This window comes from Morus notabilis, unplaced genomic scaffold (genome assembly GCF_000414095.1).
Source record: "Morus notabilis unplaced genomic scaffold, ASM41409v2 Scaffold1163, whole genome shotgun sequence".
Lineage (NCBI taxonomy): Eukaryota > Viridiplantae > Streptophyta > Magnoliopsida > Rosales > Moraceae > Morus > Morus notabilis.
The window spans coordinates 227,034-286,500 of NW_010359373.1; the positions used below are offsets into that span (position 1 = coordinate 227,034).

Sequence of the window (59,467 nt, forward strand, 5' to 3'; positions counted from 1 at the left end):
CATAGTGTTTCTATCTTCCAAAACGTCCCCTCTATTTACAATTTTCGGCGTAACTTGATAATGGAGATAATTCGATTTTCCATTTTCCAGATAATTCGAGTCTACAATTTTCTGCAAAACGCCCCCTTTTAACCATTTTTTCCATTTTCCAGATAATTCGAGTCTACAATCGAGGTATAATTAAGTTTTTTTTTACAAATGCTGTACAATTTAAAATGTTTGGAAGATTACCTCGGGAGTATCTCCGTCGACGAAGTGTTAGGCGGAGAAGATGAACCGGTGGTGTTTGAGGGGAGAGAAAATGTTAGTGGGTTTGGTTGTGGGAGTGGTCGTTAGGCGGCGGGTCTCCTTGTCGGCCTGTCGGAAGTCACCTCCGGCAACACCCCTGCGGAGGCGTTCGAGGAAGCGGCGACGGAGACAGAGGATGAAGTGGTGATGTTTCAGGAGAGAGGAAATGTCAGGGTGGAGGAGGAGATAGGAGTGGGTTTGCTTGAGGGAGTTGTCGGGACGCGGTCCGCCTCTCGGAACTCGTCGGTGCCGATCTGGCTGCGGAGGAGGTCGAAGGAGCTCGAGGAAGGTCGAGGGAGGTCGAGGGAGGTCGAGAGAAAATAAGATTTGGGAATGATGCTGCTCGCGCGTGCATTTGAGAAAGTGAGAGGTTTTGGAGAAACAAAGAAACAAATCTACACCGTTTAATTCCAATCTAACGGTCACAATTGTCTGACTGGATCAGTCAGCCATTTTATACCTAACGGTCTAAAGACATTTCCAATAATAATAATAATAATAATAATAAGTACGTCCTAAAGAATATGACCATGTTGATTCCGTGTGATCCCTACTTACATGACGAACAGAATCAAGCAGTATGATTTTATTTGCTGATTGTACAACATTTGTACTGAGATGACCACGCTGATCTGCAGCGCGTGTTTCCTCGCTTTACCCGTTCCTTGCATTTTCTTGCACTATGACAAAACCGCACAGCGAAAGAGCAAACCAAAAATTTCCCATACGAAAATCTGAAGAAAGAAAAACTGAGTAAAACAAAGTCAACCCAGTTCATTTTTCTCAATATTAACTGAAATGACAAAAACTCATTTCAAACAGGAGCTTCTGTAAAAATAACTCAATAGAAAAGTATTATTAATAAAATAACTTTTTAAAAATTTTTATTTATAAAATGATTTTTTTAAAAAAATATGATAATCTCTCTCTTCTCTCTCTGGTTCTTCTCTCGTGTTTTTAAAGAAAAACTCACCCTATTTTTGAGAGACAATCAGTAATACCAAAATCACACAGAGAGATGATTCTAGAGAGAGAAAGGGAGAATTTTAGAGAGAGAAAGTGAAGGGAAGGCGCTGTTGAGATCTAGATCTCTCTCTGTGTTTGTCGCTGCGAACGAAGCCATGACGAGAGCAGCTCTCACTCTTGAGCTATGGATCTATTTTTCTCTCATCCTTTTCTTCCATGGAAATAAATAAAATTAAAATTAAAAAGTCATTTTTCTAATTTTATTTTTTCACTTAGTTATTCTAACCAAATTCTCTTTCAAACACAATGCAATTGTTATATGAATAATTATTCTGTGTAATATGACCAGAAAAATGTTAACATTTACTGGACTGAAGACACTTTTTATACATATACACACAAATACAAACATTAATGAATAAATAGATTGCTTTTCAAAAAAAAAAAGAATAAATAGATTGCTAATAAAATATAATAAATAGGGATATTGTGACAACAAAATTGGTTTTCCGTTTTCACCTACACTCGTTATTTTGATTTTGGCCCCGTTTATTTCACTGATTTGAGTTTAAAATTTGAGTATTGTTACAGTAAAAAACTTTGAGAAACAGTCACATATAACTTTTTTACTACAGTAAAAAGTTATCATATAAAATCATATCTAAACTCGAATTAAAAATTCAAATTAGTGAACTAAACGGGCTCTTTATTTTTTCAGGTTCATGTGGATGAGCCAGAAAGTAGGAATTCCTATTAACATTTTGAAAATAATTATGTATTCTTTTTTTTTTTTAAAACACACTGTTTATTTCTCAACATATGTCAAGAGTACATGTAGAAAAAAAAATAAGTAAATCTGAAGTTTAGGATGGACAAAAAGCTCGCTTTTCTTAACCTTTTATGGTTATATAATTCAGTGACAGAGAAAAGTCAAGTTGTCCGTATTTATCAAATTGAAAGCACACAAACAAGGTTAACTAGACATAAGTACACTTAAATAGAAAGAAACATTCAATTCACACAAATAATATTAAAGATCTCAACTTAGAATAAATTACAACAAACTATATCTCAATAATCAAATTCATCATACCTAGACTTTGAAATATGATATTTTAAGCATATTAGGGCGTGCGACACACATAAGGAGATTAATCTTATGTGTGTCCCACGTGCTAATATGTTTAATTTTGTTGATGAAATTCTACCGTCAACAATTGACGACTTCACTGGGGACCGAACCCAGAATCTCTTGTTCGTGTGTTTAGGACCTGAGACAACTAAAAAATAACCAACGATCATGCCTCCGAGAAGAGAAAACAATGGCACCGCGAATCACGGCAGCCAAACAGAGGAGAACGCCGCACATCCGGCCAATGATGGGGGCGGGGAATATCAACCCGACCAGCGGAATCAACCCCCGGTGAGGGACGAAATTCCACACCCGGGCATACCACAACTTGATTCGGTACAGATGCAGGCCTAGTTGAATGCTCTGACCGACTTGGTTCGAGGGCTTGTGACTACCGTCGAGCGGATAGACGGGAGAGGCTTCATGCCCTCTCTGGAGGACGCCCCGGGACCATCGAGCGCATCCGTGGCTGGGAACCAAAACGCTGGCCACCAGCGCGGTGCCCCGGAAGGGATCGGGAAAACTGAAAATGCTAGAGGGGATAACTCGAGACCTCGGCCGTCCAAATCCCTCGGTAGCAGACAAAGGGCCGCTAGACGACGAGCCCAGAAGAAATGAGCAGTCGGAGGTCTGGAGAACCTTAAAGCGCCACCTCGAAACCCATGTATATATATCCCGGGAGATTCAGGGGTGGAGACCTGAGGAATAAGCTAGATGCCAAAAAGGCAGGAGCCTCGAAAAGGGTCAGTTCTGCAATCTCAACGGAGGAGGTAAAAGCCATCATGGAGTGCGTGATGAGCTTAGAAGAAAAGCTCACAGGTGATGTCACCGGTTTGAAGAAGGATGTGAAAAGCCAGGTGAGTCATCTGTAAAAGAACCTGGGGCTGGTGGCAGAGGTGGTTAATGTTGACATCGTTCCCAGTCGAACTCATGACCACCCTTTTACTGCATAAATCATGGCACCACCTCTCCCAGATAAAGATAACTCCCTGTCCATCCCGCCATACGACAGGAGAAGAGATCCCGACGACCATCTGGATATGTACATGGGACACATGCTTCTGCATGGATACTCGGAGGAAATAATGTGTCGAGCGTTTCAGAACCACTTGACGGATTCTGCCCGGAGATGGTTCCGGACGCTCAAGACAGACTCCACTTCCAGCTGGGAAGAATTGAAGGAAGCTTTCTCCCTCCAATTCATCAGGGTAAATAAGTATATCCCATCGAAGCAAAATATGACAATGGTTTACCAAAAACCAAATGAATCATTAAAAGAGTGGCTGGCAAAGTATGGAGAAGCCGTCGCCACTACAACGAATATGACGGATCATGAGGCTCTGATGTTGGCTCTATCTAGTATGAAAAGATCACGCCGTTTAAACGCGACCTAAACCAAAAATCACCGGCCAAAGAATTCTTAGCACGGGCGCAGGGATATATCAACGCCGAAGAAGCCGACGTAAATGATCCCGAGCACAGATCCAGTAAAAATAAAGGAGTAGAGCAATGGTCGACCTCGGGAAAATAGGACAGTAAAAAACAGCGAGATGGAGGAAACAGAGACAAACAGCTCACGTCGGTGTCGAACCCTCCAGAAATGAAGCAGCCTACGCAAGAGGAAAGTCAGAGGCCTCGCCCATTCCAACGATATGATTCCTACCATGAGCTGACCATAGGGGTTAAAGAGGTATTCAATCAGGCCAGCCGAGGAAACCTGTTACGCCGACTAGAGCCTATGAAGTCGGATCCAAACCGAAGGAATCAAAATAAGTACTGCAGGTTCCATGGAGACGTCAGCCGCAACACCAATGATTGCACCGACCTGAAGGATGAGATCAAAAGATTAATCTGCGAGGGGAGGTTGCAAGCATTTAAAGCTGATAGGAGAGGCCATGGCCACAGAAACGACGGTCGACGTTGGAAGGATAATAGACGTGGAGAAGACCGTGAGCCAGTCGATGTAATAAGGACCATCCATGGGGGACCATATCTCGGGGGAGATTCAAGGAGATCCCAGAAGAATTACGCCCACGAGGCAAGACATGTGTACCAAGAGAGGTTTTAGAGCCTCTCAACTGCCAAGCCAACAAAGATAGCAAAATTCGGTGGTACTGAAGTGGTATTCACCGAAGAGGATGCGACTAGGGCCCATTTCCCCCCACAATGATGCCTTAGTAGTAGAGGCAATGATTCGAAACCACACCGTATGCAGAATCCTCGTGGACAATGAGAGCTCGATGGACATCCTGCACTCTGATTGCCTGAAAAAGATATGAATCCCTGGGGAGCAACTGGAGAAAACGTCCCAGCCATTATACGGGTTCACAGGGGACTCGGTCATCCCCCAGGGAACGATTAGGCTGCCTGTGACTGCAGGAGAGAAGCCTAGGCAAACAACTACGATGGCAAATTTTGTGGTAATTAAAGGGGGCTCACAGTATACTGCCATGATCGGGAGGCCGACCCTTCTGGCATTAAGAGCAATAACATCCGTCTACCATCAAAATGTTAAGTTCCCGACCCCCAATGACGTAGGGGAAATGAAGAGCAATCAATACGAATCCAGAGTTGCATACTCAGATACCATATGGGGATATGATCAACCAGGGAGACATGAAGCAAGAATGGTACATCAAGGACCAGTTGAGGACATATATCCTAGAATCAAAAAGGAGATTACTATTGGGAATGGTGTCCTAGAAGCATAAGATGTAATAGGATATTTATTATTTATTTAATAAAAGAGTTATTCATTATTTTATGTGCATATATTTATGAATATTTTATGAATATCAATAAAAATTCCATGATTATTTATGTAACCTTAAACATTGTATATAAGTGTTATATACGAGAGGATAATGTTTAAGGATAATAATAAAAAAGTAATGTTCATAATGAATTTAATTAAAGTTCAGAATCTTTAATTAAAACATTATTAATACATGTCATTCCCATTTAGAATGGAATGGTGTTATCCGCACTGTTAATATGGAGAGATATTGAATGAGTGTATTTCGCATAATGAGATTATGTGGAACAAGGACACAGACACAATATGAATTTCTAATAATTTCGTTAAGTATAGAAATTCTAATTGAGTCTACCGATGGTCATATATAGGATGGTCTTAATCCTGAGTTCTTAACAGACTCCTATTTATGAATTTGTGTCTCTTGATTTACTCGGTACGGATTCTGAGATCCTGAATCCTATTCCTTGTATTTTGGAGACATGATGAAGTAGGTAGCCGGGAATGTTATTACACGAGATGGAATCCATTCCTTCTTAAGAAAGAAGTAGATAAATAGTTCTCTTGAGGGTTGATTTAGTACTTGGACCAGTAGGAGCTCCGATTCATGAATGTGTTTTATGAATCACTGTCCATTAGAGAATCAATGGTACTCAAGGATAAAGAAGTAATTAGAGAGGTTAACGGATTTTACCTTGCTCTAATTATGAATTATTTATGGAGGATTGATCTATATGCAATGACTATATCAAATGGACACTTCACAGTTTAGAAGTAATTTATGTCTATAATTTCGAGAGTGCAATTCCAAGTTTATAGTGGAGTAACTATTGGAATTAATAGAATTAAATAATTAATTAAAACGTTTAATTGATTATTAATTTTATTGGAGCTCGGGATTATAGGTCCATTAGTCCCCGCGTCGTCTTAGTAATTCTGCTAGACACAGAGGGCAAAATGGGAATTTTAGAATTACGGAATTCAAAAATTAAACACTCGAAAATAATTGATTGAGAATTGATTATTATTTAAATAATGTGATTATTTAAATTTAAATTTAAACACATCTAGATTTATTCATTTAAACTTATTTGATAAGTTGTTCAATTTAGAAATTTAAATTAAATTAAGTTTGACTTAAATTCGAATTTGAAATTGAAATAAAATTAGACTACAGGATAAAGGATGATTTTCTCTTCCTTCCCTATCTGCAAAAATTGGCACCACACAGGGATGAAAATCCTCTAGGGTGGCCGGCCATAAGGGATAAGGGATAGAGGAGATTTCGTTTTGAAATTCAAATTGGAGATAGAGATTTGATTCCTTCTAGAAGTTTGACTTCTACTCTATAAATAAGAGAATAGTAGAAAATTGTGGACACAATTTTTGTGACAATTTTTGAAACAATTTTTCTACCCTAATAGTTAAGGCTGGCCGAAATTCTCAAGGTAGAGAGGAAGGAAAAAAATTTTCTCCAAAAATTCCACATCGTGCATGCGTTGGTGTTTGTGGAAATTCGAGTGTTTATTGTAACCCGTTTTGTCTCATGTGTGCCCACACACACGTCTTCGTAGATTCTAAAAATTGAAGTGGAAGACATTGGTTTTCTAAACACAAAGCTTTGGAGCAAGGATTGTTCGAGGTCAAAGAACTCAAGTTGTCAACCGGGTCGGCCTCCAGGTATTTTTCCTAATTGAGTTCTTAATAAATGAATTAATGAGATTAATTTATTCGTGCATAAATTAATATAATCTATAGAGTATCTCAAAGGTTTTATTAAAATTTTTGTTATACACGACCCGTCTCTTCCCCCCTCCCCCCCACGCTTCCGCGTCCGAATTTGATTCGGAGACCAACAATTACATGGTCCCAACCAATCAAGTAGTTGGTGGAAATCCGGGTAGATAGCGAGAAACTAACGAGGGTACTAAAAATAGGCTCGAATTTGCCCCCAACGCTTAGAGTCGAGGTTGAAAACTTCCTGAACAAAAATCTAGATGTGTTCGCATGGACGCATGCCGATATGGTAGGAATCGACTCCGAAGTCATATGCCACGCTTTGAATGCCGACCCCTCTTTTCCTCCTAAACGCCAAAAGCGCCGACCGATGAATTCGGAGAGGTATGAGGCATTGAAGGAAGAGGTCGACAAACTGATTAGCAACGGTTTCATCTTGGAGGCTCACTATCCTAGACTGGTGATCAAGCCTAATGGGAAGTGGAGGACGTGTGTTGACTCTAGCGACCTCAACATGGCTTGTCCAAAAGACGGTTTCTCACTCTTCTGAATAGACCATATGGTCGACGCTACTGCCGGACACGAGTTGTTAAGCTTTATGAACGCCTACTTCGATTATAACCAGAATCCCATGCATCTATCCGATGAAGAGCACACATCGTTCATTATGGACATGGGTCTTTATTGCTACAAGGTAATGCCCTTTGGCTTAAAGAATGCCGGGGTGACATACCAGAGGCTGGTAAACAAAATGTTTGCTTAGCAGATCGGGAAGACAGTGGAGGCTTATGTTGATGACATGTTGGTAAAAAGCACTAAGGCTGGATGACGCGTCATGCACTTGAGGGAGATGTTTGATGTGCTGAGAAGATATCACATGAAGCTAAATCCCCTGAAGTGCGCTTTTAGAGTTGGATCAGGAAAAGTTCTGGGTTTATGGTCAGTAACAGAGGAATAGAGGCTAACCCAGAAAAAATAAGAGCCTTGCAAGACATGAGGTCCCTTACGAAGCTAAAGGAAGTCCAGAGGTTGACAGGATGTATAACTTCTCTTAATAGGTTCATATCTAAGGCGACATATAAGTGTGTGCCCTTATTCAACGCTTTGAAATGAAGTAAGTGGTTCGAGTGGACGCCGTAATGTGAGGAAGCCTTCCAAAGGCTAAAAGAGCATCTAGGCAGACCCACTATCTTGTCGAAGCCCATCTCAGGCGAAGGGCTAAGCTTATATCTCTCCGTTTCAAAGCATGCCGTAAGTTCTGTACTCATTAGGGAAGAAGAAACAGTCATGTTACCCGTCTACTATGTGAGTAAAAGGCTCTTAGACGCCGAGTCAAGATACATCGAGATGAAAAAATTAGCTCTCGCCTTGATGGTGGCCTCAAGGAAGCTTTGACACTATTTCCAGGCTCACACAATACGGGTTCTGACAAATCACCCACTCAGGCAAGCATTGCAGAAGCCTGAAACGTCTGGTCGACTCTTAAAATGGTCGGTAGAATTGAGCCAATTCGACATTGAATACGTGCTGAGGACAACAATCAAAGGACATACGTTGGCTGATTTCATGGCAGAATTTTCCCACAGGCCAAAAATGGCCGAAGATGAAGGGATCAAGAAAATGGAGTGGAAACTCTATGTTGACGGAGGAGAAAATGAAACTGGATAAGGAGCGGGCGTCGTGCTGATAAGTCCAGAGGGCCATAAAATCACCTCAGCAATGCGGTTCAAATTCAAGGCATCGAACAATGAAGTGGAATACGAAGCGTTGATTGTAGGATTGCAGTTGGCAGACCACTTAAAGATTGAAAGCCTTAGCACTTTTAGTGACTCTCAACTAGTGGTCGGACAAGTAAAGGAAGAGTATCAAGCACGTAGAGAAAGAATGAGGGAATACTTGAGATAGGTAAAAGAAGAGCTTGTTAAGTTCAAAAACTATGAGATAATACAGGTACCAAGAGCTGAAAATACAAATGCCGATGCATTAGCCAAACTGGTGTCCTCAAAAGATTCAGATATGCTAGGGGTCTTCCCTGTCGAAGAACTGGAACGACCATCAATTGATGAGAAAGCGGAAGTCTTGACGACCCAGGCGACCGAAAACTGGACGACACCACTCATCCAATACTTGATGGATGCAAAGCTACCCAACCATAAGGATGAGGTCTGGAGGGTCAAATATAGAGCTGCCAGGTACCTACTATATGATGGCCTACTATACAGACGATGCTTCTCAACGCCCTTGCAACGGTGCCTTGGTGACAATGAAGCGTGAGAGATCCTCCGGGAGATCCATGAAGGAGTTTGTGGTAATCATACTGGGGGGGCCATCTTTAGCTCTTAAGGTTAAGAGGCAGGGGTACTATTAGCCTACGCTTAAAAAAGACGCGTATCAATACGCTCGGCGTTGTGATAAGTGCGAACGATATGCCATGATTCCTAGAGCACCCCCAGAAAACCTAACTTCCATTCTTAGCCAATGGCCTTTTGCCAAATGGGGGGTCGACCTGATCGGACCTTTGCACCTCGCACCAGGAGGTTTTAAGTTTGCCATCATCGCCGTGGACTATTACACTAAATGGGCCGAGACAAAAGTTCTTACTTCGACCACATAGGCTATCTGCACAAACTTCATTTGGAGCAACATTGTGTGTAGATTTGGGGTTCTGCATTCGATCGTGTCTGACAACAGTAAATAGTTTGATAATGCCTCGACACGTAAATTTTGAGACGATTTGGGCATTCATAGACTTCTCAGCTCCGATACTGCCACAGTTTAACGGCCAAGTTGAGGCCGTCAACAAAATCCTGAAGTACACCCTGAAGAAAAAGCTTGATGACTTGAAGGTAGGGGTGTAAGAAATGAGCCCGAACGCGAATAACCCGCCCGACCCGACCCGAAAGCATAGGTTTTTTTTTTTTTAAAAAAAAATTCAGATTCAAATAGTCCCAACTCGCACTGTGCAGGGTGGGGAGCATTTTGAACCCGCTTTGCCCCAACCCGACCTGATTTAAGTGTGTAACCCTAAATCCCTAAATCTATTTTACTGCACTATCTCTATATGGACTGTTTATTTGACGTATTGTTAATTTTATTTCTGGACTTTATTTACTGTTAAGAAGTATGTTTGATGTTATGTTAATGCTCATGGACTATTTATGAATTTTATGCTTTTGGACTGTTAAAAGAGGAATGAAGTCATAGATTAAAATTGATTTTCACCAACCCGAGTAACCCGAGACTACCCGAGGTCACTCGACAGGTTGCGGGTTTGTGGGCTTAAGAGAGTGTTGAGGCCCAAAGTTTTCTCAACCCGTACTGAGCGGGTCGGCTCAATTTTTTGACTCAACCCGACCCTACCCGGCCAAATTACACCCCTACTTGAAGGGAAAATAGGCTGAAGAACTCCCGAAAGTTTTGTGGGCGTATAGGATGACGAGTCAAACTACACCAGGCGAAACACCCTTCTCTATGACATATGGGGTCGACGCAGTACTCCCCGTAGAAATTGAAATGCCGACACTAAGAACGGTTGCGTATGAGGACAACGTGAACGTCGAAGCAATGAACGGGGAGCTCGATCTGTTGGAAGAAAAAAGGCTCGACTCTCAACTACGACTCGCCACTTACCAACAAAGAACAACGCGCTATTACAACAAAAAGGTTAGACGAAGACGGTTTTCCCCAAGGGACCTTGTCTTAAAAAGGGTCACATTGAGTACCAGGCCTAAAAACACTGGTCCTTTGGCCCGACTTGGGAGGGATCCTAACGCGTGAGAGAGATCCTACGCCCTGGCACTATGTCTTAAAAAACTTTACAAGCAAGAGAATTGAACACCCTTGGAATGCCGAACAATTAAAGCTGTATTATTAATAACTTGTATTGTTTGGCTATGTTGTATCTACATTTTGTGAAATAAATAAAAGCTCACTCCTCCGGAACGTTAAAGTAATATCTGCTCACGAACCAAGGTTCTTAACCACACATGAAGAGGCAGGGGAGGGTCTGCACTCAAATCTGCTAAAAGCCCTAAGGTGCATCCAGAAAGCTGACTCTTCCAAGGAGGAGAAGCTTCCGTATACTTAGCAGATTCTCAAATTTGCTAAAAGCCCCAAAGGGTACCTAGAAAGCTGACTCCTCCAAGGAAGAGAAGCTTCCGTATACTTAGCAGATTCTCAAATCTATTAAAAGCCCCAAGGGGTGCCCAAAAAGCTGAGAAGCTTCCGTATACTTAGCAGATTCTCAAAACTGCTAAAAGCCCCAAGGGGTACCCAGAAAGCTGACTCCTCCAAGGAGGAGAAGCATTCGTATACCTAGCAGATTCTCAAATATGCTAAAACCCCAAGGGGTATCCAGAAAGCTGACTCTTCCAAGGAGGAGATGCTTCCGTATACTTAGCAGATTCTCAAATCTGCTAAAAGCCCCAAGGGGAATCCAGAAAGCTGACCCCTCCAAGAATGAGAAGCTTCTATATACTAAGCCCCAAGGGACATCAAAGCCCCTCTAAGGAGGAGAGGCTATCATATTTGGCAGATTTTGCTAAAGAGGTTACGGCTAACCGTATAAAAATAATAAATAATATAAAACAAATCAACAGGATAAGAGAAAACTACATTAAAGATAGTATACATATCAGCGGGATAAAAAGCCAATTGTCTCATTATTTTAAAAGGAAAAATATATGTATACTAAAGAAATGAAAAACAAATATCAGCGCCCGGCGTCCTAGGCCCCGTTGCCCCCCGCTATTAGCTCCCACAACGCCACCACTGCCCTCGCCACCTTCAGCACCGGTAAGAGAATCCTCATCATCAGAAGGATGCTCAGAAAGGAAGTCCAAATTCAGACCAGGAATGTGCCTGTTGATCCTAGGAACAAGTTGCTCGCCAACGGACATCATGTCACTGGCATACATATCGTGTCATTCGTCGGAGGATTTGAAGTTCTCGACAGCCTTGACAGCAACCTCTGCATTTTTTTGAGCAAACTCAGCAGAAGCCAAAAACTCATCGACTCCCTCATTCTTGCCTAGGTCGTAGCCTTGCTGCTTACCTAGTTCATATCCCTCATGCCGGCCTTAACGAAGGTAGAATCGACGGCTTGCTTACGGGCCTCTTCTGCTCCTTTCTTGGCTGCCTCCAGCTCAGTCTTAGCCGCATCGAGCTCCTCTACGACGGGGGCAAGCTTCTTTGAGATTTCATCCTTGTTGGCCTTCTCCACTCTAAGGAGAGTCTTCAGGCGCCCCTCTACATGATCCATTCCCTTACTCCTGTCCTCGATCTTAACCATTTCAATGAAGTTAAGGAGGGAAAGGACAAGGGACTGTCAAATCAAAAGAGGAAATATGTCAGGAAAGAGAACAAAAAAAAAATAAAAAATAAAAAGCTCGTAGAAATAGACCCTGAAGCTTACATGAATCTGGAGAGATCTCCTGGCGGATACGGTCGACTAGAGAGGACCGAGTAGCGCTCTCCCAGTCCTGCTAAAAAAAGGATTTGTATAGAGCCTGGAAGATGAGGGGGAATCGCGGTGATAGATTCAGCGCTAGCTCAATCTGAGCCGAGGGGACATCAGGGATGATGAACTATGGATATCCAGAACCCTTGTCCCAAGAAACAAAAGGCGTTCCCTAGGCGGATAAGCCTCATGAGCATCGGTTATGTCATTAACCGACGCTAGCTCAGCCTCCACCGCTGGCGTTTCAGTTGGGCGAGGCCTTTTGGGCCTCGGCGTCTCCTGAGTTGTTGTAGGCTCTGCCGTAGGTTGAGGCCTCGGCGGGGTGCTGGCCTCGGTAGTTTAACTCGACCTCTCGCGAGGCCGCTGTTTCTTTGAGCGCCCCTTGTCGCTCAGAACTCGCAGCTGCAAGATCTTCATCTCTGCATCACAATCAAAGCCAAGTAATTAGACAAACAACAGATGATAATGAATCGAGTGCAAGGGGAAAACACTAACCTCCGGCTGTAAAATGGAAGAAGTCCTTGACCGCATTGGTGTCTGCAGGGTAAGGGAGTGAAATCAGAAGGTCAGAGCTTCTTAGGTTCTCCCACGTCAACAAAGCACCGATATGACGCTCACTTTCTGGGAAGCTGAAGGCTTCCGTCACCCTTGCTAGCCGATTCCTAAAAAGTTGAGGGCGGTCCTAGGGAACTGCGCAGAAAGATATGAGGTCAGCAGTGTAAAAGCATAATATCAGCTGTATAATATGGGGTCGATGATACTTACTCAACGTCCTGAATGATGTTTGCACCCCTAAGCGCTTAAAAGGTTTATCAGCCGGGTGGACGTCGAACATACCATTGACCATGAAAAACATTGCTTCTAGGCATGGACGGCAAGGGCAACCCCTTCATTAGTTTTCTTAAAACGGGCTTAGATCGCCAGTGACTACCTAAAAAATACCAGCCGTCACACTTAGGGACATGGCAAAGTTTATATATAAAAAGAAATTCGTCCAAAGATAAATCCACGTCGAACCTTTGGTCCCAAAGAACCCACATGCCAGCGAAGATATACAAAAAATTTAGGGCCAGCTGTGTGGGAGAGATGTGAATGGGTGGATGGGAAGTGTCATCCCCACCATGAAGGCCCGGTATAAACACATAGATACCCCAGGGCCGGTAGGGTTGCCTTGAAGTTGGGGTCTGGGAAGACGTACTCGAACCATCGGTCATCTACGCGTCCCTCTTTGTACGTACTCTCTGTCGTGTCTTCGGCACCATGAAGTCAGCTGTGAAGGACAGCCGCTCCTCATCCGCCCCCACTGATGCCACGGGGACGCCAAGGTGTCGCCCGCTATAGCCAGAGATAACACCGCCGACTAAAGAGTCGGAGGCACTAGACGTGGAAGGCCCCCCATTCGTCTGGCTCGCCTTTGACCAGGCGGTCGTCGCTGTCCTCATCGTCCCGAGGATGAGGGATATAGTCCTCGACCTCCCTCAAAATCAGATCACAGTTGGTAGGGTGGGAGGAAGACTCGGCGGCTGGAGAAGGATCCGACCTCACAAGAGGCACGAACGATGATCCCCCTCGACGTTTAATCCTTCTAGGTGCCATTACTGTGAAAGAAAAATCTAAAGTCAATATCCTATAAGTCGAGAGGGAAGAGGAAATTAGTTTGACGTCTAAAGTTGTTAAACAAGGAGCTTAGTCGAGTAAAAGTTAAGGCTAAACGACGACAGTTCAGATAGGCAACGATGATTCTAACCTAAACATGAACTAGACGATGACGATTCAAACACATCGTCGACCATTCAAACAAACCCAGAAAGCCAAATAAGAATCCATGCCCACTCGAAACTCTCATAAATAGTTCAGAACATAGCGAAAAACACCAAAACCAGGTTCTAGCACCCCTATTACGCCATGCTCAACCATTTCCCCATCCCTAAAAAAATCCACCGTAGCCCAGTCAAAAGAGCAAACACAGATATCAAAATAGGAAGTAGGGAGGAGGAATGCTTACCAGAAAATCAGGAGCGAGAGAAGCGCAAGAACTGAGGTGAACTTCGCCAAAGATTTGCGGGTTTGCAAGAGGAGAGTACGAAGAACGGTATTTGAGAAATTTTGGCAAAGTTTCGTCTTAGTTTCGAGATGATTTGAAACGAACATGAAGAGATTACTTATAGTAACCAAAAGCGCTCGATCCCCAGCCGTCCGATGAGGTAAGTACGCATCCAACAACGAAAATGAAGGGACTCATTCTGACGGTTAGGGAGTAAGCGGGAAGCTGAAGAGACTCAATCCAATGGCCCAGATTCGTCCGTTAAAAGGAAAGTCTGCGTCAGCATGGCGATCGAACCGACGCGACGTTTACGATTCTCGAGGGGCTTCGAAGTGCCAGAGCCATCATTACAAGGAAGGTTCAGAGTTACGCTCCCACACCCGAAGCAAACAGAAAGGCCATAGCAAATCCCAGCCTAGCTCGAGGCAGTCCAAAGAAAAGCCTCGACCTGGAGGGTAGCTGTTGTGTGTAAAAATATGCGTTGACACGTCGGATGCCGATCATGCTCCACGTGACCTAAAACTCACCACGTCAGGTAGCCGTCGACGTCTAAAGCTCATTTCCTCCTCTGCCATCTGATGAAATGGTCGACGGTATGGGACGATTCATACAACCGTCGACATTACATACAGTTGAGGCCTGCGTGATGTGTTTGCAGTTGAAGCGGTACCATGAGGGGGGCGACCGAGGCAAAGGTCGCGCCCTGTGAAGTATAGTGTAGGCGCAGAGGGCAGAACGCATGAATATGGGTCCACGTCCCAAGAAAGGCCTCTGAGGGGACAAGGGGGAAATCCCTAGCTTACGTCTGGGTTTGGAGAATGTCAGTAGCACAGGAAATGATTACCTGCCCATAAACCGTCTGGAATGGACCAATGAAAATCGCAAAGGATCCGCAGAGCCGCAATAGTGGACAAAGTGGATGAGTGAACGGTCCAAAAGGTGCTAAGAAGCTACGGTCTAGACTAATAGAATAATAGGCTACTTGACAGAAACCATAAAAAAACCCCCATGTGGCAGTCCGCCCTAAAAGGGATCCATATGTAATCTGTAAGCTATTAAAAGTGTAAGGCCCCAGAGAGAAAGATGGAGCTTTTTTGTAATCTTAAAAGCACAAGCGGAAAAATACAATAACTAGTGAATGTATCTCTTTTTTATAGAGTGAACTACTATAAATTCGTGTGTCTCTTTACTTCCGTTCTAACAATAAATCAATACATTTTACAATATACCTAAAAAACAAACACTGTCAGTTGTATAAATTTGAGAAAGTAATTAGTTTTAACTGATAACCCAATAAACTATCGAGAGATAATCCGATATAATCTTATTGATAAAATTCTACCCTTAACAATTAACGACTTTAGTAAGAATCAAATTAATAAAGGGAAATAGTAAAAAATAGGCCAATATAAAAAGCTTAAGAAAGTATATAAGCTAATTTTTAGTTATAGAAATTAATAGGCCATAACTTGTCAAGTTATGGTTTATAACCAGATAAGTTATGGACAAACTTGTCAAATTATGAATCATAGTCAGACAAGTTATGGACAAAAATCGTAAATTATAGACAATAACTTGTCAAGTTATGGTTTATAACCAGAGAAGTTATGGATGAAAATAATAATTTAATCTATTTATTAATTTATATAAATTATTGACATATTAATTTTAATTTATCTCAAATCTTAACATATTTTCATCTTTCTCCCATCAATAAAAGCCGAATTAATAAACTAATCGGCCCCAAATTTCCCTTGCTGCTAATAATATTTCGAAAGAAACACAAAAAAAGTCATAATAACATAAATAAAAACGACACTTGGGTCACATTTGTGCCTGTCACTCCAGTCCAGTCCAGTCGACTCCCGTCCTCTCTTCTATCTCTATAAAGCGCCGACCTTCCCCATCACACTCACTCATTCCCCTCCCTCACCCCTTAACCTACGCACCCTGTTCATCATCGTACACTACACCTCCTAAAAACCACAACTTCAAAAATGGACAAAACCGCGACCGAACAGTGGCGGTCTGACCCGGTTCAGGCCTCTTTTTTCCGGCCACCGGAGACTCCCTGCGAGCCCATGGAGTTCCTCTCCCGCTCCTGGAGCGTCTCCGCCTTGGAAGTCTCCAAAGCCATTGCTCCTCCCCACGTCTGCATCGCCAAGACCCTCTCCGGCAACGCCGCCGCCATACCCGAGGACCTCGCTGGAGAAATAGAAGAAAGCGCCACCGTCTCTGGCAACCCCTTTTCCTTTGCCTCCTCCGAGACTTCTCAGATGGTTATGGAGCGCATTATGTCCCAATCGGTAAGTGAGTAAAGTTAAAGTTGGTTGGTTCATCAGAGGAAGAAGAAGCAGACAAATTGGGGGATTCTATTTTCTTATTATTATAGAATTGTTTTTAGCTATCTCTTTCTTTTTCTTGTTTTTTTCCTCTTGTTAGTTTCTGGGTTTTGTTTTCGTCTTTTCCTCTTCATTTCTTCACTATTACAGGTTAAGCAAAAATTTCCCATTTTCTAAATTTGGGTCATCTTTTCTTTTCTTACTAAAAGATCTCTCTCTCTCTCCTTTTTTTTTTTTTTTTTTTTTTTTTTTTTTTTGCAGCAAGAAGTGTCGCCAAGGACTTCAGGAAGGCTCTCGCACAGCAGTGGGCCTCTGAACGGAACTCAGAGCTGCGGCTCCTTAACCGACAGCCCACCAGTCTCTCCTTCCGAAATCGACGACGTTAAGGTTTGTGTCGTTCGTTTGTTTTTTTGTTTATCTTTTTTGTCTTGGTTTGGATATTTGGTCGGCGACCGCCGTACACGGTGGCCGGAATCTGACATTCTTTTTCCTGGGTGAGCCTGACGAGGTCAGAGTGCGGGCGAAACATTGTAATAAAATCTCAGCTTTCTCACTAACCAACGCCAACTTTGATTACATACACCTACATGTACACACAACTTTGTTTTCGCTTTCTTCAACGCAAAAACCAACAAATAATAATAATAAAAAATTTAAAAAAAGGAAAAAAAAAAAAACATCACTCTGTTCTATGCTTAAAAAACCTACGAATTCTGTCGATATACGAAGCAAATTCTTGCCTGGAGGATAACCTGGTTCCTACATATAATGTTATAAATAACCGATTTTTTTTTTTTTTTTTTTTGGTGTCGTTTCCTAGTTATGTTGTGTACAATGATGAATTGATTGTATACATTTATATTTGTGTTTATATATATTATATACAAAAAACACATTGGTCCCTTCACACGCGCTTCCAGTTCCAACCACATGGCCAAAGCCCAGTGAGCTGAGCTGGGTTTTTCTTTGCAGTTACACTTGAACAGAGAATGTATCAATTTTATTTTATTTATTTATTTTTTTGTCGTTTGTCCTTTGGGTTTTATTGAACAACCAACGACACTGCCACGAGACGAATTTTAGGCTTCATCTTCGTCTTACTCTGGTTTCTATTCAATAATAAAACCTTTCTGGGGACCCCCAAAGAAATATAGAGAGAAAGAGGAGAGAGAGAGAAGTAGAAGAAAAGAGCTAAATGAAGCTATTTAAGAACATTTAGCTTTTGTCCACCATTGAATAACACACGGATCTATTAATTGTTATAACTACTATTATTATTTTTCGTGTGGCTATTATATGATTCACATACGTCGAATCTACCCAAAAATGGACCTACTCATCAACAACTAATTTTATTATTTTTTATTTTTGAATTAATGCAGTTTTACCGCTCGGCCAATCAATTGAATACCCAATTTAGAGCTCCGGCGACCGCCGCCGGCGGGGGCGGGGAGGGGAAGACTGTCGGCCGGTGGCTCAAGGACAGGAAGGAGAAGAAGAAAGAGGAGACAAGAGCACAGAACGCCCAGCTCCACGCCGCCATCTCGGTTGCCGGAGTTGCGGCGGGGTTCGCGGCGAACGCAATCCGGCGCCACCCCCCCCCGCCACTGCGGCATCGTCTGGCTCCGGGAAAGACGAGCAGATGGCAAAGACCGACATGGCCGTGGCCTCTGCAGCCACGCTTGTGGCCGCGCAGTGTGTCGAGGCAGCCGAAGCCATGGGCGCCGAGCGCGAGCACCTTGCCTCCGTCGTTAGCTCCGCCGTCAATGTCCGCTCTGCCGGTGATATCATGACCTTGACCGCCGCTGCTGCAACGGGTAGGACTCGTAAACTTCAATTTTTTTTTTTTTTGTGATGGGCATTTTGGAAGCATACAATTTATTTTATTTTGTTAGTGCAAAAATATCTGTAATTTACATTAATATTTTAGAAGTTCTTTTCAATTTTAATGAAGAATAAATTCTCGAAGTTGATATTATCTTTTTCGTTAGGGGATTAAAAGGAATGTCTTTGAAAAAGTGTAATAACTAGTCTGACATAAATAAATTTTGTTATTATTATTTTCAAAATTATTAAATGGAATAAATAATTTTTTGGCTGAAATTTAATCTTTACACGTGACACATTTTACATCTTAATTTTTTATGATGACTAGTCTTTCATTATTTCTTTTCAATAATTGGACTAGTGATGTTGAAAGATCATAAACAAGCGAATTGTATTTATCAAATGATATGAAGTAACGAATTAGTTATTTGAATTGTTATTGGACAATTACATTAGGAATTATGTATGCTTGTTTGGTATTCAAATATATATATATATATATATATATATATATTTGGCTGAAATGGTATTTTAATGACGTTGATGCATGTAACATTGAGTTATATTCGCCTAAAAAATATTTATATTTTCATATTCGAGTTTTTAATTTTAATGTGACGAAAATGCCCCTGTTACAGCTTTGCGCGGGGCGGCAACGTTGAAGGCGAGGGCATTGAAGGAAGTGTGGAACATAGCCGCGGTTATTCCGGTGGAGAAAGGGATGGGAGTTGGTGGTAACGGCAGTAACGGTAATTCCAACAGCAGTTTCAGTGGCGAACTAGTCCCTGAGGAGAATTTTCTTGGTATTTGCAGTAGAGAACTACTGGCCAGGGGCTGTGAGCTTCTCAAGCGTACTCGCAAGGGTAATATTGCTAATTTGTTAATTCTTGTAAGGTGACGTTTCAAGGTCATTTTCTCACAATTATATTCCATTTCTCAAAGTCAATATATATACACACACACACATATATGTGGACATTTTCCCTACTGTTTAAAGGGTCTTCTTAATTGAACTTTCTTTAACCTCATTTTTAATTTAATTTAATTGTATGTTCAGGCGATCTTCATTGGAAAATTGTCTCTGTTTACATCAACAGAATGAACCAGGTAGTGTTTCTATGCGCCAAGTTAGGCTCAGTGAACTTATTTTCCTTTTAAAAAAAACATATATATATATATATATATAATGCTCGTTGATTTGAATTTTTAATTTGAGTTTAGATATGACTTTATATGAGAATTTTTTACTGTAGTAAAAAAATTAAATGTGATTGTTTTTTAGAGTTTTTTACTATAGTAAAATTTGAATTCTAAACTCGAATCGGTGAAATGAATGGAACCATAATTTATTATATGAATGTATACAAAGTCCCCCATTAAACCTTAAAAATTTAATCTTATAATCTCGTTACTTTTATTTTTAGATTATTAACCTTCATTGAAAAAAATAAATCCTAATTCCGCGACTGTACGAATACCTAAGTGATTATATGTGCCTTCTAGATATTTTAAATGTTGGAGCCAATTATTTGGGCATCAATAGGAACCCTTTTGGTTTGTTTGAATATGTGTGAACCTGAATAGAGCAAAAGGTTTTCCATCGGCAAAAGAGACTTGAGTATGATTGAAGGAATTGGATCTTTCTTTTCTTTTCTTTTCTTTTCTTTTCTTTTTTCCTTTAGCAACCTTTGGAACTTCTTTTTGTGCAGGTTATGTTGAAGATGAAGAGCAGGCACGTTGCTGGGACCATCACAAAAAAGAAAAAGAGTAAGTTTTTTATTTTATTTTATTTTTACCCTCAACTTTTTTTTTTTTTTTTTTTTTTTTTGAAGCAGAAATGGGGGGGGGGGGGATTTTTGTTGAAGCAGAAATGGAGGTGGAGGGGTCTTCTTCCATTTGGGGATTTGTGAAAGTACTTGAAAGACAAAAAGAAAAGAACCAAGTCTTTATTCCTCTTTAATCCTAATCCCAATTCTCTTTTTTTTTTTTTTTTTTTTTTTTTTTTTTTGGTTTTTGTTTTTGTGATTTTACAGATGCGGTTTTGGAAGTGCTCAAAGATATGCCAGCTTGGCCAGGCCGTCACTTGCTTGAGGGTGGTGAGAACAGGCGTTATTTTGGATTGAAAACTGTAATGCGTGGAGTTGTGGAATTTGAGTGCAGAAGCCAAAGAGAATATGATGTTTGGACTCAAGGCGTCTCAAGACTTCTCTCGATTGCTGCTGAAAAGAACAATAGACATAACAGAGTTTGAATTGTACTTAAAAAAAGAAGAAAAAAAATTAATCGTTGCATTTTGTACTAGGGGAAGAAGCTTTGGTAAGTAGGATCTTATATATATAAATATATTTGTCTTTATATTTGTGTAAACCCCAACTTTTAAAAAGCAATAGGTATTTTGATATTTTTGTTGGTGGGTTTTTTTTTGTTCCTATTGTAAAAAAGGGATGATAAATTAAAGGTATAAGTTTTATCCAAATGGGGTCTACTTAAATCTTTATGTGAATGAATACATTATTCTATGCTTTTTGTATTTGTTTTTGAATGTTGAAAATAAAAAAGTAAAGTTGGGAAGAATTTAGAGTTTGTGACACTTAGACCTGTAAGTTTAGGCCGGATTAAACGGGTCAGTTTGAGGTCTGTTACTGTTTGTCTTGACCCGGTCTGGCTTTAAAATTTTTTGGACTTAGGATTAGGTTGACCCGGTCTGGCTTTAAAATTTTTTGGACTTAGGATTAGGTTGGACAAATTTTCTCTCCTTTAAGGTCAGACATGACCGGTCTGAACATCATATTTTTAAAGATTTTTTAAAAAAAAATACTTTATAAAATTTTAGGTCGGGTCGGTCTTGAACTTTTTGAATTTAGGGCCGTCTCTTTTTTAGGAGTAGGCCGGGCTGGCCTGAAATTGTTTTTGAGCTACCGGGCCCGGTCCTAAACTTACACCTCTAGTGACACCATATGATGATCCAAGTCCATGTGCTTGAGGAAACAAAAGAAGTATCTTGGACTGAGGCAGTCAAAAAGAAACCCCATTTGAGTGAAGAAAAACTATATTGGAGATAAAGACATGGCCCTGATCCTTGTTTATTCTTTTGTGGGTTTTGGCTTTTGTCCTCAATTTGGTTTTTGGTTTTTGTAACTTAGTTTAAAGTTGAGATCATGATTATTGTCTAGATCTGTGACATTCCACTTTATGATATTTAAATTGTTTTGGATTAAGCAAATCAAAGCAATATCCTACTTCAAAACGTTGCCAACCAAAAAAAGTCTTTGATGGCAAATATTAAATTAGTGGAAAGCAAAATTAGGCCCCAATTGTCAGAAAATGTGTTTATTTAACCAAGTGGCTTAAGAATCTTTCGTACACTGCTTGTAAACGTTAAGTAGACAAACTCTGATCTGTTTTACCTGATTAGCTGAACTGGTTCTTCAGATTTTTTAAACTGTTGGGTTTAATGTTGTTAGAAGCAAAAACAAAGAGATCAAAAAGGGGGAAAAAAAAAAAAAGTTGCATTGTGTAAAATGTACTGCGGAAAGCTCCAACGCAAGGCATTTTTCTTGATTAGCGAGATCCTTCTAGGGATGTGTTAAGTTTCTTTAATCGGATTTAGGCGATTAAAGCTGGTTTTCAAAATCTGGTCTTTCGTTCAACAAGAAAAATCCACTTGTTGTCTTTTTATATATATATATATATATATATATATATTTTTTTTTTTTAAAATTTTTGGTGCTTTTGTTCGCAGAAAGATCAGATAATGAAAGAAAGAATACAACAAAAACTCTATAATAAGAGTATAGAAGTTGCAACTTTATGATAATAAAATAAAATTACAAATTTAACATGGATAACAATATTTGTGTATAATATGTAATGTGATCATAATCACAAAGATTGCAACGTTATTATGATGATCCATGAAATTAAGGCCTCATTCATTTCACCGATTCGAGTTTTCAGTTTTAAGTTTTTACAATAAAAAGCTCTCAGAAAATGTCACATCTAACTTTTTCTGCTATAGAAAAAACTCTCAAAAAATATCACAGCTCGAATTGAAAACTCGAATTTACAAATGAACGAGGCCTAATTATTTTATGAAATTAACACCACGTGGAGCGGGCTGGAAATCTTGGTTGGGTAACGGATGATGGCAAGAGGCCCAGATTTATGCCTTGTTCATGGGGCTTTGGCTCATTATAGAGACAAATACCATTAAAAAGTACAGGGTAAGAATTTTTATTTCTTATTTTTAATTAATAGTCTTTTTAGTTAAATAATTATATTAATAAAAGAGTATTAATTAAAAATAAAGAGTAAAAATTTAGATTCATGCACTTTTAAGAAAAAATTCTGCAATTTTCTCTTTATCTCTCTTTTTCTCCACTTTCACCAAGCTTATGTTTTTCCTTATATTTATGGGAAAATCAAGCTATTGACTGATATTGACTAATAATGAAAAACCATCTAGTTAATTAATGATAAATTTAAGTCAATTAGTGATTAATTGTAAAAATAATCAGTAATTGACTACTAAATTAATTAATGACTGACCACTAAATTAATAAAAAAAACAGTCATTTTGTTAATTTTACAAAACTTCAGCTATTTATTTAATAAATCCTTAAAAAATGATAAAAATAATCAATAATTGGCTACTAAATTAATTAATGACTGACCACTAAATTAATAATAAAAAAAACAGTCGTTTTGCTAATTTTACAAAACTTCAACTATTTATTTAATAAATCCTTAAAAAAGGATCATTAGCCTCTGTATCCTGTTGTAGCTATCCCTCAGCCAAAAAAAAAAAAAAAAACACTAGTTGCAACGGTACTCTATTTTACTGATACAAAATTTCACGTTCATAAAAACTAAAATGAAATGAAATTCCTCAACTATAAGACAATTTAACTAGAAAAAAAAGTAGTACTATAATATCACCTATTGATTAAATCCCTAGTATCACCACACAACACTAAAATAAGCGAAGTAATACATGAGTCTAAAAACAAAGGGTGCCGTTTGGAATTGGTTACAAAATAATTTTGTTTTTTATATGAAATTAGAAATGAAAATAATTTCAATTTCAGACAAGAATTATTTCTGAAAATGCGTTTGGTAGTTTTATTAAGAGATTATTTTTAGTATAAGAAAAAACTTAAACCCTGTTAGGTTATACAATTTTTACTTTTAATTTAAGAGCACTTTATTAGTTTATTTAAGCCTACACCCACTTGCCTAAAAAAAAAAAGGCATCCACCCAAAACTGAAAATGAAAAACGAATTAAATTCGTTTTTAGTTTTTAAGTCATTTTACACTAAACCGAAAACTGTTTTTATTTTCATTTTTTTCACCTTTTTTCCTCCAAATGCGTTTTCCTCGACAATCTTTGCTTTTTTATCTCAAAAAATGTGAAAAATGAAAACGAAAATTATTGTACTGGAAAATGTAGGATGACGTGTCGAATTGCGATAGCATTCCACATGGCCCTATTCATCCTCGCATCAGGTAACCCTCGACGTTTGGAGCTCTTTCCTTCTCAAATGTTGAAAGAATGAAGCCTATTGCATGCGGTCGACCCGTTATCCCATGGAACATTTGGATGGCGTGCAATTCTTGCCAGCAAGGGGTCATTCGCCATAACGGTCTACGCCTTGTAACAGCCTAGATGCCAAAGACAAAACAGATAACGAAGTCCATACCTTGGGAAGGATATCTGACAACATGTTGCGTCTGGGTTCGAAAGATGTTACAGTACAGGCATTAATTACTAGCCCCTAAACCACCCAACAGTGGATGGTGGAAGGATTACAGGGTGTCTGCAGAGCCGTAACAAGGGACAAATGGTATGAGTGAATATTCCAAGAGGTGATTAGCAGTCTATGGGTCAGGGCCCATAGGGTAGCAGGCACTCAAGTGATGGGCCTACACAGCAAAACCGTCCATGAAGTAAACTTGGACTATAAAAGGAGGACAACGCCCTGAGCAAAGAGAGAGCTCTCTTCTTTTCACATGTAATGAGAACAGAGAAAATATATACAAGAATACAGTGGATGTAACTCTTCATTAACAGAGTGAACCACTATAAACTTCGTGTGTCCTTTCATTTAGGCATTACATTCATATTTCCTTCACCACATAGTTCACTCGAGCACTCCATAAACATAATCTCAAATATACACCAATATCAGGCCGGTAACCTTACGGGATACTAAGGGATGACTCGGTGCAATCCTGTTGACGAAATTTCACCATCAACAGAAATTATACGAAACACGCTCAAAAGATCTACACATAGGCCTTTTATTCCCATATAATGAACATGTATAAAAAGAGACCGTAAGAAATTATTGGTTTATAATAATAATTAATAATTTTTTAGTCACTCAATCTGAGTATACTGAGAATACTGAGAAAAAGATTGATGACATCAAGATAAATAGCAACCGCAGCCCAAATATAGTCGTCGTAGGTGTAATGTTTGATCATATTGTTAGTGTCGTATATTATATACCCACAGAATATGATCGATGCCAAGGCTGAATATATCATCAATGTAAGCTTACCCAGCGGAAGAAATACCTGTTTTCACCAATTACATTTAAAAAAAAAAAAAAGAACATGAGCAGTGTATAATTACTTCCAAATTGGTTATTTTTTATTTGCTTTAAAGCAAGCAAACTAATTAATCATCCACACGGAAAATGATATGTGTTTTGAAACTTCCTCTCTTCTTCTTTCTAAGCATGTCACGAAATTAAAATTTTAACTTGATAAGGGTAGAAAAAAGAAAAAAGAGTCTAAAATGATAATTCTATTTTTTTCATGAGGTGTATTATTACTTGTAATCATAAAGTTTTGAAGTGCATTAGTCACACATAAATGTTTGCAATCAGACTGAAAAATTAAAAGTTTGAATATGAATTTAAATTTTTGTATGGGGGATCGATTCTCATCCCCATCCTCACTTCCCGTTACGGCTGTAAGAAACCACGAACCCGACGAATCCGGCCGAGCCGAGCCGACCCTACTCAAAAATCACAGGTTTCTAATTTTTTATTTAATTTTCGGTTTTAATTATGCCCAACCCGCACTGTGCGGGTAGAGATGCGGGGTGGGGTTCCATGAACCCGAGGTACCCCTACCCGGCTGAACATGTTTAAAAATAGGTAAAACAATGTCAAACCCTAATGATAATAAGTTTAAAAATCTTCCGAACACAACATAAAGGGTTGAGTCTTTAGATAATTCTTGTTGATTCTATATTCTGTGGATGATGGATTTGTGTAATTGTTAAAAATCTTCCTAACTCAACATAAAGAGGCTAAATCTGTGGATGGTGGATTTGTGTAATTGTTAATTAGACACCATATAATTGGCTTTGTGATTTTACCTGTGTCTCGCTAAAAAGATCCGATTTTTCTTATTTCTCTTACAACTTTTTTTCTCTTCAAAATACTGAATTTGTCATTTTTTAGAAGTGTTTGATTTTAAAGTGTGTGTTTTAATTATTCACCTTGCATTTAGACCTCTTCTTGAAGGAAAGACATGTTCTGTTTGATAATGATTCCGTAACAAACATAGATTAATTGATTAAAAAGTGATCATGTAGTCCTTGAGATCACCCTTGTTTTATGCATTATGCATATTGTGATAATTGAAAAGTTCCCAAGCCTGTCAACCCGAGTAACCCGAGCCTACCCAAGGTCACCCGACAGGTTACGGGTTTGTGGGCTTATGAGAGTGTTGCGGCCCAAAGTTTTCTCAACCCACACAATGCGGCTCAGCCTAATTTTTTAGTCCAACCCGAGCCTACCCGGCCTAATTACACCCCTACTTCCCGTAACTTCTCCCATCCCCACTTAAGAAGAGATAGGATTGGGTCAAGAATTCTCTATTGGAGGGTCTTTCTCCATACCTATCTAATTATTATTTATCTAATATAATTATGCAATTTAAAATTATAGAAATTTTAAAAAATTAATAGAAATGCACTCTAAATTTAAACCAAAATCAAAATTTGTAGAAAACAAAACAAATTCTAAACATATAGAAATCGAATTTTAAAAACAAAATCACAAAAGGATTAATGATGCTTAAAATGGTAATATTATATATTTTTTATTTGTATAAAATATATAACTAAAATAATATCAGAGTGGGAGAGTGTTTCCCTTGTGTCCACTCCGGCACAACTTGGGATAAGATTTTATCCGTATCCGCGCTCTCATCCCCAATAATTTGTCCTCCATTCCCATTCTTTTCGAGACGGGACTTTGCCTATGTAGGAAATACTCCCATTTCTATTTTTGTGAAAGAAAATAGAATGAAAAAAAAAATGTTTGAATTGTGGTTTAAACCTATGAAATAAAGTGACATATGGTCTATCTGGTGAATTATGTTATCTCACTTAAATCCACAAGTCCAAAAGTTACATTATGATCAAATTGAAAAGCCTAGAGTTTTTGTGGTGAATGTTGAGAAGCAAGAAACATGTTGGTTCAATGAAACATGCAAGTACGTGTGAAATTGAAGTGGAAATATAAAATATACCTGAATGAGGGCAAAAATAAGAAGAACCAAGAGAGAAGCAAATAGGAAAGGCCCAAGAAAGGTGAAATCCCAGCCTCTCTTCACTGCCCAGAATGTATACAAAGTTAGGCTAACCACCACGATAGAGCACAGAATTGCGGCCTCCAAAATAACAACCCCTGTTAACAAGAAAGGTTATACGACATCAATGTATCTCAATATATATATATATATACACACACACACACACACAAATTAACTATCTATTTTAATCTATTACAAAAATTAGAAATTTGCCACCATTTACAGACACAAATTAGACAACTGATCGACCTAAATATATCTCATTCGTGTCTATTTTATGCATCATTTACAATATAGGCAATGCATAAGGATTTTGATGAAATAAATATTATCCATATATTGCAAGGAAATCCATTTTTTTTTTTTTCGTTTTTTTGGAAAGTATAGCAAAATCAAATTCATGAGAGACAGATCCTCTCATGACGACGAAAGGATGAATTAATTAATGAGTTCATGATAAATGAATAACATGATGTAAAAACAAAACTAGTTCTTTTTTTTTTTTTTTTTTTGGACAATGGATCCAAGATAAAGAAGAAAAAATGGTTGGAATTGCACGTGGAAGAATACCTTTCGTGTAGGCACAACTGAGTCCGACAGAAAACGCGATCGCAATTGTGAACAACGTGAGGAGGAGAAAGTTCACCGGATGACGCTTGTGTAAAAAGTACAACGCGATCATAACTATATATGAACAACAGAAAAAATATATATCAAACATAAATTAATTTCTTATATATAAAGGAAATACACAAAAAAAGGTGTTAATTTCACAAATTATTTTATGCATTGGAGTTTACGTACGTAGGAAGGTAAAGATGATAATGGCAATGTAGGCAATAAGGCCACCCGTTGTCTTAACGAAAAAATCCGGGATCGGACGGTAGAAGATGACGGCTACGGCGACGGCGACGGTGAGAAGAAGTTGCATGGAGATTATGACGTAAACCTTGCGAATGAAAGCCCAACGAAGTTGGGGGCTCTCAAGCATCGTTGGATAGAGTTGATCCATGTTATTATTGCCATGCCTAACATTATAGCCAGATTCAACGTCACCTTTGGATCCACCCATATTATACAACAATGGTTGAGCAAAATGTATGATGGGATTTAAGAATTTCTTCTTTGTCTGTAGGTTTTGTTATAAATTCTTTTTCTTGTTAATGGAGAAAGAGGAAATGGTTTTGGGTTTTGTTTTGGAGCATGTAGAGAAGGGGTGAGAATGAGAGAGAAAATTAGAGAGAGAGAGAGAGAGAGAGAGAGAGAGAGAGAGAGAGAGAGAGAGAGAGAGGGGGGGGGGGGGTTTGGGGGGGGTGGAGGGGGGCAATCAATAGAGAAGGGGGAAATGTAACTACTTTAGGTATTGAAACGATGACAGTGTTTCATTTGGTTTCTTTTACCTGAACCCATTCAAAGTAGCTAACAGTCACACCACCAGAATTTGCATAGATGTCAGGAAGTATAACAACTCCTTTCTTGGACAGGATCTGCAGAAAGGGATAGATTAGTTCACCATTCTTCAAGTTTGTTTGTTTTAGTGCTTTATTCCTATAAAGTCGATAAAACCAATATGGATTTGTAATACTACCTCATCTGCTTCGGGGTCGGTGGGACAATTTGCAGCTTCTACTATGAACTTTGCCTTCACATCAGCAGCATTTTCCCTTCATATAGACAAGAACAAGTAATTATAACTATAATCCAACTTTATCTGTCAAAAAAAAGAGAGAAAAAAAAGCTATGGGGTCGGGTTAGCCCAGGGGCTGAAGACCCAGGCCTCGGTCGGCGGGGGCATCTAGGTCGGGTTGGTCTATATCCTTATGCGGGGCAAGTCAGGCCCAACATCAGTCCCACTAGGTGGGCCACGTGGCGATTCGTTGGGCTCCTCTTATATATTGAATTACAATTTTCTCTTTGAATTACTCTCCAAGTTCTCTAGAATTTTTAATTTGATTCTTGTTATTGGAGTTAATTGCTATTATTATTAACTTCTTAAGAAGAAAATTCGGGGGTGACAATGTGAAATCACAAAAGATTTCAAAGGGTACAAATACGTAATATCCCCATACTAATATTATAAACAACATGAAATTTAGAAATGACAAATAAAAATCAATTGAGAACCGAGTAAAGAAACTAGAAGGTACAAATATGAAAGGGAAAAAAAATGGCAACAAGAAAAACTCAAACAACAAGGGAAACATTAGTGGCTCGTTTAGTTCACACGTTTAAATTAGTGATTTTGATTCTGAATTTAAATTTTATGAGAGAACTCATTTGCGAAAACTTTTTCTATTCAAAATTTTTGTAAAAAAGGTAGTTTAACAAAATCATAATCATAATTTTAAACGCGTGAATCAAACAGACCTGAGAATTCAAGCGAGCACCAAGTAGTGACAATAAACATGAAAGTCAGGAGCAATAAAAGTACAAAACAAGGAAAAAAATCCTTGCGAACAAGAACACAGAAAACAAATGACAATAGACTGATGAACGAGAATGAAATAGAGGCGACGACAAAACTCAAAACGACAACTGAAAGGCAAACCAAGATATAAAACGACAACAGATATGCAAACTCCAAAGATAATTGAATGGTATGAGAAGACATAAAAATAACAACAAAGAAAAAGAAAACATAAGGACAAACTTAAAAGTGACATGTAAAGGCAAAAGAAGGAAAGTCTATATTTAATAGTCAAGCAACAATAAAATGGGAACAGCGATGTAAATCTTAACGAAATAAAGCTTAAAAAAAATAATAATAAAATTCGAAACGAGCAACCATGGACCAACAAAAGAAGAGAAAACGACAATAAAGATAATTGAATATTAGAGATGAAAGTTCGGGTCTTTCGTTCCAGTTGGGGCTGTGAGCCGTATGGAAATTTTGGGTCGGCCTGACCCAACCTTAAAGGGGAGAGAGTCGGCACAGTCTGGCTCTAAAAGTCCGGAAGAGGCAGGGCCGACTCGATCTGAAATTTTATAAGGTATTTTCAAAACTTTTTTAAAAAGATGGTGTCTGGCGAGGCCTGAATAGATGTGTCAATTAGGTGAGGCCGTCTATGGACGGCCTGACCTAGCCCGCTACAGTGTGAGGTTCGATACGGTCCGGTCCTGTACTGTTACGGGCCGGCCAAGCACGTCTACCGAGCTAGGGTTGTGCCTCATTTTCTCAGTCCACGGTCCTGGCCCGTTGAAGGCCCAAGCACGTGACAGACCCAACAGTCAAAAACAGCCCGGCACGCGGCTCGACACGTCATGGGCCTAACAGTCGAAAACGGCTAGTCCGAGGCCCGACCCGTGACATGCCCAACAATAAAATTCAACCCTCATGCTCCAAAACCCCTATAAAAGCCCTATCTCCCTCACAACATTCTCAACTCTTCTACATCACTCTCAACTCTCAACTTACCTCACTCTCATAACTCTATCTCTCATATTCTCTCTCTGATTCTTAGCTTTCATTATTGATTCCTAACTTTCTCTTATCTCTTTCATTTACAAATTTCAATCAAATTAAAGACATCCTGAAAAAAGGTACTATACTCATTATTTTGGTATAATATTTTATTATTTAATGTTTATTTACATTGTTTATTGTTTATAAATATTTTTGTTAACATTAATTTTAATTTTAATTTTTACAGAAAATGGCGGAATCAAATTTTTCTGATTTTGGAGATCAACCATTTTATGAGGATGAAATTTTGTTGCACAACTCCAACCCCACTGATGCGGATAATGTTTCGGTTGATAACCAGTCGATACACAACGAGGATATAGGAGAACGTGCAAGGGAAAAAAGACCGCGCACAGCTCCTGCATGACAACATTACATAAAGGAGCTATGACCAAATCCAAAAACATATGAAATTGAAATGCGTGCGGTTTGTAAACATTACAAAAAACACTTTTCCAACAAAAAAGGTGAGGGTACAGGCCATCCTGATAGACATTGGTAAGCATGTCTACCATTACACCAAAGTGGTAGTGTGGACTCCCGTCAACAAACACTTTCACTCACAAATCAAGGTTTACAAAATTTTACATATGATGCACAACGTGCTCGTGATAGGCACTAGCTAAATTTGTAGCTAGTGCCGAATTATCATTGTCTTTTGTAGATGATGAACCATTTGAAGAATTTATTCAGACTGTATTTTGTCCACAATTTAACAGGGTTAGTAGAAACACAACTATAGCTGATTTCATGAAACTTTTTTATGCAATGAGACAATCACTTGTTGATAATTTTAAGTCTTTTAATGCTACAGTCTCTTGCACATCTAATCTTTGGGAGGGTTGTAATAAAATTGGTTATTTATGCGTCACGGCTCATTATGTTGACGAGGGTTGGGTTTTGTAAAAGTGAATTATTGGTTTTCGTTTATGTCCTTTTCCACATAATGCAAATGTTATTTTTCTACTATTATGGAAATTTTTAATTTTTATGGCATTGAAGATAAAGTTTTAACTATTACTTTTGATAATGCACCAGCAAACACAACTGCTATCAACATGGTCAAAACAAATTTGAAACCACTTATTAGTGGAGAATTTTTTCATCAACGTTGTGCATGCCATATCATAAATTTAGTAGTCCAAGCTGGTATTGAAATTATATCTCTTCATCTAACTAAAAGTAGAGAGGCGTTATCATTCATCTCTAGTTCGGGAGCTCAGCTCTAAGAATTTTGCCAATATTGTAGGAATAGTCAGATTAGGCTAAAAAAATTTCCAACAAATGTTCGACATAGGTGGAACTCTACCTACTTAATGTTGAAAAATGTTATTTCGTATCAACAGATAATCACTACATATGTGAACAGTAAGCATGGTGAGCATTTTATTTATGATGCAGATTGGAAGATTGATGAGTACTTAAAATTTTAGAAGTATTCTACAATGTTACCGAGTTACTTTCTGGTGTGTATTATCCTACTGTTCATCTTGCTTTGCATCAATTATTTAATATTTCTGATACATTTGCTTATTATAGGGATACTGATCTTTTTGCACCCATAGTAAATAAAATGGAAAGAAACTTTAAGAGTAATTTGGGTCAGTTGTTCAATTTTATATGCATTAGCAACAATTGTAGATCCTAAATGTCAATTGATGGCACATAATCTTTGATGTCTGCTACAATAGATAATTTGTCTATTGATATGGAACTAACTATTGATGATGCAAGGAAAATGTTAGAACATATGTTTGCATTGTATGAAAAAAAAAAATACAGAACAAGAGAACAACAACAATCAACTTCGACATCAAAGAGCAGTTCCGGGCCTAAAAGTTCATCGTGGAGCTTCTTGAAGAGAAAAGAGAAAGTATCAGGATCATCATCAACACATGGATTGTCTTCAGAACTTGGCGAATATTTTGACTCAAAATTTTTAATTGATGACGACAAACTAGAAATCTTACAGTGGTGAAAGAGCAAGCAAGATCATTTTCTAACATTATCCATTATAGCACGTGACATTTTGACAACTCTAGTGTCCACAGTAGCATCAGAGCAAGCATTTAGTGTAAGCAATCGAATTATTGACAATAAGAGGAGAAGAATGTACCCGGATATCTTGGAGGGGCTAATGTGCGTGAAAGACTAGAAAGATGCAAGAAGACGAAAACAACATTATACAGATGATACACTTATAGACTATTTTTCAAGCTTAGACATAACAACATATTCTGGAAGCAATTCGGCCACAGTGTAATCTAATTATCCTTGTCTACTGCATTCTTTTTTCCTTCACTAAGGTTTTGTCCCGATCTCCCCACGGGTTTTACTTGGTAAGGTTTTTAACGAGCCAGTCATTCATGTGTAATTATTCATATTATTTCAATTTAATAAATTCACATCTTTTTAGGGCATATGGTATATTTCCTTTTTTTGCCATTAAATATGATAATAAATGCTAATCCAGTGCAATCCAATCGACTAGTGCATGCTCAACGGCCATAAATTGGACCATTGATTTCAACAGATTGAAAAGGGCCAGGGCCGACTCATGAAGGGCCTGGGCCCGGGCCCTTATGGACAAGGGCCGGGACCAGGGCTGGGGCCTGAGGGTCTTCCCTCATGCCCGGCCCAGGCACGACCCTTATGGACAAGGGTCGGGGCCAGGGCTGGGCCTGAGGGTCTTCCCTCATGCCTGGCCCAACCCTGTGACGGGCCTTGGGTTAGAAGGGTTGTGCTGGCCTGGCACGGCCCTTTTGACACCACTAGGCCCGAATAAGTATTCGGGCTTGAACCTAGGCCCGGCTCAGACCAGAGGTTAAGGTTGGATCTGAACCAACAATAGTAGGTCTCGAACCAGCCCGTATGGTCTGTTATAAACTTACAGCTCTAATGACAACGAAATAGAAAAGATCCAGAAGAAAATAAATGAAAATAACCAGGTTGTTGGCAATAAAAGGAAAAAGACAATTGAAAGAAGTCGGGCAAAAAAAAGAACTCTAAAATGATAATAACAAAATATAGAAAATGACAAGTTGAATAGAAAACGACAAAACAAACGATAATCGAAGGAAATTGACACTTTGGTTCATGTAAACTCCAAATATCACTATGCAATTGAATTGCTTTAACACGGACAACTCAACAAAGTAAATCCATCCCACTGAATGCTTCGTTGAGCTTTTTATATGGTGATATAGAATGATTCATACATCATTCTATACACAGCTAAGCCATAGATCCTCCAATCGAGATGTGGTATTTAGTGAAATTCTTATTGTTTACTTACAAACTTATTTCATTTGGTTACCACACATGCTTCTCATCTTGTTTCAACATCGAGCACAAGAAATCTACACACTCGCCCCTATCATAATTTAACGAACAATGTTAAAAGGCGTTGGTGTTGTTTAAGAACACGCACTAACAAAAAATTTTGATCCCACAGTATGAGTAGGGGCAGAGGGACATAAGGCCGAGGGGGGCATATGGACCAATTAGAATATGTATAAATCAATGCCGCACCGGACCAATCGAGAGAGGCCATGAATGCCTCACTCTTCATGTCAGCAGGCCCGCCGTAAAAGAGCCCCAGCATCTTTACTTTTAAAGAAAAGATGTATAAATCAAACACTTTTTAATTATTATTTGGATAGTAAATTGAAAAACTTTTCAATTTTAAAAAAGCTTTTGAACCTATATGAATAAATAGAATCAAAAGCTCTTATTATTATAAAAAGATGTGCATAGAATTTTTAATTTGTTACTAGTTCAAGAAAGCGTGCTACGCACCTAAGAAGTAATCATATATTAAGTTTTAATTATTGTGTTATTATTAAAAGTATAAAACATATGAATACAAAATTCAAAAAGAAGCTAAAATTAAAAAAAAAAAAAAAGTTTAGGAGAAATAGTAAAAAAAGATAAAAAAGGACCAAATGAAGAAATAATAAGAAAATAAATAAAATGAGTCAAAAACATACCAAAATGAAGAATTAAAAAAGTTTTAGTACAAAACCAAAATGGAAGGAAATAAAATTTTAGGACAAAAATAGAGAAGGGTAAAAAAAAGATTAAAATGAAAGAATAAATAACTTTTAGGGTATCATCGAAAAGAAATATCTACGTAGGAAAATATAAAATTTTAGAGGAAAAAAGCAAAAAGAAAAAGAGGAGATGAAGGGAAAAAACTAAACCAGCCAAAAAAAATGTGCGGGAATGTTACTGTTCATGCGTTTTCAACCAAAACGTCACCATTTTGGTAAAAAACGCTTAATAATAGTACCCGCGATTTACCATTTCTATTATATTGATAGATTCACAAATAAAAGGTTAAGAAAACCTTTTGATAAGCTCTTTTTTTCTATAAGCACTAAAGAGGTGTTTTGTTCTAAAACAACTTATAAAAGTCAAAAATCTAATTCGCGTGTCTATCTAAAAGCATTCAAAAACAGTTTTTAGACTAAATAAATTAAAATCTAATCATTTTAAGTCAATCCAAACAAGGCCTAAATAAGTATGTGAACAAGTAATAACTAATAAAACATTGAATTTCAAGCAAAAGGAGGAAACAAAAGAAGAAAAATGGAACATTAATATCAAATACAGATGAATAATAGTTTTTTCTTAAAGAAAGGTTATTTTTTAGGAAGGAGGAGCTAAATAATATTTTTCTAAAAATATATATGATAAATAGTATATTTACGATTCATTTACAAAGCATAATAATAGTATACTTATTTTATAATTTATTTCATAAATGAATCATTTATCGTAAATAATGTTATTTATTACAAATATTTCAAAATATATATTTACCACAAATATTTTTGAAAAAATGACGTCTATTATAATTTCTGATCATGCCGGTCAAAAATCAATCTAGAGGCTAAAACAATAATTCTTAACTGTAGTGAAAAAGATAGTTCCTGTATTAGAAATTCATGTAAACAACAAGGAAACTACTCAATACCGTCTTTATCTTTTTACGATATCAATAACGGATTTTTGACGTACGACCGAAAATAAAGAAGTTTACTAATAGATAGATGAGCCCATCCACACTAATTTTTCAAACACGAAAATTTAAATAAAAAAAAAACGAAAAGTTGCAGATTGAATGAGGGGGTTGCCGGTGACCCAGATATGAAAATGGTCAGATCGCGACCAACCCTTGGGAGGGGTGGGTTGGGGTCGCCACCGATGACTCCAGATAGCGATGGGTCGCAACCCACCTTTCGGTCGCGTCCTCATCACAAACCTGGTCGCGATTCACGACCTTTAATCTGCAGAAAGCGCACTTTAGAAGAGTCGGGAAGCTCACGTCAAAGGAGAATGAGATCGCGCAACGGAGGAGAAGAAGATCAAGCGGCCGGCGAAGGAGGAGAAAATCGAGCGGCGGATGAGAAAAAAATCACGTGGCGGAGGAGAAGCAAACCGCGTCACGTCGGAGAGGGGAGGTGAGTTCGTGCGCTTTTAAGGGATGGCTCTCGTCGTCGTGGGTTGCGTCGCGAGCTACGGAGGCGGAGGGGCAAGGATGGTGGATGGTTCGCCGGAGTTTTTTTTTTTATTAGTATTTTTCGTGGCTTTTGGTAATTAAGGAAAGGTTTTATCCAGTGTGGGCTTGTCTAGTTTTGTTTCAGGAGAACGTAAGTTGAGACCACCAGTTTCAATCGAACGGTTGAAACGGTTTTCCATATCAATATCGAATTTGAGGACTACGGTAGTGAGTCTCGGGAGCACAAATTGAAAGAGTGGGAATATTTGGGCCTTGAGCCCAAGTAGAAATATCAGAGAAGTAAGGCTATAAATAACACCACAGAAATATCTCTTCGGAGCTTATCAGAAGCTCTAAGCAAAAAAGCAATCCTGTTTTACTACCTCAGAAAGCCACAACAACAACTTCAGAAAATGTCTTCCTTAACTTCCTCAACCGTGAATTCCAACGTTTATGAGAGTGGAAAATACTCAACAGTCATACAAAAAGTAGAGGCCGAGACAAGAATTCCAGTTCCACCTCCAAAGCCGCTTCTGATCGCCATGCCATCTGAAGGAGGAGAATTCCCACTTCTTGTCTTCTCTCATGGCTACCTTCTCTACAACTCTTTCTACTCTCAACTTCTCCAACATGTTGCTTCTCATGGCTTCATCGTTATAGCCCCTCAGGCACTTCTCTCTCTCTCTCTCTCTCTCTCTCTCTCTCTAGAATTTGTATTGCTTCTTTTTGGTGACTTTGATTTTTTTGTCAAATGGGGCCTTATTTGAAAAAGTTCTGAAACTTGTTTTGCTGATTTGACCCATTATTGAAGAATAATATTAGAATTGATGGTGTTTGCCTAAATGGTTCAATTATATATATATATATATATAATGCATAGGTGAAACACGAATTTTACAGACAGATCGACTATAAAGACTTCCGGGAAGAGTAATACTGTAGTCTGTAAATGAACCTCATTAAGTGATCTTATCCGGATAATTGTTGACCCGAAGGTTCAATTTTATATACTTAGAACAACATTATATAAACCCGTTCTTAATTCGAATTATTGTTATTGTATTTTTTCTTATAAAAATTTAAATTTTTTTTTAATTCAAATTAGCGAAACGGATGAAGTTTATTAGGACATGTTTTTTGTCTAAAAACTTTAAAAAAAAAAACAACTCAAGTTTCAACTTTATTCAAATTCACGTTTTTTTAAGTTTCAACTTTATTCAATTTTACTCAACTTTATTCAAATTCTAACTTCAACTCAAGTTATAACTTAAATTCAACTAAAAAATTACACTCAAGTTACACTCAAAAACAACCCCTTAGTGATTTTGGCATTCGAAAGAAGCTAATTACCTGCAATTCTTTTTCTTGGACCTGTCTTAGCTTGCAAGTTTTTTATGCTTATGGTTCACACTAGAAGGACTTGACATGGTTGATGGGTCCTAGGCAAATTACTGAAAAGCACTGCGGTTATGGTATTTGTTAAATTTGGCATGTTTTGGTTGGCAATGAAACAGCCAAGTGGCTGTCCTTATCAGTTACACTTTTTTCTACTTCTTTGTTTTATATGCTCTGATTTCCCATTAATCTCCTTTGGATTTGCCCAATAAACTTGGCTGTTTTGAGGCCATTCTTATTGTCATTCACATTCAAATGCCATTTCCAGCTTGTTACTCCAAAACTTTCCATTATCTATTCATATAAATTTGCTCTACAAAACATTTTCCAAATGTCCTTTTTTTTTTTTGACATGTTTAATAATCAGAAGTTCAAATGTAGAAAAAATAAACTTTTTTTTTTTTTTGAGAAAAAATGTAGAAAGAAACTTAAATTCCTGATTTTGAATTCTAGTGTCTACTTTTATTATTGGAGTCTCAGCAAGTCAAGAATGAAGTTCTCTCACTCACCTTATATTTACAAATTCAGTTATTTTTTCAGGCAAAAAAAGAAAAGAAAAGAAAAGAAAAGGGAGTAACCACTTTATTTTACTGAATAATGTCATTTTAATTTATTCATTTCTTCCATACAACATTATTTAACCACACTAGTCATCTAATTCCTTTGTTCAGTAAACAGTAGAATTGTAGTTAATTTGACTAGAACTTTATTACTATTAATTCAGTATAACACTTAAATGAAATTCTGAAACTCAATTCTACCTAAACTTTAGTTCCTTTGGTCATCGGAACTTATTTCTGATTCACCGAATTCCTAACTAGTAAAGGCGACCTTAGAATTATATATCCTCTTTGAATCTTCATATCAGATGCTATTGAGCACTTGGCTCACTTATTTTCTTTTTCTTTGCACTGACCAGCTATATACTGTGGCTGGACCAGACTCAAGTGATGAAATAAAGTCTACAGCTCAAGTAACAAACTGGTTATCCAAAGGACTCCAATACTTGCTACCACAGCAAGTCAAGCCAAACCTGAGCAAAGTAGCCCTAGCCGGCCACAGCCGCGGTGGCAAAACCTCATTTGCGCTAGCTCTAAGCAAAGAAACAATCACCACCCTCAAATTCTCAGCTCTTATTGGCATTGACCCGGTTGATGGAATGGACAAAGGGAAACAAACCCCTCCACCAGTCCTCACCTATGTCCCCCATTCATTTGATCTCGGTATGCCGGTAATGGTCGTCGGGTCGGGTTTGGGTGAAGTCAAGAGGAACCCTTTGTTCCCTCCTTGTGCTCCCAAAGGTGTTAACCATGAGGACTTCTTCAAGGAGTGTAGAGAGCCTGCTTGCTACTTTGTGGTCAAGGATTATGGTCATGTTGATATGTTGGATGATGAGACTAAAGGGATAAGAGGGAAAACTACTTATTGCTTGTGTAAAAATGGAAAGACTAGAGAGCCCATGAGGAAATTTGTTGGTGGGGTTGTGATTGCCTTCATGAAAGCTTATTTAGAAGGTGATAAAAGGAGTTTAATGGCTATAAGGGAAAGAAGTAGTGATGGGGATCTGCCTGTGGAACTTAAAACTATTGAGTTTCTTTTGTGAACAAATTTTCAATGCTTTGGTAAATGATTGGGAAGCTGCCATATTTGTCCTGGTTTTACTGTTTTCAGGCAGTAGTGTGGCCCTTAAAACTCTTCACTTTTTTTTTTCAAAAGGATTTATTTGTTGCTTTGTATATTTTTGTAATAGTAATACATAATGAAAGTGAAAAGCTTCCGCTAAATGCAAATTTCGCAGCAGAGAAAGTCATAGTATTTTATATATATATATGTATATATATTACTCTATTATTGAAGGATGCAGGGTTTCATTTGATATGCATTAGTGGCATGTGCTGACACATTTTATAAATCACATAAAAATTCTTCCATGTCACTCTTCTTACTAGATTAAGCTGAAGTTATATTATGAGATTGAACATATCAAATGATTCACTTGAAATTTGAATCGTAGCAATATATATATATATATATAATATGACTCACTTGACCTTTTTTACTCTTTTTTTTTTTCTTTTTATTTCCTGTGTCTTTGCTATTGATACTTTAAAGATATCTTAGTATAAATCAATTAATTTTTTTAATGTTTCCCATTCAAATTCACATCTTATAAAATATCTTGTTACTGAAAATATAAATATAATAAATCCTTACACAATAACAATTCTTGTGAAGTACAAAACCATGACCAATAGGGTAATATGATAGTTAAAGATAAAAAATGTAATACATTAAGAATAGATATTTTCTTTATGAACTTTTCGATAAAATTGTGAGAGAGTATGATTAAGGCTGAAGTTGAAAACGAAATTGTTTAGTTTAAAAATAAAAAGTCACGTCCATATATCCAATAGTTATACTTTGTTAGTTACTTAACGGAAGATTTATTGGAAAGATAATAAAGAAATGGTAGAAAAAAGATAAGCTGCAGGAGACCTTTGGAAAGATAATTAGTCAATAGAAATAGAAAAGGAATAAAATTAACTTATCAGATCTGATCATAACTCCGTAATGCTTTATTTGTTTAACTATTCGAATCACAATTTAAACTTTTTTGTTATAGTATTTTCTCTTATAAAAATTTAAATTTAATTTTTTCTGTTATAGTATTTTCTCTCATATAAATTCACCTTTCAACTCAAGTTCTCAACTCGAATGTGCGAAACGAATGGATATGTTTAGGCAAAGTTAGCACTGAAATGGTTGACATTTTAAGATACAAGATTTGCACATGAAAGGTAAAGCTCATTATTTTTCAAACCAGATCACATATGAATCTTGTATTTCTAATCGTCAATTTGATAATATGTGTCAGCCTTTTGTATTGCTAACAGCCTATAGATTTAAGGGTTTTTGGCATAATTGCACTCCGAACTTGTCTTGGTATAGTAAATTGCCCCCTAAATTTTTAATTTTGATAAGTTACCTCCTGAACTTGTAAATTTATTGCAATGTGCTCCATTTAACTAAATTTGCTCAATATTTTTTATTAGATTTAAGAGATTAAAAGTTGAGATATTAAAATATTTGGTGTTACATTTGAATTGAAATGTTAAAATTTTTAACTGAACGTGTTTTTTTACATTAATTTAACACAATCGTCGTCAAAATAGGGCATATTATAACAATTTTAAAAGTTGAGGGGACAACTTGCCAAAATTAAAATTTTGGGAACAATTTGTTAAACCATGAGAAATATAGGAGGCAAATGTGCTAAAAACTCCATATTTAAAAATTATATGTTTGGTACATGGATTTTTTATGGGTTCAAACCTATATTTTTAAATTAGTGTTTTTTTCTCAAAAAAAAATATAAGAAGAAAAGAGATAAATACCTTTTAAAAATGCATGAATCAAGATTTACATCTTTTATTCTTAATTAATAACTTTTTTAATCCAATAACTTTACTAACAAAAAAATATTAATAAAAAATTAAACATAAAAATTTATACCCACGCCCTCTCAAAAATAACTTTTTTAATTTTATTAAAATTTTATACTATATTTTTTTAATAATAATCAAAACCACTCATTTAAACTCATATACTAAACCAGCAAAAAAGGAAATTATAAGTTGGCGTAAAAAAAAAAAAAAAAGCTGCAGCGATGCCCTTCTAAAACTTAAAATTTTGACAAAATTGAAGTTTGGCCTCCTCGTCTCGCTCTGCCGCCGAACACACGCTCTCTCTCTCTCACTCTCTCTCACGGCAGCACAACTTCCTTGGCGTCACCACCGAGCTTCCGACAGAGTAGAAGGGCCAAAACTCTGCGGCGAAAGTTTTTGGAAAAAGGAGAAATTTGTAGAGATCTTGAAATTTTGAGGTAGAGTTCTCTCTTTTGAGTGATCTTATTCCGAAAGTTTCCTATTGAATTGGTATTTCCTTCTTGATTTCAATTACAAGTGTGATGAATTCTCTTTTGTCATTCTGATTTACCCAAAAAAAAAAACTGCAATTCTCAGTACCTATATACGATCCTATTGAGTTTTTCCTTGATGATTTTCTTGTTATATGTTTTAATTTTATTAATCCCAATTAGTCACCGATTAGGGTTCTCGGGCATGAGAATACTGATTCATGTTTTTACAAAAATAAAAAATAGTTCCGCAAATATTATGGAATCAAGCTGAAACCTTTATCTACTTTTGAAAGAAAAATAATTTATATGATTAATTTCAACATTTTGAGACTTTTGTGGATAATTTGTTAGCCGGCATTGAATTTACTTTGAAATATTTGGGCCTTTTTTGTAGATCATTTGGTGAATTTAGCTTGAAAGGGGAATCTAATCTGTTTCTGACGGTCACTGGCTTGTGGGGTTGGAGAAAGAAAAGTGATACTTTACAGTTTCAGCTGTCTCAATATCTGATTTTCTGGGAATGAAGATGTATGTGCTTAAATTATTATTACTCATTATTTTTTAGATTATCTCATGTTTTTGACTTATTGGGTATATTTAAAAATGAGGCCTTTTGACTATATTTTGCAGACTAGAGGCTAATGCTGGTGCACTTGCCAATTTTGAAGTGCTCAATTTTCTAAAATCCAAAGGAGCTTCAAAGGATCCAACAAGGGTTCTTGCCGATGTAGCTCCATCTGAATACAAAGTTTGTCCTATATTTTGCTCCCATTTTGCTGATATTGACTACGGACTATGAAAGAAATCTCGATTGTGTTTTTATCGAAGTGTTACGATTTTCCCTATGTTTGCTAGAATGTTGCACCTATTCCTTACGTTTTACGAATAGTATGGGAGGTTTTCCTCGTGATTTGTAAAAGGTAAAGGATAGTTTAATGTAATTTATAAACGTAGGGCATATGTGCAATATTGATGAAAACATAGGATGGAACTCAAATTTTTTATGAAACACAAGAAAGATTTTTGTTATTATCCCTAGAGATTATTGTGTAATTTGCTTAGAGTGATAGCTAATTGCCACACTTTTTTGGGTCTAGGTTTATGACTATTTGGTTGAGACTGCTGCTTGCGATCAGACAAAAGAAAACGTCAATGAGTTCTTGGAGAAGTGCAAAAAGTATGACCTTGCAAAAGCTGAGGTGCTCAATATTATCAACATTAGGGCGTCCACTGCAGTTGAAATTTACTTGGTAACCATGACTAAGTTTCTTCTCATCTCTTTTTTGAACTGCTTAAATTTTCATGACAATTACAATCATCTCTCACAGTATTGATGTTTGCTTAATGCATGTGATTATGACATAAGTAGAGCTGCATACGTTTGGCAGATTTGAACTGAATGCTGATATCATTTTGATTGATGCGAGAACAAGAGCTATAATATGAGCAAAGAATAGAAGTTTGCTATTATCTATATGGAGAATTCATTGGTAGGATATTAAAAAATTGTTGGCTTGTATCATATCATAATCGTATTATATTAAGAAAATTATGATAATTAAAAAAACCTTGATGAAAGTCGGACGATTCCGAACCGTGTCCGACCGGTAGGGTAGTTCATACCATACGGTAGAATTCTCATATCCATATACATTGACTCGGCTCTTTAATTTATTATTTTGTGTGTGTGTGTGTTGAGACAGAACTAATAGCAGGACGTTGTCCTTTTATAGATTTATCTCTTGATTCTACCTTTGATAATGGCTCAAGTTCAATAAGTGAAGTCCTACCCTAGTATATTTGGAAGACTGGCCATAAATGGCGTTGAGTTTTGTAGAACAACCAAGACCATTTTAACCATATAAACTAGTCATGGTTTACTACGTTTGTTAATATTCAAATTTGGAACAATTAGTAATCTGGTTTTTCAATGTTTACAGATTGTAGAGGATTGCGAGAAGCGTTTAGGGGATGACGTTGACGAGCTCGTGAAGACTGTGGCGGAGGTGTTGCCTCCGGCTCCAACTGAACCCGCAAGTGAAGAGGTAAATAATGAGGCTGATGAGAAAACTGCAGACCAAAATATCAATGAACAACTGGTTGGTGAAGGTCCGGAGAAAGCCCCTGACAAGGAGCCGATAGAAACAAGTTAAGGATATTGCAACTTAAAATTAATAGTTGAAAGCTAACTAAAGAATTTTAATTAGTTTGAGCTAAAATCTGAAGGTTCTAATGATTTATTGGTGGTAAGAAATTAGTTTTGCATTGACAAATTACAAGTTTACAAATTTTGGTTGGGTCTTGAGAAGTGAAGAGTTGAATCCTTGTAAGGCATTGGAATTAGGTTCTCGTAGCTTGCTTTTAGTTGACTTTGCGGTTAGTGACTTTGCTTATGTTAATATGGTGGATGTTAATTATGAATAGATAGTCAGGATTATGACAAAACAGAGATTATTATCAAAATGCTTATTCTTTTGAATAAATTATTTATTATCTAAACAAAATTAACTGGAATCTTCCTTGCATGATTTCGAATTTCAAGGCAGCACCATTGCTACAATTGTGAGCCTACACAAGTCATTTTAAGGGTTCAAATAATATATATCTTCTGTTGATAGTCAAAGTCAGAAATGTGTTAGGAACTCGAAAATTTATGCTTTATTAACAATACTAAAAATGAAAAATTACAGGATATATGGGCGGTTTCGAGGACCCCCGACCTCCAAAATAGTGCACAGCATTAAACACTTTCTACAAATCTGATCCCCCTTCTCCCTAGAAACTAAACCCCTTATTTATACTATCCTTAAGACTATTGAAAAAGACTTCTAAATATAAGGTTCCTAACATTACTCCCGTCCCAAAGAATCACCTTGTCCACAAGGTGAAAATCAAGAAATAAAATTGAAAATTAACATCTAAATGATTGAGACCAAAAGGCTTTGTTAGTTCCTCGATTTGAATCTCCAAATTGATGTTGTCCTTGTAAGACACGTCTTCAAATTGGAGCCAATCAATTACTTTATTCTTCATCTTCTTTGTATCTTGGAAAGCAGCCACAAAGTCCACCAATTCAATTGGAGCCCCCTGATCAAGCTCATCAATGACCATAAAAGCTTTTGACAAACCCATCATTAACAAAGAAGTTTTCGTCTCAGCTAACCAGGTCTTCGCCCTTTCAACTTCTCTGTCACCAATTGCTTCATACGTAGCTACAGACTTACTATACCCAGTCCTAAATGTGTTGCAATTTTGAGGCCCAACCACCATTGCACAGAACTATGCCCAACATTGTTCTAATTACGAGGTCCAACCCTAACCATGCCAAAATTGACCCAGTTCACTCCTGAATCATGAGGCCCAGTCCACACTTTTGGGAACACAGCCCCCAAATCGCTAACGGTGGCCTCAATAGTTTCGGAATTCCAAAACCATGCGTTACCTTCGTTGGAATCATCCCTAACCTCGCCGGAAACAACCTCAACAGCGTCAGAATCATGAGACTCGCTCCAAATTTGGCCGGAATTTTTGAAAACAACACCAATCTCACCGGGATCAACCTTAATGGAGTTGGAATTGTGGGACTCCACTACAATCCCGCCGGAAGCTGCCTCCGCAGCACCGGAATCAACCCCTTTCTCACCAAAATCGTGAGGCCCTATCCAAACAGCAGCCAAATCGTCAAGCCCAGCCTTCGTCGCGCCGAAATCTATCTCCGTAGCATCGGAACCAACCCCTTTCACTCTGAAATCACGAGGCCTGGTCCAAACCGGGCCAGAATCAGCCCCAACCGCGACCGAATCAGGGCTGGGTTCCCTGTTCTGAGGGTGCCCAGGCGGTCCTAACCTCGGAGCAAGCCTCTCATCCTCTAACTCCGGCTCCCACTCCACTTCCTGTCGCTAACCAAGCTCCGCCGCCCTCCCCCGATGGTCACAACCTCCTTCCGCCCTCCTTCCGTCGTCGAACAAACCCTCGCGCTGCAAATCCGGACCACACAGCCCCAGATTGTGACGGATCTCGCGCTCCTCCATGAGACCCATGTCTCTCCGGCATCAAAACACCCTCTCGCGGCCTCGATATTCGTGAATTGGCACTTCCTGGCGAAAATTCGCTCGATTTGGCACCTCCACTCCGCTGGGTCGACGCGATCTGGGCTCTCCTCGCCCCGAGGCGCGCGATCTCGCCTCTCCCCGTCCCGTCGTTTGCCATCGTGACCCAACCTGGCCTCCCCAGCCATCGGCCGCACTGCTAGCAGTGCCTCCATCCTCCGCAGCGCCGCCTGCAAATCACCCATCTGGGCCCAAATCTTCCCCACATGGTCCCGGAGTTCCCCCATACTCCCTCCAAAAACCTTGTGATTAGCTTTTAGAGCAGACCTAAGTTTCTCTCTCAATTCAAAGAGCTCCGTGGATCGTAGATGCTCTGATACCATTGTTAGGAACCCGAAAATCTATGCTTCATTAACAATACTATAAATGGAAAATTACAGGATAAATTGGCGGTTTCGAGGACCCCCGACCTCCAAAATAGTGCACAGCACTAGATACTCTCTACAAATCTGATCCCCCCTCTCCCTAGCAACTAAACCCCCTATTTATACTATCCTTAAGACTATTGAAAAAGACTTCTAAATATGAGGTTCCTAACATTACCCCCGCCCCAAAGAATCACCTTGTCCTCAAGGTGAAAATCAAGAAATAAAATTGAAAAATGACATCTAAATGATTGAGAACAAAAGGCTTTGTTAGTTCCTCAATTTGAATCTCCAAATTGATGTTGTCCTTGTAAGACACGTCTTCAAATTGGAGCCAATCAATTACTTTCTTCTTCATCTTCTTTGTATCTTAGAAAGCAGCCACAAAGTCCACCAATCCAGTTGGAGCCCCATGATCAAGCTTATCAATGACCATAAAAGCTTTTGACAAACCCATCATTAACAAAGAAGTTTATGTCTCAGCTAACCAGGTCTTCGCCCTTTCAACCTCTCTATCTCCAATTGCTTCATACCTAGCTACAGACTTACCATACCCAGTCCTAAATGTGTTGGAATTTTGAGGCTCAACCACCATTGCACCAGAACTAGGCCCAATATTGTTCTAATTATGAGGTCCAATCCTAACCATGCCAAAATTGACCCAGTTCACTCCTGAATCATAAGGCCCAGTCCACACTTTTGGGAACACAGCCCCCAAATCGCTAACGGTGGCCTCAATAGTTCCGAAATTCCAAAACCATGCCTTACCTTCGCTGGAATCAGCCCCAACCTCGCCGGAAACAACCTCAAGAGCGTCAGAATCATAAGACTCACTCCAAATTTGGCCGGAATTTTTTAAAACAACACCAATCTCACCGGGATCAACCTTAATGGAGTTGGAATTGCGGGACTCCACTACAATCTCGCCGGAAGCTACCTCCGCAGCACCGGAATCAACCCCTTTCTCGCCGGAATCGTGAGGCCCTATCCAAACAACAGCCAAATCATCGAGCCCAACCTTCGTCACATAGGAATCTGTCTCCGTAGCACCGGAACCAACCCCTTTCACTCCGAAATCACGAGCTCTAGTCTAAACCGGGCCGGTATCAGCCCCAACCGCGATCGAATCAGGGCTGGGTTCCCTGTTCCGAGGGTGCCCATGCGGTCCCAGCCTCGAAGCAAGCCTCTCCTCTTCTAACTCTGGCTCCCACTCTACTTCTCATCTCCGACCAAGCTCTGCCGCCCTCTCCCGACGATCGCGACCTCTTTCTGCCCTCCTCCCGTCGTCGAACAAACCCTCGCGCTGTAGATCCGGACCACCCAGCCCCAGATCGCGACGGATCTCGCGCTCCTCCATGAGACCCATGTCTCTCCGGCGTTGAAACTCCCTCTCGCGGCCTCGATCTTCGTGAATCAGCGCTTTCCGGTGAAAATTCGCCAGATTTGGCACCTCTACTCCGCCTAGGTCGACACAATTTGGGCTCTCCTCGGCCCGAGGCGCGCGATCTCGCCTCTCCCCGTCCCGTCGTTCACCATAGTGACCCACTCGGCCTCCCCAGCCATCGGCCGCGCCACCAGCAGTGCCTCCATCCTCCGCAGCGCCGCCTGCATGTCACCCATCTGGGTCCGAATCTTCCCCACATGGTCCCGGAGTTCTCCCATACTCCCTCCAAAAACCTTGTGAGCTCTTAGAGCAGCCATAAGTTTCTCTCTCAATTCAAAGAGCTCCGTGGATCATAGATACTCTGATACCATTGTTAGGAACCCGAAAATCTATGTTTCATTAACAATACTAAAAATGGAAAATTACAGGATAAATGGGCGGTTTCGAGGACCCCCGATCTCCAAAATAGTGCACAACACTAGACACTTTCTACAAATATGATCCCCCTCTCTCTAGCAACTAAACCCTCTATTTATACTATCCTTAAGACTATTGAAAAAGACTTCTAAATATTAGATTATCTAAACAAAATTAACTGGAATCTTCCTTGCATGATTTCGAATTTCAAGGCAGTACCATTGCTACAATTGTGAGCCTACACAAGTCATTTTAAGGGTTCAAATAATATGTATCTTCTATTGATAGTGAAAGTCAGAAATGACTGCAGATCTTATCCAAAATCCAACTACTATAAAAGTCTAAAACCTAATACATGTTCTTGCTTTGGAGAAGTCAGAGAAATTTCAAATAATTGACTTTGGATACTCACTTGATATAAGCCCCTAAAATATTCTTCTAAACAGTTAAAAGTGGGTGTAGACTTTAGTCTGTTTCGCAGTAAAAGAAATACCAATAATAAATAATATAAGATCTTTTTTATATGATCTCTCTTCTGTTAGAATTAATAGTATGAGAATTAATTTTTATCGATGGATAGGTTAAATTTACATTAAGTATATGTTTGATAGTGATTTTTAAAGCTTAAAATTAATTCTTTAATCATCTAAAGTTGAAATTTGTGTTTAGTAAAAATCATAAAAAATTATTTTTAAAGAATTTTTAAAGAATTTACGGTTAAAATCAGAAGAGGCCTAAAGACAACTTTAGCTTTAAGATTGTACAGCAATTACCTTGAAGTACAATTAATGAACTTTTATAACACTCATAATATTCCTGGAATCAATACTTATATAATTACAGTTTATCAAACACTCAGCTGTTTTTTTTCAGCACAGCTAACAACAATTTTTTTAAAATCTACTGTACTACTAAACTGACCCTAAATTGAAAAAAAAAATGTAAAACAAACAATTTCTTCTATAGTTTTAATGATTGAAAATAGTCTGTTCAGTAGTTTATTTTTTCAATGCCCATCAAAGAAATCTCCATAATATAAATTGAAGGTTACATACTGCCCATGCTGCATGCCTTTTTTCCTTTTTTTTTTTTTAAAGAAAAGACAAATATGATTGTACAGTTAAAATCTTGTAAGTGACATGTTTCAACATTATTAGTAAAAAAAAAATGTTATTGTGCGAACAAAAAAATATCATAATGCTTAGTACCATTCTCTGTTACATCATTAACTTATTATTCATGACCATGTTCATGATTTGTTCTATTCTATCCTTTTTTCTGTTTGACGTTCTATACTTCTATCATCTCATCCGAACATGTTGGACAAAATGGCAACAACGGCACAAATTTTCATGTGTCCCTTGAAGAATGCACAGCAGCACAAATAATTCATAGCAATTATACATTTTTGAAACACACGACAGATTCTTCCAATTTATTTTTACCACTCATTACATAATTCTATAGTAAAAATTAAGGACTCGTTTAATTCGTTGATTTGAATTTTTAATTTAAGTTCATATGTGATTTTATGTTAGTATTTTTTTATATTGTAGTAAAAAAATTAAATGTGACTATTTCTGAGAATTTTTTATTGTAAAAAAATTTAAATTTTAAACTGGAATCAATAAAATAAACGTGGCCTAAAAAAAACAAAGATGTATGACCTAAGTTGTTATGGCAGGGCTAGACAATACGAAATTGGCCCAAAAGTTACTTGTTCAAAAATTCTTTCTTTCGGATTTTTTATTTATTTATATTTTTGAAGCTTTCCATGCACATGCATGTAGAAAGGGGCTAGAAATAAAATATGCGAAAATAGTAGAAAATAGGTTAATATGAAAAGCTTAAGAAAGTATATAGGTTAATTTTTAGTTATAAAAATTAATAGGTCATAACTTGTCAAGTTATGGTTCATAACCAGTTAAGTTATTAACAAACTTGTCAAGTTATGATTCATAGCTAGACAAGTTATGGATAAAAATCGTTAATAACTTGTCAAGTTATGGTTCATAACCAGACAAGTTATGGACAAAAATAGTAATTTAGTCTATTTATTAACTTATGTAAATTATTAACATATTAATTTTAATTTATCTCAAATCTTGACTTATTTCTCGTTTTCTCCCTAAAATATAAGGATCCTTCTATTGATAGCGTTTCATATTGCACGATTATGATCTTAGAATCTTATCAAAATCATATAAAAAATGATAAATAAATCGTTTTTGACGCATCTAAATTCTAACAGCTGAAAAACAAAGCTCGTCAATAGTTCATTTTTTTTTTAAATCCGACCAAAGAAATTTTAATAAAATGAATGAGAGAATCTTATAGTAGGAAATGGAAAAAAGAAAAAAAAAGTACTTATTATAGTTAGAAGTTTTACAGTGAATCATAAATTTAAAATCAGAATCGTATTAAATTAGGATATATCAATTTAACAAAATATTATTCAAAACTATAATTTATGTACTTATTATAGGTATTTTTCATTCCTCCCACATAAATATACACATGATCGAATGACACGTGCACTATTTAGAAGGAGGAAAAGAATGGTCTTAAATCAATGGCTCTACCACCTAGTTTACTAGCAGCACCAACAATACTGTCAAATCAAATATCACTTCAAAGAGAAAGAAAGAAGGAAAGAAAGATGGTCTTCTCTTCCCTCCCAATTCCCAAACCCTTTTTCTTTTCTTTTCTTTTCTTTTCTTTTCTTTTCTTGAGAACCAAACAAAGCAAAGCGGTGAAGGTGGGTTTGTCATGTGTGTGGGAAATGGGAATAGGCAAAAACTGACTTGACCCTCTTTCAAAGCCTTCGGATTGTATTTTGGAGCTACAACCCCGCCTTTTTTTTTCTCATCTTTGTCAAGATGTCTCACCTAATCCAGAATACAAATTCTTTTTTCTTTATTTCCAACAAAAGAAATAAGGAAATATAGAAAAGAGGAATATCTTGGAGAAGAAAATCATGGAGGAAACATGCCCTCGTGAAGGGACAGTAATCAGTGAAAGAAGGAAAAAAAAAAAAAAAAGTTTATGTGGAAATTGGGCTGGAGGAGTTCTAGTTTGATTAGTAGGTTGGAGCAGTTTGGAGACTGAAGAAAAGGTACAAACTGGAAAGGACAAAGTAAAATAATAATAATAATAATAAAATAAATTATTTCTGTTTCTTTTTTTTTTTTTTTCCTAATCTTACCGCTTACCCTTACAGTATAAAAGAACAAGAGAAATTTTGAGAAATGTAAAAAAAAAAAATCTCGCTTTCAGATTTACGCCATGAATTTATTATCGCAAATGAATTAGTAAAAGGTCAACAAAACGTGATATGAATTCAAACCACACAAAAAAAAAATTATAACATAAATTCGTAGACGTTTAAAATTTGAAAAATGCCACCTAATTTTTTCAAAAAAAAACAATTCTTTTATATTTTTGAGTTAGGGTAACTTGAGTGATGACCTTGAGTTAAGTTTTAGTTATAATTTGAGTTGAGTTTGAGTTATAACTTAAGTTGAAGTTGTAACTTGAGTTTGTGTTTGGATGTGCATATTTGAGTTATGATTTGAATTGAAAATCTTTTTGAGTTTGTGTTTGGATGTGCATATTTGAGTTATGATTTGAATTGAGAATCTTTTTGAGTTTGTGTTTGGATTGGTCAAAACTTAAATTTGTATTTAGATAGTATTTTAATAAAAACTCAATAGTGATGAAAATTTTTAATAGGGTATATGGGTGGGGTTTTATTCGTCTCTTCGTTGTGAATGCATAGAAAAAAAATCATCTCAATCAGAATTAAAACGAGAAAAGTTATGACAATTTTAAGAATAGAAAAAATATTATTCATTAACTTGAGTTCAAGTTGAAAGGGAAACTTGAACTCGAGTTCAAACTCAAATTTTACAAAAGAACATGAACTTGAATAAAGTTGTAACTCGAGTTCAAATTTTTTATGAGTTTCGTTGCAAAAAAATAACCCAAGAAAAATATGACTTTCTCTTCTACCACAACCAATGAAAAACAGGTTGCTTGATTAATATTTGTTTCACAATTTAAATTAAGAATTTGAGTTGTGTATATGAAAGAAACATTGTAATAAAAATTTAATTTTTTTTTTTTTAAATACAGTAACAATAGAACTTAAGTTGTGTTAACATGCAAGGAGAAATGCTAAAATCGCATCATTTTTCTACTTAATTGCAGGCATAGTCAAGCACTATATTTACAAATCCTGTCTTCTTCAAACCCTTCACTCTCTTATATATATATATATATATATATTTGTATGTAAGAATATGACAAGAGTAAATGAAGAAGGAATCTAGGAAGTATACACCATGTTAGAATAGTCTCCGACCATATCAATTATCATATAGACAAAGGCTGAGGGTTTCATGTGGGCTTGTGGTTTAATAAGCTTATATCATGTCATTTACCTTTCATCAATCATTGCATTATGAGACAAATATCAAGTCCAATAGTGAAGGTAATAAGTTGAATCAAGCAGGGGCAGTTTAGGAATAAAAAAACACAGTAACTTTGAGGGTGCGATACGGAGAGAAAAAGAGAGCAAAATAATGAATATTTGCTGTCGTATCACACACCAGTGAAAGAGATTGTATTAGATAGAAAGGATGAGGTACTATTACTGTGTAACAAAAAGAGATTGAAAATAAGAAAGGAAAAAAGAGAAAACACAATCAGATAATATTTTTGCAGAAGAGAGAGAAGAGGAGAGAGAGAGAGAGTGACTGACCATGAAAACAAACAAACGTCCTTAAGCTGCCTATGAGAGAGGCCTATGACTCTTTCTTTCTCTCTCTTACTCACTTTCTCTCTCTATATTTTCTTTCACATTAATTCGTTTCTTCTCTGCAACTTCTGGTTCCTCCTATATTGTATAGACTTTTCTTATACATAGATGTGGAAACCCATGTTTGATTCACATGCAATAATATATATGGCCGTGAAGTGTGTCATAAACCCCATAAACGATAAATCTCTCCTTCTTTTCAAAGTTAGATTTCAATAATTCAATATTATTACTGTTCAGGGTTTTAGAGAGAGAGAGAGAGAGAGATGGGAAATTATTTGCAAACACCTGAGGAGTACATTTGTAATATATTTGTGAAAAAACCAAACGGAGACACATTGAGGATGTACCTAAATGGCATATATATAGATATATATATATATACATACTTGGACATATGTGTATTTGTATAATGTATTTATATATATATATATATATATATTTATATATACACGCACGTATGTATCATGCGTATATGAAATTAATGTGTACGTGCATGCTGATGATATATGAAAAAAGCCATGATATTTTTTAGAGGACTTTAAGTGCTTATTTTTATATATGGGCTACTAGCCATGCAATATCGGTGCTACAAGTTTCTTACTCATCAGTATGAGTACTACAGTACTTCTCCAGAAGTTATTTCACAATGGTAAAAAGTTGAGAGAGAGAAAACCAAACCAGTGAGAATAATAAGAAGAGAATAAGGAAAAAAGGAGAATAATAAAAAGAAAAACCCACATAATTATTACCAAAACCAAAGAAATTGCACGATAATTTCAATAATTCGGATCAGATTTTAAGAAAACTGAAACAATATATTATATATGGCTATTATTGGTGTCATGCATTGCAAAATTTATACCGTCATCAACAGTAATAGATTATACGATATTAATCCAACTGTTAAAATAAAAATATTCATTAATAGTGGAAAATAACAGTTAAATAGTGAAAAATAGCATTTTCTACTTTATAAATTCTATAAAAAAAAAAAAAAAACAATTCTAATATTTTAAGGTTGTTCTCAATTAAACTCATGATATTTAATAACAAATATACACTTTAATTTAGTTCCGTTTTGTCCCATAATACACTTGTACGAAAGTAAGTTAATTAATTAACCTAGGAACAAAAGGGAACAGAAAACTGAAGTGCTCTTTCCAACGAAGCTCTATTGTCCCATAAAGCAAGTTAATTAATTATTCTACCAACAAAAAGAAAAAATAATCATAAACAGAGAGAGAGAGAGAGAGAAATCCATCCCGATAATCTAACCTCTAAATTAAAAATCTTACATTTCCAAAGCTCTCTTGTCCCCCACGTTCAATTATATTAATCAAAAATCATATAAACATGATAGGAGTGAAATTACAAAATAACCACGTATATAATGCAGTTCATCATCACTAATTACTACTAAAAATGCTTAATTAACTAATTAATTACTCATCAACAAACAAACTGAAGGAGAAGAAGAAGAAGAAGAAGAAGAAGAAGAAACAGCAAAAAGGTTAAAAATAAAAAATAAAAAAAACTCTCTCGTCCGATTTCTTGACCGTAAAATTAGCATAGCTTAGCTTTTAGCCGGGAAGCGACGTCGTTTTCAAGGCATGAAGAGCTTGTTCCCGCACTTGCACCGCCACGCCTCCGGGTAGTACTCGAGAGGAATGCTCAGACCGGGTTGGATCGGCACGTGAACCGGTTTACACGGCGAGCACCTCCCGCACTTCGATCTGCACGCCGGCGGCGACGAACCCGGCCCGGCGAGCCTCTTCTGCACCGCGAAAACCCGGTCCAGTGACGTCACTCTCTCTTTCCCACCTGAAACGAAAATAGAGAAATAAATACACAAACAACCCCGGTTTACAGACATAAAATGGCGACGTACTGGCTTAGTTTTTTCTTTTAAAAAAAAAAATTAACTTACTGATTTGGGAGGCGAATAAGAGGAAAGTGAGGGCGGTGATGAGGAAGCGATGGCAGAAGCGGAAATGGAAGCAGTGGCGGCGGTGGCGCCGTACGCCCATCGCCGGCGCACGATAGCGTGGACGGCCGCAAGTACGACTTCAGACAGACTAAAACACAGAGGGGAATTAGTTGGGAAGAGAGGGGCCTGTTTGTGGAAATAAAAGAAAGAAGATGGGATGATTATTAAATAAAAGAAAGTGAAAAAAAGAGATCATGAGCAAAACACATTTCTCTGTATAAGAAGAATTAAAGAAAGAAGGAAACTGGAGAATTTCTTTAAGAGAGAGAGAGAGTGATACTTGATTATTATTATTATAGTATTGCCGTTTTCACTTGTGAACGTGTGGGGGGTGAGTCCAAGTCAAAAACACAGACCAAAAAATAGACTTTTGAGAGAGAGGGGGGTTTTCCTTTTTCGTTTTTTTATTTTTTTAAAAAAGTTTTATGGTATGGTCTCGTTCACTTTACAGATTTAAATTTTCAATTTGAATTGAGATGTGACATTTTTTTAGAGTTTTTCACTATAGTAAAAAAAGTTAGATGTGACATTTTCTGAGAGTTTTTTACTGTAAAAATCTAAAACTGAAAACTTGAATCGGTGAAATGAACGAGGCCTTATACTTTAGAAATTCTTTATGGGAAAAAGAGAAAAATATGTTAAGACTTGAGATGAATTAAAATTAATAGGCCAATAATTTACATAAGTTAATAAATAGACCAAATTATTGTTTTCATCCATAACTTGTCTGGTTATAAACCATAACTTGATAAGTTATTCACAATTTTTATCCATAACTTGTCTGACTATGAATCATAACTTGACAAATTTATCCATAACTTATCTAATTATGAATCATAACTTAACAAGTTATGACCTATTAAGTTTTATAATTAAAAATTAACCTATATATTTTTTTAAAGTTTACATATTAACATATTTTCTATTATTTTCTATTCTTTATTCGTCAATTTGTATTATTTTTTTAATTTAATTTATTTTTAATAAATTTAATATATATTTAACAGCTTATAAGTAACCAGTAAAAGTTTTTTTTTTTTTAATTTTATTACTGTTTTATGGTTTTCGAATTTTGATTTTTGTTTTATTGTTTGGCGATACTCCAGAATCTGGACCCGGTTTTGGGGCGGTGAATAATTGCGAGGGAGTGGAATTTGCCCGTCACGAGGGGACTTATTTACGAGGGTACCACTGGGGAGAGAGTGTTTTCACTGTTCCTGTTTTTTGGGCGGGGGCGTAAGAGAGAGGGGTGAGAGTGTAAAAATGGGAAAAGAAGAGGGAGTGTTCAGGTAAATGCAAGGAAAAAGCGCACGTGTGGGTGGAGTTTCGTACGTGTGGGGTGGGGAGGGGAGGGGAGGGGAGAGAAGGGGAGTGCTGTGTCTCGTACGGGACGAACATCTGAGTCAAGCTTAACCCCAGCCCCCACCTGTATGTCCTCATCCACCATTATTGCGATCTCTCTCTCTCTCTTTCTCATTGTAGACCTATTTAATTCTGAGTGGGACCCACGTGTAGAGGGAACATTTTTTTTTCTACTAAAAAAAATGATAGTGGTGCAATTCATGTTTTCTAACCTCTTCTCAAGAATTATTAGACTTTTAATTTATGAATTAGAATTATAAAATTATAATTATTTTTAATTTATGTGTATTTTTTATAAAAAAAAATATTATAATGAATTATGAACCATAATTTAAATTATAGTATGAATTCTTTTATTAAACGTCAGCAGATGTTTGATTTATAAATTTAAAATTATTTTTAATTTATGTATATTTTTTATAAAAAAAACACTAATAAATTATCAATTATGATGTAAATTTTCATACTAAACACCTTCTAAGTATATAAAAAGAGTCTAAACTAATTTCTCATTAATAATTCAATCAATTTTCACTCTCCATCGTTCTCTAAGGCCTACAGAGACCCATTTAATTTCCTAAACAGAATAGCAACGTACGAGTGGAAGAATAGACAAAAAAAAAATGGTAGAAAATACGCTAATATGAAAAGTTTAAGAAAGTATATAGGTCAATTTTTAGTTATAGAAATTAATATGTCATAACTTGTCAAGTTATGGTTATAAGTTATAGACAAACTTTTCAAGTTATGGTTCATAACCAGACAAGTTATGGATAAAAACTGTGAATTATGGACAATAACTTGTTAAGTTATGGTTCATAACCAGACAAGTTATAGATAAAAATAGTAATTTAGCATATATATTAACTTATATAAACTATTAGCCTATTAATTTTAATTTATCTCAAATCTTAACCTATTTTCTTCTTTCTCTAAAAAAAAAAAAAAAAAAAAAAAAAAAACAAAAAAAAAAAAAAAAAAAAAAAAAAAACCTAACAAAAATGTTCTTACCACTGTATCACGGTTCTCGGTGGGTAGTTGTACATGAACATATTTCTTGTTGTTTTCTGCACCACCTTTTCTTTTTCAAAATAAAAATTGTATTTTGCAAGAATAAAAGAGTTAATTTATAAGAGGATTTTGCATTGAAAAAAATAGGAAAAAACATCTTTATAGGGAATCCATTAAAGTTTTTCTACGGAAGTTTAAATGGAACTCAAAACGTACGGATCATTGTACATTGTTTTGAACTCTTACAAATTATTTGTTTAATTAAAACAGTTCAATAGGGTGGATTGACTTCCTCAAACTAATCTATACGTAGTAATTTTTTTTTAAATTAAAAGTTACATTATTTGCAGTTAATTATATAAGAGATTTGATCTAGAAAAAAAAATTATATAGAGATTTAAGTATAGTATTTAAGGTGATTTATACTACACAATGTAAAACACGCTAGGAAAGAGAAATTTAATTGTATAAAGTTGACATAAAAAAATATCAATATTAACACTTTTTATTGGTTGGTATACCACGTAAGTATGATGACTACATCCAATCTATTGAATAATTCTTCCATTATGTCACATCATTTATAATATTTGAAATGTTTTTTAATTTACTTTTTCATGCTTTAATATTGAGTCATTCAATGATGTGTCATAGTATAATTAGTTAGACACTAATTGAGACATTTTAATAAGTGATTTGTGATTTGAATCCATTTTAATGAATTATATTTGTGTCTTGAAATAGTTATTTTATGAATATTTATGATATAACTTTAAATAGTTCAGAATACTGATCTCAACATATTTTTATAACGTATAGATAACACATGTTTTGTAACATAAAAGTTTTAACAAAACTATGTTGTTTTCAAATAGTATGCAAAATTTAGGAAATTTCATTGAAATCTGATAGTTCAGAAACTCACATTATCCAATAGAAGTTTTTTAACACATGTTTTGTAACATAATGTTTTAACAAACTATGTTGCAGTCAAGTAATTAATGTGCAAATTTGACCAAATTTTATAAAAATCTAATAGCAGAAAATTTTCATACCATGTTGTTAATTCTAAAATTTCAGAAGAGATTTCATGATAAATAGTAAGATTTATGGGACAAAAGAATATGACTTTAAAACCTCATTATTAAAATAGATATAAAATTACCACTAATCTAAACTTGCAATCATGTCTATAATAACTATTAGTAGTATACAATTCTCTACGTCAAAATAAATTGCAATCATACTTAAAATAACTAACATGCACAACTAATAAAATCTAATGAAGTTTGGGTTCAAAAATGTCAATACTGAATGCATAACTTTATTGTAACTTACCAATAGCATGAACTATTGTATAACCTTATTGTAACTTATCTCATTCATGCTGAAAAGTAAAAATAGAAAGTAAAGACTAAGTGGATACATGAGGTAAAAGAACGGTTCATCCTCAATGTAAGAGTTAGAGTTATAGCTATTATAGCGTCGTTTTTACTCACTGAAAAAATAAAATAAATAAATAAATAAATAAGTGTATACATAATACGTATTTACTAATGGTCAAATTAGCCTTTTAACCCATTTTTTTAAGTTGAAATACAAAACAATATTGATCTAGATTGGGGATTTATCTTTGATCCATTAACCTCGAAAGTAGTCTTTTATCTTCATTCTGGCTTGAATAAGAAAACTTTCTGAATACTCCTAATTGATTTTGAGAGGACACATAATAAAGATCACAACAAGCTCCGGCTTGATAAGCTCAGCAGCGATACAACAATAAATATTCAATTCAAACAATTAAAGGCTCCATTTTTTATGACGGTGAGATTCTCACCGTTTGAACCATGGTTCTAATTTAAATCAGTGTTTATTTATAAAAAATAAAAAGTAGTAAATAAAAACTGATTTGAATCCGGCGTAATAAAATTAGTGCTTAGTTTGGAAATAAAAGATTCAAGATTTAAATTATAATGTGATGTTTTAACCCTTTTGAACCCCCAAAAATAAAACCTCTTCTCTCTTGGTTTCAATTGGTTTGAACCCCAAGTTCAAACTGCACATGGTTCAAACCCAAAAATTCATAGTTTGAACCTCAAGTTCAAACCATGTAATTTAAAATCTATTATGGTTTAAACCACTATAGTTTGAACCGTCATACCAAACAGACCCTTAAGGTTCAAAACCACTTAAATTTAAACCTGTGAATTAAACTAGTCCAAATCTGTTGTCTCTATTTTCTTATTTTAGTGGTTGTCTCTCAATTATTTATTTATCATGTCATCTAAATTTAAATAGCTAACCACACGAATAGAAATAAAATATTAAAAATATTTAAACAATTCACGATGTGTCAAAATTTAAGGCTTATTTAGTTCGTTGATTTGAGTTGAGAAGTGACTTTATGTGATAATTTTTTACTATAGTAAAAAATTAAATGTGATTATTTCTGAGAATTTTTTACTGTAATAAAACTCAAATTTTAAATTTAAATAAGTGAAATAAACATGACCTTCATTAAAAAAAAAAAAAAAAAAAAAAAAAAAACAAACAAAAAAAAAAAAAAC

The 59,467-nt window shown here is 36.7% G+C and overlaps 4 protein-coding genes and 1 pseudogene across 5 annotated transcripts; 3 read left to right on the forward strand and 2 right to left on the reverse strand.

The window, feature by feature from the left end:
* The first annotated feature begins 16,249 nt into the window (after positions 1 to 16,249).
* LOC112090823 lies at positions 16,250 to 20,987 on the forward strand (annotated as a pseudogene).
* A 3,938-nt stretch (positions 20,988 to 24,925) lies between these two features.
* Positions 24,926 to 28,235, reverse strand: LOC21392460 (protein LIFEGUARD 4). The gene is made up of 4 exons (XM_010094131.1): positions 27,968 to 28,235; positions 27,734 to 27,847; positions 27,101 to 27,258; positions 24,926 to 25,129 (listed from the first exon to the last, which is right to left on the reverse strand). Exons 1-4 carry the CDS (start codon positions 28,233 to 28,235, stop codon positions 24,926 to 24,928), a joined length of 744 nt encoding a protein of 247 aa, XP_010092433.1.
* Positions 28,236 to 35,721: 7,486 nt separating this feature from the next.
* Positions 35,722 to 39,308, forward strand: LOC21392462 (chlorophyllase-2, chloroplastic). Its single transcript, XM_024163017.1, has 2 exons — positions 35,722 to 36,797; positions 38,444 to 39,308. Exons 1-2 carry the CDS (start codon positions 36,543 to 36,545, stop codon positions 39,125 to 39,127), a joined length of 939 nt encoding a protein of 312 aa, XP_024018785.1. The 5' UTR covers positions 35,722 to 36,542; the 3' UTR covers positions 39,128 to 39,308.
* Positions 39,309 to 41,173: 1,865 nt separating this feature from the next.
* Positions 41,174 to 43,888, forward strand: LOC21392463. Its single transcript, XM_010094134.2, has 5 exons — positions 41,174 to 41,407; positions 41,838 to 41,971; positions 42,074 to 42,191; positions 42,541 to 42,693; positions 43,384 to 43,888. The coding sequence occupies exons 2-5, from the start codon at positions 41,964 to 41,966 to the stop codon at positions 43,594 to 43,596; spliced, it is 492 nt and encodes a 163-aa protein (XP_010092436.1). The 5' UTR covers positions 41,174 to 41,407; positions 41,838 to 41,963; the 3' UTR covers positions 43,597 to 43,888.
* Positions 43,889 to 54,080: 10,192 nt separating this feature from the next.
* Positions 54,081 to 54,849, reverse strand: LOC21392464 (EPIDERMAL PATTERNING FACTOR-like protein 4). Of its 2 annotated transcripts, XM_024163021.1 has the most exons (3): positions 54,808 to 54,849; positions 54,468 to 54,653; positions 54,081 to 54,361 (listed from the first exon to the last, which is right to left on the reverse strand). In XM_024163021.1, exons 2-3 carry the CDS (start codon positions 54,565 to 54,567, stop codon positions 54,144 to 54,146), a joined length of 318 nt encoding a protein of 105 aa, XP_024018789.1. In that variant the 5' UTR covers positions 54,568 to 54,653; positions 54,808 to 54,849; the 3' UTR covers positions 54,081 to 54,143. The 2 variants fall into 2 exon arrangements, with proteins under 2 accessions (XP_024018789.1, XP_024018788.1); XM_024163020.1 differs by lacking the exon at positions 54,808 to 54,849 and having other exon boundaries at positions 54,468 to 54,779.
* Positions 54,850 to 59,467: the final 4,618 nt, after the last annotated feature.

What these genes read in the sequence shown, in the direction of transcription:
- LOC21392460 (XM_010094131.1), bottom strand. Translation starts at nt 28,235, where the DNA reads ATGGGTGGATCCAAAGGTGACGTTGAATCTGGCTATAATGTTAGGCAT. An exon ending in TATCATCTTTACCTTCCTAC is followed by an intron (nt 27,848 to 27,967) that starts GTACGTAAACTC and finishes GTTCATATATAG; the next exon opens with TTATGATCGCGTTGTACTTT. An exon ending in CAGTTGTGCCTACACGAAAG is followed by an intron (nt 27,259 to 27,733) that starts GTATTCTTCCAC and finishes TCTTGTTAACAG; the next exon opens with GGGTTGTTATTTTGGAGGCC.
- LOC21392462 (XM_024163017.1), top strand. Translation starts at nt 36,543, where the DNA reads ATGTCTTCCTTAACTTCCTCAACCGTGAATTCCAACGTTTATGAGAGT. An exon ending in TCATCGTTATAGCCCCTCAG is followed by an intron (nt 36,798 to 38,443) that starts GCACTTCTCTCT and finishes TGCACTGACCAG; the next exon opens with CTATATACTGTGGCTGGACC.
- LOC21392463 (XM_010094134.2), top strand. An exon ending in TAGCTCCATCTGAATACAAA is followed by an intron (nt 42,192 to 42,540) that starts GTTTGTCCTATA and finishes TTTTGGGTCTAG; the next exon opens with GTTTATGACTATTTGGTTGA. An exon ending in CTGCAGTTGAAATTTACTTG is followed by an intron (nt 42,694 to 43,383) that starts GTAACCATGACT and finishes CAATGTTTACAG; the next exon opens with ATTGTAGAGGATTGCGAGAA.
- LOC21392464 (XM_024163021.1), bottom strand. Translation starts at nt 54,567, where the DNA reads ATGGGCGTACGGCGCCACCGCCGCCACTGCTTCCATTTCCGCTTCTGC. An exon ending in CTTATTCGCCTCCCAAATCA is followed by an intron (nt 54,362 to 54,467) that starts GTAAGTTAATTT and finishes TTTTCGTTTCAG; the next exon opens with GTGGGAAAGAGAGAGTGACG.